General features: G+C 37.5%; 6 protein-coding genes and 1 long non-coding RNA gene across 20 annotated transcripts; 5 read left to right on the forward strand and 2 right to left on the reverse strand.

Annotated features, from left to right (window-relative positions):
- Positions 1-9,380: 9,380 nt before the first annotated feature.
- On the forward strand, positions 9,381-10,690 carry LOC145821283 (uncharacterized). The gene is made up of 3 exons (XR_014363312.1): positions 9,381-9,652; positions 9,748-9,969; positions 10,054-10,690. It is a non-coding gene; the product is annotated as an uncharacterized LOC145821283 (long non-coding RNA).
- A 5,857-nt stretch (positions 10,691-16,547) lies between these two features.
- LOC114279913 (GDSL esterase/lipase) lies at positions 16,548-22,586 on the forward strand. 3 transcript variants are annotated; one of them, XM_082917544.1, is made up of 3 exons: positions 16,548-16,938; positions 18,046-18,560; positions 21,542-22,586. In XM_082917544.1, exons 2-3 carry the CDS (start codon positions 18,147-18,149, stop codon positions 22,238-22,240), a joined length of 1,113 nt encoding a protein of 370 aa, XP_082773670.1. In that variant the 5' UTR covers positions 16,548-16,938; positions 18,046-18,146; the 3' UTR covers positions 22,241-22,586. The 3 variants fall into 3 exon arrangements, with proteins under 3 accessions (XP_082773670.1, XP_082773669.1, XP_082773668.1); XM_082917543.1 differs by having other exon boundaries at positions 16,565-16,938; positions 21,539-22,586; XM_082917542.1 differs by having other exon boundaries at positions 16,593-16,938; positions 18,102-18,560.
- Positions 22,587-24,764: 2,178 nt separating this feature from the next.
- Positions 24,765-28,581, forward strand: LOC114279954 (protein MID1-COMPLEMENTING ACTIVITY 1). Its single transcript, XM_082917545.1, has 8 exons — positions 24,765-24,963; positions 25,081-25,560; positions 26,002-26,417; positions 26,805-26,911; positions 27,607-27,678; positions 27,828-27,934; positions 28,103-28,196; positions 28,333-28,581. The coding sequence occupies exons 2-8, from the start codon at positions 25,150-25,152 to the stop codon at positions 28,383-28,385; spliced, it is 1,260 nt and encodes a 419-aa protein (XP_082773671.1). The 5' UTR covers positions 24,765-24,963; positions 25,081-25,149; the 3' UTR covers positions 28,386-28,581.
- A 913-nt stretch (positions 28,582-29,494) lies between these two features.
- On the forward strand, positions 29,495-30,989 carry LOC114275457 (uncharacterized). The gene has a single exon (XM_082917773.1). It carries the CDS (start codon positions 29,853-29,855, stop codon positions 30,672-30,674), a length of 822 nt encoding a protein of 273 aa, XP_082773899.1. The 5' UTR covers positions 29,495-29,852; the 3' UTR covers positions 30,675-30,989.
- A 1,764-nt stretch (positions 30,990-32,753) lies between these two features.
- Positions 32,754-36,491, forward strand: LOC114279956 (SKP1-like protein 1B). Its single transcript, XM_028222240.2, has 2 exons — positions 32,754-33,257; positions 36,106-36,491. Exons 1-2 carry the CDS (start codon positions 32,958-32,960, stop codon positions 36,277-36,279), a joined length of 474 nt encoding a protein of 157 aa, XP_028078041.1. The 5' UTR covers positions 32,754-32,957; the 3' UTR covers positions 36,280-36,491.
- Positions 36,492-38,645: 2,154 nt separating this feature from the next.
- On the reverse strand, positions 38,646-43,756 carry LOC114279955 (CO(2)-response secreted protease). The gene is made up of 9 exons (XM_028222239.2): positions 43,308-43,756; positions 42,816-43,075; positions 42,587-42,698; positions 41,777-42,293; positions 40,848-40,948; positions 40,491-40,733; positions 39,807-39,921; positions 39,493-39,703; positions 38,646-39,388 (listed from the first exon to the last, which is right to left on the reverse strand). Exons 1-9 carry the CDS (start codon positions 43,499-43,501, stop codon positions 38,817-38,819), a joined length of 2,325 nt encoding a protein of 774 aa, XP_028078040.2. The 5' UTR covers positions 43,502-43,756; the 3' UTR covers positions 38,646-38,816.
- Positions 43,757-45,261: 1,505 nt separating this feature from the next.
- On the reverse strand, positions 45,262-53,479 carry LOC114279957 (tyrosine sulfotransferase-like protein). Of its 12 annotated transcripts, none has more exons than XM_082917550.1 (4): positions 53,146-53,291; positions 46,762-46,983; positions 45,943-46,004; positions 45,262-45,862 (listed from the first exon to the last, which is right to left on the reverse strand). In XM_082917550.1, exon 4 carries the CDS (start codon positions 45,857-45,859, stop codon positions 45,470-45,472), a length of 390 nt encoding a protein of 129 aa, XP_082773676.1. In that variant the 5' UTR covers positions 45,860-45,862; positions 45,943-46,004; positions 46,762-46,983; positions 53,146-53,291; the 3' UTR covers positions 45,262-45,469. The 12 variants fall into 12 exon arrangements, with proteins under 12 accessions (XP_082773676.1, XP_082773678.1, XP_028078046.1 ...); XM_082917552.1 differs by having other exon boundaries at positions 53,162-53,245; XM_028222245.2 differs by lacking the exon at positions 45,943-46,004 and having other exon boundaries at positions 53,146-53,374.
- Between the last annotated feature and the right edge of the window lie 17,355 nt (positions 53,480-70,834).

Here is a 70,834-nt window from a genome sequence, read left to right on the forward strand (position 1 = left end):
TGCTGTTCATTATTTTAATCTGATTTCCTCATTTCGTCATTTCTGTTCATTATTTTACCTATTTCATCATGACTGTCTTATTATCAAAATGCCTAAACCTTATTATCTTCTTGTAAAATGCATAATGAATTTGCTGGTTATAGTTCACCACCATATATCAAGATGTTAAAGTAAATAGATTCACCACCATAGTTTTGAATTTGCAAAATGCCTAAACCTTATTATTTTCTTGTAATTTTGATGAAAGTAAATTACACTTGTGAGATATTAATTTAAGCACAAGAGCTACATGGTGGGGAAAATGCTGGTTATAGTTCCTTGTACATATTGTTTATTAATTAAGATGAATTGTTAATAGAATGATAAATATTAAGAATATTCAGTTAACGGTTTCCATTCAGTTATCAATCTCATTTTCAATACTAAGTTCACTTCTTTGAATTATGCATAATGATTTTGTACTTCCACATGTGTTAGTTCTTCTACACTGCAATGCTCTGAACTTGGTCACATTTGCTAAATTTGCTCCAGCAAGTGATAGGGTTAGAGAATTGGGATAAGACTATTGAATTAAGTTCTTATACTAACTCAGTTTTTCCATGGACTTTCCTATATACTGGCTGCCTTATTTATTAAAAACAAGAACAAAATACTAATAATAATCAGTGGAAATTGGGTCGTTATGTCTTGTTTTGAGTGTTCTATTTTGGTGTTGGCCTTGTACGCTTTACGTATTCATTTGGATGGGGGAAAAAATTTGTTATTACAATTGGTAAAGCGAAGACATGAAATTATTTTGTTTAGTGAAAACCAAGACATGAAAAAATGTGTTATTAGAATTGGTAATGCACCCATTTCCATGGCCCAGTTCATGTTCTTAGACTACATTTGTAGTTTCTAAATTATAATTTATAAATACATATATGGCAATTGGTATCTATTGGTCGAGTGGTTCATTTAAGAGTTTGTTATTTCATATTCAAATAATTGTGAAAATACTCTATTCTATTTAATAGCTCTTCAATATAAATAACAACAACATAGGTGATATGTATTGGTTCAGTTGTTCATTTAAGAGCTAAAATGATCATGTCGGACCACGCCAAACTTTAGATGGCGCATGTTTGTTAAGATAGAATCACATCAGATCAGTATTATTTATACCAAAGATGAACCTGTTTTATCTGTAAAGTGTAATCGTAAATTCTAAAAATCACTATTTTTACTAAATATTTGTTAGTAAGAAACAGCGGACGCATGTGTGCTTGCGGCTATGGCCATTGTTTTGTTAAGATTTCCAGATCCCACAAAAATCCTGGTCGTGCATATTATGTTTGTCCTCGGCCTGTGGTGAGTTGTGTAAAATATGTTATTTGAATCTCCATTTATTGGCAAAATTGAACTTCATTAGCTAACCACAGTTATGTTTGTTACTCATCAGCAATGTGTAAATTGGATTGGTTGGTATGATGAATCAGGGAGACCGAGCCCCGACCATGACTCATCCCCAATCGAAGTCATGCAGTTACGGGCTGACATCGTGCGAATTTTTAATACCTTGCGTGTCATGAAAACGATTATTTATGTGTTGTGCATAACGGTTATCATATTATTACTGCGCATGTAAAACGATGTAACAACATCGCGTATGTACGTTGGATGCTTGTCTAACTAGTAACTGAAGTAACAAAACTGGACTACTGTAAATGCAACTTTCTATTTTTAGTTATGTTCTACTTTTCTCCTACATTCCAGTTTAATTTTGCATATCATATGTGCCTCTGACATGTTGTCTATTTTCCGTTTCTAATTTATTTGTGTAAAATGTGCACACTACCTTCTACCGTAATTAGTTCAATGGCGGCAACACGCTCCTCCCCTCGATCACCGTCGAAACATAAAGGTGTTGGACATTTGCCTACTGAAGGGTTGCCTGATTACATTAATCTTTCACATAAAGCAACTTGGGACAGTGTATCAACCGAAATTTTCTTAGAGTGTGTGCGGAAGCAAATTTTAGCGGGACGTAGGCTAGGTACAACTATCTCAGTTGTCGGGTATAAGGAAATTTCAGTGCAATTTGCTCAGCGCACAGGCAGACGTCATGACATGAAACAGTTCAAGAACAAGTACCTTGCTTTGAAGAAAGAGTGGCAGGCTTGGAATAAATTGATGGACACCAGTAAGGGTGTAACTGGGATTGGGTTCGACAGGTCAACTGGATTGTTCACCGCGTCAGACGAATGGTAGGAAAATTTGAAATCGGTATGTATTGGAATATATATATACTTGTACTTTATTGTTCAATTCATATTCGTAATTTATTTGGTTGTTTGTTACTTTACAACTTTAATTTGGGATTCTAATTGTTATTTTTCTCATTTGCAAACAAACAAGCTAGCGTACAAATTCAAGACAAAGCCATTGGAACATGAAGATTTGATGCAGGAAGTTTTCACAGGTGCAACCGCGACTGGGAAACATCATTAGACCCCCGGCGAGCAAGTTGTGGACATTGCTGACGGTGAATCCGATTCTGCTGACTCACCTGGGTTGTAGCCATTTACTGCGCCATATGAACCGGTTGTGGACTCACCACCACCCTCCCCCATTGTCTAGGTAGATGAAGCGGAGCAAGGGTCAAAGCGCAAGAATGGGGCGAGTTTAAGTGGAAAGTCGAAGAAGCCGTCCACTGGCGTATCAGTGCTTGCAAACAGTTTCAACCATCTCTCCGAGGCTGTTCGTTCACAGAAGCACCTTACGATCAAGCATGGAACTGGTGCGTCTCAGAAGTATGGCATTGAGGCATGCATGCAGAGGATTATGGCTATACCTGACTTTCTCAGTACGCCTCTTTTCCACTTTGCCTGCATTGCTTTGGAGAATGCAGATTACCGTGAGATACTAATGTGTATGCCTGATGATGGTAATGTGGTCGGTTGGCTTGCGGCATTGAAGGCCTCCAAAGGACTGTGAGAACTGTGGGGATAATGGAAACAATTGTGGGTGTTTGTGGACATGACTGGTGCTGTTTTTTTTTTTTTTTAATTTTTGCTTTTGGCTAGCTTCGCTTATTAGTACTGTTAGTTAATATTAATGTTTTGGGCGAATGGATGCGGACGTAATGTCCAACATTTTATGCAGTATTGCTTCATTGATGCGTGGTTTGTGTTGACTATACCAGCATTCCTAACTACAATTGTTCAATTTCATTGACTGCATTCCTCTTTATGGTTTCTAGGAAAATGTGGATGTATGCATAGGTGTTGCCTGTCTATTATTTTGTGCAGTAGTTTATGCAATATGATAAGACTACATGGTCAACGTAATTAATCTTGTGAAGTGTGCATTGTAGGGTTCAACACTGTTGATATGTGGAACGGTGAATATAGCAATCTGTATCGAAATAATGATGATTACATAATCGAGCAAGCAGAAGATCAAGAGGACCAACAGAATGATGTAATCATTGAAGCTGCGCGACATACAATGGAATATTACGTAAAGTACATGGAGAAGATCCTATGTCGAACTTCAATTTTAACCAGTCGTGCATGGATTCAAGAATTATTTGATGGACACTTGGGTAGGGGTGAAGAAAATTTGCATATGCCTCTGTATGTGTTTAAAGCGTTATATCATTGTAACAAGCCCGCGGGGGGACCTCGCTACAGCTCGGACTCGACTTTTCGTAGTCATGGTTCTAAGTCTGAACCAAAGAGTCCAAATCCGGCAAATCGTTTTGAGAAAACAGATTTTTGAAAGAAGTGCCAAACATGGACTACTTTGCCAGATACAGAGTCGCCACCTAAATATTTTATTTTGGGAAATTTAGGAAACCCTGACTCGGTGCCAAAAGGCCACGTGTCCGTCATCACCAAAGTTGCCTCGGCTCGGGAACTTGGGTACGATTGGGGAAGGTCACTTCGTGAGCACCCCCGCTCGCCCGGTCATAGACCGGCCTCTACTAACCATGATATCAATTTTTGAAAACATTGTGAGTTCTTATTCCGGTTATTAGCCTAGGTTACTATGTGATGCACACAGCATATAAGTATAGACTGGATCGCCCGAATTGGAACAAAACATTTCATGCTTGTTTATTTGAAAGATGATTTGCTACTCGCAAGTAGGCTTAAAATGCAGATTTTACCACCCGCAGGTGGGTTTAGAAAAGATGGTTTTGCCACTATCTAGTGGGCTTAAAACAAACAGTCGATGATTTATTCCAATCTAAACAACTCAACCTTCACCCACAGGCATTCAGGCAGATATATCACATAAGCACATAGCCTCATGGTAAGCATGCTATTCATGGCAGTCACTCACACGCATGCGAGGATGCTAAAGCATAGAACTTACCGAGTACTCCAAGCCAAAATAGGAACTACATTAGAAATCATACATGATCCTAAGTATACAAAAATGCTTAATGCAACACATGCAAAATGCAACTATAGTAGGCTCGGCTATTCTAAGATGGCATATGAAATGCTACAACTAACATGTATTCAACTTGGAATTGAAAATACAATGCAGTTAGTATGATGCGCCGAGCCCGGTGCATGCAAAACAGATGAATGATGCAAACATGCTGTCATACTGTATGCTAATTTAAACATGCCCTAATCTAACCATCATAAGCGGATAAATAAAAGGGAGAAAGACGTGGGGTTGGAAGACATACATCACACTCACGCACACTTATTACAGTTGTGCCCTCACTCGGAGGGTCCGAATAAATAATACAGTCCAAATATTACAGTCCCCAAAATAAAAGAATATTACAGTCCAAAATATTACAGAATTCTAATTAATTAATGAATTAACTAGAAAGCAAATAAACTGGCGTGCAAGCCAGGGACTGCCTTGCTTCTGGTGGATGATGCATGTCCGGACTGTCTTGCGCGGAAATCCACCGGAATGCCCCAATTAGCCTCTGTTTACACCTGTTATTTTTTGAAAAGCGTGCCAAGTCCCGGAAAGTTGCTGATTCCTGATTTTGCTGCAATAGAGAGCAAGAAAGGGGCATAGCAATGTATTTGCACAAATATATGCATGTCTCGATCCTCGTGCCACCAATCACGCATACCGAGGCATGATGGCAGAGGAGTCGAAATGCACAACTCAATATAGGATGAATGCACATAAAACTATAGCTAAAACCTAACTCCATCGTGGATAATCCGGAGTGTCGGTGACTGGGGAATTGAGACACATTCCGTCACTCGGAGTACGAAACATACCTCGTTTCCCGTGCCCGGGCTAACTCATATTCCGGACACGATGCAATATGCATGATATGCATGAAATGCAATTAAGATACAACCTAGTATATATTATGCTATGGAATGAAATGCCTCGAAATGCGTGCACGCAGGCACGCAAACCGAGAAAATACAGAATGCTATGAAAATGCGGTGTCTCGAAATGCGTGCACACGGGCACGCAAACCGAGACGATGATATGTGTCTCGAAATATGTGCATGCGAGCGCGCAAACCGAGACGATGATATGTGTCTCGAAGTACGTGCATGCGGGCACGCAAAGCGAGGCAATGATATGTGTCTCGAAGTACGTGCACGCAGGCACGCAAACCGAGGCAATGATATGTGTCTCGAAGTACGTGCACGCAGGCACGCAAACTGAGGCAATGATATGTGTCTCGAAGTACGTACACGCGGGCACGCAAACCGAGGCGATGATACGAGTCTCGAAGTGCGTGCACACGGGCACGCAAACCGAGGCGATGATATGTGCTATGAAGTACGTGCACGCGGGCACGCAAACTGAGGCGATGATATGTGTCTCGAAGTACGTGCACGCGGGCACGCAAACCGAGGCGATGATATATGTCTCGAAATGCGTGCACACGGGCACGCAAACCGAGGCGATGATGTGTGCTATGAAGTACGTACACGCGGGCACGCAAACCGAGGCGATGATATGTGTCTCGAAGTACGTGCACATGGGCACGCAAAACCGAGGCAATGATATGTGTCTCGAAATGCGTACACACGGGCACGCAAACCGAGGCGATGATATGTGCTATGAAGTACGTGCACGTGGGCACGCAAACTGAGGCAATGATATGTGTCTCGAAGTACGTGCACGCGGGCACGTAAACCGAGGCAATGATATGTGTCTCGAAATGCGTGCACACGGGCACGCAAACCGAGGCGATGATATGTGATGAAATGACAAATGGGCTTATACCAACATGAGTGAGCCTCAGCCACACTCACATCGGATGCCAATAGCAGAAAATGAGGTGCCTCGAAATGCGTACACACGGTCACGCAAACCGAGGTGATGCAAAAATATGATGAAATGACATGGAAATGACAAATGGGCTTATACCAACATGAGTGAGCCTCAGCCACGCTCACATAGGATGCCGTCGGATAAAAAAAGAAGTGCCTCGAAATGCGTGCACACGGGCACGCAAACCGAGGCGATGATGAAATGTGATGAAATGACAAATGGGCTTATACCAACATGAGTGAGCCTCAGCCACACTCACATCGGATGCCGTCGGATAAAAATGAAGTGCCTCGAAATGCGTGCACACGGGCACGCAAACCGAGGCAATGATGAAATGCAATGAAATATGGCAAAAATGATATGCAAGCATGCTAATGGAATTTCAGCAACAAAATACGGGGGAAAACAGTCCCGAAATGAAGCGAAATGACATGAAATGCAAGGAAATGCCCCGAAATGCAACATAAGGCACCCGAAATGGCCTATAGCTATGCCAAACATGCACAATATGGACATGCAATGCAAAGACAGAAGCTAGACAGTCCCAAAAGATGCACTTTCACAGTTATGAACATGGACAAACAGCAAGTATAGGTATGGCAAAAATAGCATGCAAGAATAGGGGCCAAAAGAGGGGTAATGAAGCAAGTGGTATAAGAAAAACCCAAACTGAAAAATTTCCTTCTACAACACTGAAGATGGACAAAAAATATGAACATTTACAGTATATGGCAGCCTCAAAATCAGTATACAAACATGATAGAAATGTGATGCAAAATAAGGCTCAACAATGGCTATAACATGAAGTATACAAAATATTCACCAAACAGAAAAAAAGTGTGAATGAAACATGAATTATAGGCCAAAATAAGACCACTTTCAGTTCGGACCAAGGTCCAAAAACAGAAGCAAAGAGGGTTGCCAATTTATGCAAAAATGGGGCCAAATAAGGGATATAACTACAAGTGACACATGGAGACACCAAACAATGTTGAGCCCTTCTCCAATGTTGAAGAGGGGCTCAAAATAAGCCTCATATCAGTTTATAACATGCTCAAAAACAGATTAATCATGGGCCAAAAATAGCATGCAAAATCATGACACATAAGAGGATCAATGAAGCAAGTGTATTATGGAGGACTCAAACAGGGTTGAGCCCTTCATGAAAAGTGAAGATGAGCTCAAAAGAGGGCCCTTTTCAGTTAGGGCCGGAGCTTGAAACAAAAATAAAATGGGGCTTAGAAATAGATCAAGAAAAAGGGTCAAAAGGGTAAAAGTGTTACTTACCCTTGAAGATTCAAACTTTTGTTGCTTCTTGGATGGATTTGCAGCTTCTTTAGCCTTCAAGAATCCTTCCTTGTTGCTGGAAATGAGATGGTGGTGGTAGAGCTTGGTGGTGTAGAAGGAATGATGGTTAGGGGCTTAGGATTTTTTGAAGAATTGAGAAGGAAGAAGATGGAGTTGGCTATGGAAGCTTGAAGGAGAGTTTTTCTAACCCCTCTAATGCATGTTGGCAGCTGGTTATATGGACCAAAAGGAGGGTGTAAAGGTGGGGCATAAAGGAGAGCAAAATTCCTCCAAAAGGGTCCCCCCGGATGTAGATATTTTTGGGAGAAAACCAAGGCACAGCTGGAATGCACTCAACCTGAAGAAGCAGGCCGGCCTATCACTTTTGTTGCAGGTGGCCGGCCGACCACTTAACATAGCCGGCCGGCTAGGTCAAAGAAAAAAAACGGCCGGCCGGCCAGAAAAAATGGCCGGTCACCCCCTAAGATGAAGCCCCAGAAGTTAGCTTTCCAATGGCGCAAACCTTGCATTAAAATTCCTCCTGTAGAAAAAGTTATGCTCCTTTCCGTGAAGCCGCGCAGATTCAGTCCAAGCGGACTTCAACCAACCACATCTCTCCCCCCCGGACTTGGACTTGGGAGATTCTTGAGTGCAAAATGAAGCCCCGGAAGTAAGCTTTCCAATGGTGGTGGCCTCATATCTTAATTCCTCTTGTGCAAAGAGTTACGCCCGTTTCGGTGAAGCCGCGCAGCTTTTTCTCCTTCCCGGATTCATGCTGAACCACTTTTGACCAAAAAGGAGTTGGCTTTTTGGCAAAATTACTAGCCTCCCACCAACGTTTAGTGTCCTCTCATGTGTGTAGATCACATATATGTGGTTTGGGGTTGGCAACAGTGACTCCAGGGTGTTCAACATTGCATTTGAAGAGGAGGGGCAAAAATGGAAAGAAAAATTAATGGCCGGCCATAAACTTTTAGGGTCCTCCCAAGTGTGTACATCACATATATGTGGTTCAAAGTTCAAGAAAGTGGGCCCAAGGTGTTCAACATTGGCCCGGAAGAGGAGGGGCAAAAATGGAAATAACAATTAATGGCCGGCCATGACTTTTTTGGGTCCTCCAAGGTGTGTAGATCACAGTTATGTGGTTGAAAGTTGGCAACACTACCCCTAGGGTGTTCAACATTAGCCCAGAAGTTGGAAAAACGGGCGCCGGGAGGCTCCGGAGGAGAGATAACTGGTTGCTGCAACAATTACTAGCCTCCCAACCTTCAGTGACCTTCCTGGTGATAAAACAGAGGTACCTGCCAAAAATGAACGAAAACCGATGCAAAACGAATGTTCGGGGGCCAAAACACGCAGTTCGGGGCCCCAGAAACTGCCCGTTAAACACCGAAAGTGGCGTTCGGCCACGAAGTGGGTTTCTCAGACCCCAGTGTCCCTCAAAAGGGAGAAAATAAGATGTATGCCAAAAATCAGAGCAAACGGAGATGGTTAGGCGGTCCCGAACCGAGGCACACGGCCTGACGGCTCCGAAAACCAGAAACCGGGCTCCGAAATGGGAAAAATGGCCTACGGCCACCAAATGTAGCCCACAGGCACTGAGAGATAGTCTACGGGACCTCTCCCTTCCCTCAGGAAAAGAAACAGAAAAAACCGAGTCTGGTTCGCAAACCGAGACAAGGCACAGAAGAGGGTTCGGAAATCCGGAGGCGGGGCTCGCAGCCAAGACTCTGAAACTTTGAACGAGCACATTATGCAATATCACCAAGTGCTCAACTGGTGACGTCTGAGTCTCAAGGTCGGTCAAAAATGGGGTGTCTACAATCATACATTACGACGAGATTTTGGTTTACGAGTACCTAAAAGACCTCATGGATTACACATTGAAGAAAGTGTTGCCATGTTCATACATACCTTGGCCGGCTACCAAAATCGAAGCATTCAAGAGCGGTTTCAGCACTCGGGAGAAACGGTTTCTCAACATTTTCATGCAGTGTTGGATGCAATGAAGTTGTTCACTGAACAGCATTGCAAGCCCACCAGAGCTCAAACTAGTAGGCATCCCAAATTGCGTTCAAGAGGCAAATACATACCGTTCAAGGTAAGAATGCTGTAATTGTTGTTAAGAACACTTGTGTACAATGTGGTGTTCAATTAAATAGTTGTGATGTGTTCTTTTATGGCAAAATTGTATAGGTGCGTTGGATAGAACTCACGTAGAAGCTGTGTTGCCTGTCCGTGATGCGGGCACATATTACGGCCGAAAAGGCTATCCAACCCAAAATATACTAGCTGTGGCAGACTTCGACATGTGCTTCATTTTTATTTCTTGCGGCTGGGATGGAAGCATGCATGATAGTCGCATCTTTAAGGAAGTAATTGAAAATCAGCGTGCACCATTTCCGCACCCACAAGAAGGTAACAAATTTCAGATTCACTACTAGTTGGGGTTCATGTCATGTGTATATAATTATCTTTTTATTTTATTTTACTTAACTATAGGTAAATATTACCTTGTGGATGCGGGATATCCAAACAAAAAGGGGTACCTGGCACCATTCAAAGGGTCTCGGTATCATCAAGCACAATTTCGGGAACATGGACAACCCGACAACCCGAGAGAGATGTTTAACGAAGCGCATGTGTCACTGAGGAGTGTAGTGGAAATGACTTTTGGAGTGTGGAAATCTCGGTGGAAGTTCCTGCACAACATGCCGGACTATGATTTTGCGACGGTGCAAGTGCCGTTGGTCGGTGCATGAATGGCCTTACACAATTTTATTCGTAGACACGAGATAGCTGCCTTGGGCAACGACAGACATTATTTTGTTTCATCAGCCCCAGATGACATGCCCGACATTCACGCTGGCGGACAAAATCTCGATGATGGGCTAATGGTTGGGGATACAGATGTGGATATGGCAAGAGTTCGTGTTCGCATACGCGACCATTTGTTTTATATACGCAGGTTGGGACTATTGTGAATATGCTCTTTTCGATGTGGAAATTTGTTTTGAAATGTGACCCACGTAGCAAGCTTTTGGACTTATGGAACTATTTGTAATGCACAATATACAAATAGCAGTATCAGTTATGTTTGTAATGTACTTACAAATTTTATTTAACTAGATCATCCTTTAGTTTCGTTCAATTTTGCACCTATTGGATGCCTTTGGCATTTGCCTCCCAATCAAATTTCATGACAAGAATTGCATTTTTTTTTTGAAATGTCGTTCATAATTTTTTTTGGTAATTTATTCAATTTCTGAGAAATTCAATAATTTTATAAGCTGATTTTTTTTTATTTGTAGAAAAACATAGAAATTCATATTTAATTCTTAACAGATTTTGACAAAATGTTTTAAATTTTTTGTAAACATCAACTAAAGAAAAGAGTTCGCGGTTAAGACGAAAATATATTTCAATTTAATTTTTATTATTTATGATAATGAGACCGTACACATTAGAGTTGGAACAAAATTACTTGAAAAAAAAATGCAAACAAAATAGTAACTTTTCCCCAAAATATTTTTATTTGGGGAAAAGTTGTTACTTGAAAAAAAAAAATATTGAAAACAAAATAGTTGGAAAAGAAAAATAGTTCAAAACAGAAATTGGAAAAAAATTATTGGCAAAAAAAAAAAAACAAATGTAATTTACACAAAATTAATTTGGAAAAAAAGTAAATTCCGAATTTTTATTTGAAAAAGCAAATTAATTGACAACTAAATAATTGTTGAAAAATATGTATTTTTCAAAAAAAAAATTATTATAAACTGGCCATTTTAATAAATTATAAATTTTAAAAGAATTATAAATTATATTAATGAGTCAGGTTTAATAAATGACTGAAGGTTTGTTCATATATGTAATTAATTGTGTATAAGTTTTACATATATATTTATTTGATTTGTACATGTTAAAAATTACACATCAATTAAAATAAATGACAATTCTTTTTATTTTTTTGTTATCCAGATTAGTTTTTTTATTTTTTTGTTACTCAGATTAGTTTTTTTTTTTTTCAATTAAAAGTAACAATCCTTTTTTTTTCAATTAAATGACAATGGGTACAGGTTTGTTTAATTTTTTTTGTCAATTAACTTTAACAATTTGATTTACAACTCAACTTTGACAAAACAACAAAGCTGACGTGAAGTCCGTACGTCCACGTGAGGGATTCACCAAGCTGAGTTCAACGGCGGGAAAATTGGTTATGTAGGGGCAATTTGGTAATTTAATAACAAAACATCATATCAAACACTCTTTCCAACACAATCATTTGAAAATATTTTCATTCAACTTCCCAAACATAAAAACTAAAATAGTCTATTAAAATAATCAAATAATCAAAAAGTCTACTAAAATAACCACTTCCCAAACGAAGCCTTTATATACCAAGAAGTCTATTCTTTGCTGAAAATCATGTTCCCATCTTATATAAGTAATCCACATTATGCTACCCCAATGTATATGAATTTGTAAAGCTCAATTAAGTTGAGCTGATATTTTTCAGCATGGATCAAAGTTTGGATCAAGCGGGGTAAGGACTAGAGTAAATCTAACAATATTTTTAATTATTTTTTTAAATTTATATAATAACCAATAGAACTTTTCCATTTTAGGAGTATCTTTTTTATTCAAATATTATTCATTTTTAATTTAAAATGTCAAAATATTATTATTTGATTGGATATATGATCTTCAATAACGATAACGATTTGAAGATTTTTTTGGTTTATTAATTTTAGATAAAGTGGTTGTTTGAGAAATTACTATTTTAGTAGGTTAAAATTTTTATATTTGAAAAGATGGTAAAATTTTTTATATTTGAATGTGATATTTGTGAGGAAAAAAAAAGAAATAATTATGGATTTGATGTGACATTTTATCTTATTAATTATTTTAATCTATTTTATCTTTTTGTGAATTTTAATAATAAAAAAAGGGAAAATTAGTCTAAAGTCCTTCTCCCATTTTTAATAATGGAAGAGATCCACAATATTATTTTATGATGTCTAAGGTCCCTCAATCCCCAACACCCATATATCACAGAGAAATTTGATTCCCTTAAATCAAACTGCCTCTCCCTCTCTTCTTTTCTCTTTGCTTTTCTCTCTCCGACGAACTCTACTTCCATCATCGGAGTTCATCGTCGTCATTTGTACTGGACTGGACCGGACCGGATACAGTAATCAAGTATATGACAGATGGTATGCTTCTGAGAAAGATTTTGATTGATGAGAATTTATCTCAGTATTCAGTTATAATGCTTGATGAAGCTCATGAAAGGACAATCCACATTGATGTCCTTTTTGGATTGTTGAAGCAGCTTGTAAAGAGGAGACTTGACCTTCGATTGATTGTCACATCTGTCACATTAGATGCAGAGAAATTTTCAAGTTATTCCTTTAACCACAATATCTTTACAATTCTTGGAAGAACTTATCTGATGGAGATACTCTACACCAAATAGTCAGAAAGTGACTACCTAGATATATCTCTAATCACTGTTATAGAGATCCACTTGACAGAACCTGAGCGTGACATCCTCCTCTTCTTGACTGGTCAAGAAGAGATTACTCTCTCTCTCTCTCTCTCTCTCTCTCTCTCTCTCTCTCACAACTCATACACATATAAACATCCATGTATATAGTATGAAGTTAAACTGTTTGACAAAATGCTTCTTAGAACTCTAAAACACATAACTGTGAGATTTGGTTTGACAAAACTCTTTTTAGAACTGTAAAACATATAGCTATGAGCTTTGAAACTAACTTGTTTGATAAAATGTTTCTTAGAAAAATAATCATAGAGAAAAACAATTACAATTTTCTCTAGTTTGTTCAAAACACAAAGAAAATTATGATTGTTTTTTTGTTTCTAGGTAGCCCAAATTTCTCTAGTTTGGTTTAATTTTGAATGACCAATAATAAAGAAGTTTAGATAATCAAGAAATATTTCCTGGTAGGTAACTAGAGAAATTCTTTGATTTTGAATGACCAATAATGGCTATGAGAAATTTGGAGAATCAGAAGCTTCTTCTGCAACCATATATCCAAAGAAAAAATATTAGAGAGTGAGAGAGAGTTTAGGCTAAGATGAGACTTGAACTTACTTTGTCCAAAGAAATTAGAGTGGGAAATCCAGAGAAATTTGGAGAGAATTTCTCTGGACAGTGGGAAGTCCAGAGAAATTTGGAGAGAAGTCCAGAGAAATTTGGCGAGAATTTCTCTGGACAGTGGGAAGTCCAGATAAATTTGAAAAGAAGTCCAGAGAAATTTGGAACGAAGTCCAGAAAAATTTGGAGAGAATTTCTCTGGACAGTGGGAAGTCCAGAGAAATTTAAGTCTAGAGAAATTTGGAGAGAATTTCTCTGGAGATTGAAATTTCTCTGGATCAATGTGTGAGGGACCTTAGACATTATGAAAATATTTAATGTCTTTTATGCTATAAACTCTTAATACCAGAGACCTTAAAAAAAAAATCCCCCCTCTCCCATTTTTAGTAATAGAAGAGATCCACAATATTATTTTATAATGTCTAAGGTCCTTCAACTCCCACATTCATATATCACAGTGAAATTTGACTCTATGAAATATTATAAAATCGTTACATATATTTTTTTGTTCTAGGTTTCGATCAATCGCAACCATGGAAAGGGGGTGGAGCCATGAGAGTAGCAGCGAAGGTAGTTGGAATCACCATCGTGAACGACGATCTTTGCGGCGTCCCGTCGGTATCTCCGGTGGAACATCAAGTCACCTCAGCCACTCACAGAGCCAGTCGTCCTATCTCATCTATCATTGCTTCTACCGAAGAGGTGAATCGGAACATCTTGACAACTTTTCAGAAAATCCAATCGACGCTGCGTCGTAGAGGTTGTGTTGGGAGCTCGACGATTGGGAGTTGAAAGTTCTGTTGAGTGCTTCGAAAGTTAAAATCATAAATATGGCAAATATTTTTTGATTGTATAAATATATATATATATATATATATATAGAGGGGTCGGACTTGGGAAGAAGGAAATTGATGATGTGTACCCTTCTCTCCAGTAGAATCCCACTCTTTTTATTGTGTTTGTGAATTGTGATAATGTGCAAATATATGAGTCAACTGATTTCTTGTAAAAAAATGATTTACTGTTATCATTTCAGTAGAATTTCAGAATTTATCCATTGTCAATGACAAACTCATGTACGGAATGGAACATTTTGTCAGGCCTGAAACAAGCAAATAGAAATCTCCTCCAACTTGGTTTGGATTTTGGGAGAACCTCTTTTTTTGATCTCATAACTAGTAAGTTTCTCCCACTCTTCTTATCGAGACTACTTATATTCAATAATTGATATTTGATTCTACAGAATTCAGGTTGTAGAGCTGGTAATAATTGTTGATTTTGCTAAATTCGACTTCACAGAGAAAATTGGTGCAGGGACTTTTCAGAGAAATTTATAAATTTCTCTGACCTTCCCTAGACTTTGCATTGCAAATTTCTCTGGTCTTCCCTTCTCTCCAGAGAAATTTGTTTCTCTGGCCTTCCGTATATTTCCCACTCTCCATTAGAATTAGGTAAGGATAGATATACCCTGAAAAATTTGTAGATAAGTACAATAAAAATTTATTGAATTCATTCAAAGAAAATGATAGGAATTTCCCAAACAATTGTAGAAATTCTGAATCAATATCAACAATATAGCATATTCAAACAAGATAAAGCACATTACAATTTCTCTGGAGAGAAAGGAAATTTCTCTGGAGAAAATAGAAGGCCAGAGAAATTTACAGTGGGAATTCTAGAGAATGTTGGAGAAATTGGAAAGTCTAGAGAAATTCTTCGAACTAATTTTCTCTTTGAAGTTGAATTTTCTCTGGAAGTCTAGGGAATGACTTCTTCTCTTTCTTATCTATGCTAAGGTATGGCAAGAACTTACTGTCAACCACCTCATCTTGTTGGACTTGATCTACAAAGAGCACTAGGATTAGCAAACAGAATTTTGATAGCAACCCTTCATGAAAAGATATTTGTAAGAGAACATATAAAATGCACGATGATGCAGAGTTTCATGGATTATGTGAATTTTCTCTGAACTATCTGAATTTTCTCTGGATGTCTAAATTTTCTTTGGACTATCTGGATTTTCTCTCGATAAAGAGAATTTCTCTGGATGTCTGGAAAGAATTTCTCTGGAAAGTCCAGAGAAATTCTCTGGACCAAATTTTCTCTGGATTGATGTTGAGGGACCTTAGGCATTATGAAAATATTGAGTATCCTTTATGCTATAAATTCTTAATATCAGGGACCTTAAAAAAAATTTCCCTAAAAAAAAATCCAAAATTCACTTGCCAAACAGCCCCAAAAAAATATGTCATATGATTACAAAAATTAATCTCTTTTTTTTTTTTTTAGGAGTTTCTTTTTCAGGAGTATCTTTTTTATTCAAATATTATTCATTTTTATTTAAAATGTCAAAATATTATTATTTGATTGGATACATGATCTTCAATAACAATAACGATTTGAAGATTTTTTTGGTTTATTTATTTTAGATAAAGTGATTGCTTGGAAAATTACTATTTAGTAGGTTATTTTATTTTTTTAAATATTTTAGTAGGTTAAAATTTTTATATTTGAAAAGATGGTTAAATTTTTTTATATTTAGATGTGATGTTTGTAAAAAAAAAATAAAATGATTATGAATTTGATGTGATATTTTATCTTATTAATTATTTTAATCTATTTTATCTTTTTTTCAATTTTAATAATAAAAAAAAGCCCAAAATTCACTTGCCAAACAGCCCCAAAATAATATATCATATGATTACAAAATTAATCTCTTTTTTTTTTTTTTAAAAATGATCAGGATACACAAAATGAAATATTGTGATCGTAAAAATAAAACATTTGATAGTTAAAAATGCATAAAAAATCAAACCACAAGATTTTTGGTAAAACTCAGTTAATTTCATTTTAATTTTCTAAATAAAAATAAATTGGTTAAATTTTATTTTCAGGCCATGGGCCTCACCGTCTGTAGAGCATCCCAATTTTCCTTCAATCTACTTTCTTGGCAAACAAACAGCATTCAGCTCATTTCCGAACCATCTGGCCAAAAAAAAAAAAAACAGCATTCAGCGATTATCGCGCGCTCGTTGCCGCTATTTCTTTTCAAAATCGAAACAAACCACCCCTTTCACTCCTGTTCGTGTATTCGATTCCATAGCGTTTTCACTTTAATCTCTCTCTCTCTCTCTCTCTCTCTCTGGTGTTTCGAGATGGAACCAGTAGCTTCAGTAGTCGATATACTCAAAGGTTTCGCCAAATCCACCCAAGATTTCGCGGACGGCCTCTTCCACTGCCGCGATAATTCCAATCGCCGTAGTCCGGTACTCACTCAACCTCCTTTCTCTTCCCAGATTCAATCTTTGAATCCATAAAATAAAAATAAAATAAAAAATAATAAGAAAACCCTAAATTATCAGTTTGTAATCACTGAAATGTTATGATTGTCGATTGATGAATGCGTTGGTATGTTTGCACAAATGTAATATGGATGGTTTTCTTGAATTTGTGGTGAATGCTCTCATCTTATCGATAGATGTGAAGATTGCTATTGGAAAAGCACCAACCTAGGTCTAGATTTTGCTGTGTTTTGGTTACTTAGTGAAAAAACTGAAAGTAATTGGTTACAATCAAGAACATTTAAGCTTGTTAGATAAGAATAATACAACTAACTATTTTGTTTTCTTTGCATGCTGCAACAATTTTCTTTGAAGATTAGTGAAAACTCATATGTTGGAACATATTAATGGATTGAGAAAAAAAAATTAGTATTATTAGTTGTGTTGATGCCATTGATAATGGTTACTGATTTGAGTTTAGTGAGCCCAAACAAATAACTTTTGAATGAGAAAGTCATTATTGAATAAGTAGTACCCTCTAAAGCTTTGCACATATGCAATTAACTCTTCCTGGTTATTGCATGAAATACAGTTTCTTTTTGGAAATCTCCGATTCATTTTTTGTTATGTCCATGTTTGGACACCATATAGATATAGAACCATTGTACAGGTTATAAAGTCCAATTTTCGCTTGGGTTTGGAAAATTACGCATTTCTTAAAGTCTCCTCCCACGTTTTATTTTTCCCAGAGTATTGTTTAGTCTTCTTTGCTTGAAGGATATCAAATTCTGTAGGTTTATGTGCCTTTGTATCTTATTGCCTGCATGAGTTGCTGGCATCAATTGGCATAGATTGTTTGATAGCTTACCATTTCTGTCCATGAACTTTGGGCCATTACCATCGTGAAAGTTTACGGGTATTCCAATTCACAAACATTTCAGTTCTTGATATGAAGAGAAACAATTTAGACTTATGTCTCCTAAATTATTAGACAGTCTCTAAACTTTTTAATTGCCATACACATTAGTGGTTTTTTTTTTTTTTTTTTTTTTTTTGTGAAGTTTGACAAATTTGCTGCATCCTCATCCGTAGGTAGCAACAAGCTGTATGATGGCGCTTTACAACTCTTCCCATGATATGATTTTCAGATTGAAATCTTGAAACGGTTGCAACGAGAAGCATTTTCAGATCTCATGAAACTCAGGGACAGGCAAGACAAGGTGGAACGAGTGCTTTCCTTCTACAAGTCTTCAAAGGGAAGTCCATTCCAAGAATCTAGCACCCATGTAAGGGGAGAGGTTGATGTCTTGGGGGCCTTGTTAATGATGGATAATGTTGATCAGGAGAGTTGCGATGCCATAAGTAGAGCCGGAATGAGGACAGGTGTTCATTCAAGGTTCACTTTTGAAACGACCATTCGGCAAAAAGACACTCTAGTGACAGAGTTTGTGGTTAATGGAACAGGCCAGGATGACGTTTTAGGTAGTCCACTTTCACTAGCGAAAGTGTTTTATGCTGCAAATATTAGTGACTGGTTCTCTGTGGTTGCAATTCCAGTAGGAGCTCATTGCCGAGATGTTGCAGTTGCTGTAAATTCTCCTTATGAGGTACAAGCTATCTGGTTTTTTATTATAAGATACTATTTGTGTGTGTGTGTGTGTGTTCAATCAATCGTGTATGCAGATATTTGTTGTTCAGCCTTAGTCTTCGTGTTGTCTCACACTTCAATGAACCCCTCTTGAACTTCAATCAAGTCAATCATGAGGCTGATTTCTTTTGATTGGTTCAAACAAATATTGCTAATTCTATCATTATGTTGGGCATAGCACTAACATATGCGTAGCTTTTAGGCATTTTACTTGAGAACTTGTTGAGGATAAGATCCAACTCAATAGGAATTTCATCCAACCCTGAACATCCTCCTCCACTCTGAGGCCAAGGCTTCCACAGAAAACCAAATGTCTCCTGTAACGCTCCAAAATAATACAATAAATCCAACTCATGAGCGGAAGAATAAAGGAAATAAAATACTTTCATTCATCAGAATTCGCTTACAAAAGTTGGCACATGTTATATACATTTACAAATATTCATTCTGAATCTACAACATGTGTTGCAACAATAAGAGAATTGAAACTAAACAAATAGGCATATGCCCTATAGACTTACATCTTTCCAAACTATCACTTGGTTACACAAAAGTGAGCTTGACTCAATACAATTTAAGCCCTTGGCTATACCAAAAAATATAACAAAATAAAGAAGCTCTTGCTCTCAAAAGTCCCTCCAAGCTATTGCCTTGGCGGAGGCATGTCACCAACACCTGAAAATAGCTTTCCCAAATAGGGTGAGCCAAAGTACAGTAGAAACCATTTAACACAATCTATGAAATTTAACAAAGTTATAAGTACAATGTGCATATACAATGCTAGTAACAAAATATCCACATTTTATATAACCGAAAAGCACCAGAGTTCATATTTCAATTCATTTTCCTTCAATTCATTTCAAGTTCATTTATTCTTCTCAATTCATGAGTCAATTTCATTACCTTCCAACAATCCAACAGATTCATTACATTACCACACAAACACTTCAAATTTGTCATTTTATGGAAATTTTGTCTGCGGGATCGGCACTCATGTATACACAAGATTTCAGGACTTTCATCATGAACACTCCGATCAACTTAATTTCAATGGAGTCCATCCCCTATCTCCTTCCAAACAACGGAGTACATCATTTTTCTCCTCCTAAACATCATACATATACAATCTATTCAAAGCGTAGTCATATTCAATGACAATCAACAATAGATTAGTTTCAATTTATCTAATCCTCATGCATTTTCTACAACCATCATAGCTATCCTCCACCGATAGCCTAATACAGATAATTCTAAACAGATATACAATCTTCTCAACAGATATATTATTCAAATTCCCATGAGTGAGAGACAACACTTGTCCAACTCCACCGTTTACATCACCAATTATCCAATTTCACATTACCATTGTCAATTTCAATTATTTATATAAATAATAATTTGATCCATTTATGGCAAAACTTTCCTTTTTTCAAATATCAGCCCAAATGGTTCAAATCAAGTATTTGGCCACAATATAACCTCACATTCAACCCCATACCCATTTATTTCACATTCACTTAGAAATCCCTCTTTTTATTTCACACTCAAATCCTAGGTTTGCTCAAACTATTCCCAAACCCCACCATTGTTACACAATGACAAATAACTAAGCTAAACACTATATGAAAGTGTAGAAAATCCCTACCTCAAAAGGAGAAGACGAGCCAAGCAAGAGTGAAACTTCAAAGATGTCCAAATCCAACTCTATTTGGATCAAAATAGAGATCTTGTGATGGTCTACCATTTTAACAAAGGGATTAGGGTGAAGAAATCACTAAAAGCAGGTGAAAATGTAGAGAGAGAGAGTGTTTTAGAGAGAGGGTCCCAACTTTAGGTTTTAGAGAGAAAAAATCTGAGAAAGTAATGTAAAAAGTCATTTTCGCGATCTGATATACGCACAGTTCGCTCGAACGCAAGAGTTGACGCTTGAGCATCAGACACAAAAAGTTGTTCCGCTAAAGCGCAAGAAAGGTTGCTCGAGCGCTAAGGCACAATGAACAAGACGCTCACCGCTCGTGCGCAAGAAGTGACGCTCGAGCTTAGAAAACACACATCCGATAGTTTTGCAGACAATAGACCAACGCTCGAGCGCCTACCAACTTGAGTGTAGGAAACGCCGCTCAAGCACAGAAAACACTCTCCCAGTAGTTTTGCAAACCTACAAAGTACTGAGAGTTTGTAAAGTCCACTCGAGCGTGAGAAGTATCGCTTGAGCGGAGGAGCAAAAATTGCAAAACCTGTTTAAGCGCAAGAATGGCCGCTCGAACGGAGGAGCAAAAATCTGGGTAACAAAAGTTTGGAAAAACAAGCAATCAACCTATTCCAAACACACAACTACCATCCAATAACCAAAATTAAGGGGGATTAAGGGGAAAAACGACAATGAACAACATTCATAAACTATAAGCCTAAGTCTGGAATGCAACAAGAGTCGGGTCAAAACCGGAATCGCTATGTCTTCGGTCATGCCAAGAAACAAAGCTAGCCTTAATCGAACTTTTCATCATTATGGTGCAGTGACCACCCTGTTATATAAACTGATAAGCAGTCAGCAGCACCTAAACAACCACTTTGTGGGCATACATAGCCAAACAATTACATTAATTTTGAAAAGCTCTTGGCCTGTAAACTGATTTTTTTTAGACCTGAACCCTTTTTTGTACTGTTTTGAACATCATTTGATGCTGGTTTTGCAGGAAATCTAGCATCTTTTTCTCTCATTTTTCTCTTTGTAACTCTGATTTTTCTTTTTGGTAGACCAGATCTACTGATTCATTATATTAATATGGTTTACACATTTTTTGTTTCAAAATTAACTTACAAGCATAATAAAAGTAGTGCAATGTTTTCTTTCCATTTGAGCTTGTTTACATTTTCTTGCAAATTACAATTCATGTTTTTTCTTTGGTGGATTAACGAGTTTTATGTATTTGGCAGAAGAAAAAGGCCCTTACCAACTATTCATCTTTGGGACCACCCCTGTTGAATCAACATAATGGTAGTGCCGTTGGCGTAATGGTGAGAAAAACAAATGTTGTTGCTTCTTTGGCTCAGTTTGTCACTGGACTAGGAATGCATCCTGGTTCTGTTGGATTCATGCGATGTTTCAACACTTTTGGGCAACTTGTCTGTCAACTTCCAAGAAATACAAAACTCTCACTTCTGGGCATACACCAAGTGCCTAAATTTTCAACTCAAAATGTCAGGCTTGGAGCCCTAGCCATGCCAGTAGGCATTTTGAAACATCGTCAAGTTCCTGAAACATCCTCAGAGGCATCTTCTGCAGCCATTGGGACACAGACAGCAGAAATTGTCTCAACAGGATCTATGGCTCTGATGCTGGAAACAGAGCTTGATGAGAGTACTAGAATTGGAGGTTGGCTTGAGATGAAAAGATCTAATCCCAGATATCTACAGTGGGCTGTTTCAATGTCTGATACTCCTGAAGATGATTTTGGATGGGGTTTGAGTTTGGGTGGGTTAATCCAAGGTCCCAGAAGTTTGGACCATTTTCAGGTCGAAGCCTTCCTGAACTTCAACTTTGGTAAGAGATTCAGCTTGCAGCCCGCTCTAGTATATGTGATGGATGGGGCTACCAAATTCCCTGCCCTCATGCTTCAGTCTAGTTGGTCCCTGTAATCACCCTTTCACATTTCCCCTCTGTTGAATGATCACGTTGCCCATTTCTTGGACGGGTTTTTCCTGTCACTGCAGGTTAGTACCTCGCAGAATTTTTTGCCTACAAATATTGTAATTTGGCTTTTAGAAGACTACAGAATAGGGAAAAATGAAGAACCTCTAGTTGGGTTATATAAATAGCACAGCACTAAACTATGCCACCGCTACCAAGGAAGCAGCCACAGGAACATATTTTTGATTGTGTTGCCTTAATCAAGTTTTTTAGGTTCAATATACAATTGAAAATCACTGCATTACTAGATAACATGATGAATCCAACCAGTTAGGTTTCTGATTTTTGTTGAAATTTTTTCGTAATCCATTCATACAGCAATGAGAAAATTTGTACGAGCCTGTTGCTTTGCTCTCTGAAAGGGTACATAAGAGTAAGAAAAAAAAAAGCATTTTATTAAGATCTTTGTACAATTGTAATTTCTAGTATGAATAAAATAAATAAATAAAACTACTTTTACATTGCTATTTTAAATCCATCCTAGCAAATCTCTCAAATTTAATCTAACCCCAAGGGCTTAGCTTAGTGGTAAGACCTTGGATCTTGGGGGTTCCTCCAAATTCAAGGATTGAAATCTTTTAATTGTTAACAATTCCTTGGGGTAGTCATTGGATTGGAAAAAAATTCTTAAATTAATCGTGATGTATTTAGGAAAAATTTCTTGTTGAGAGTCTGTGCATTCTTAGGAATTAGTTAGCTTTTTGATTTGGATACCTCAAGTGCCAATCAAAAAAAAAAGGGAAAAAAAAAAAAATTCTCAAATTTAATCTTGAAATTTATATCAAAACTATATCATACTTAAATTTAAGTTGTACTCCTTGAAGAATTTGTGAATTGACTGAATTATATTTCTATTCTGGTGAATGCACAAGACAAAATAAGACACATTTATTTGGTGTTCCTTGTTGTATTGCCTGGACAGGATTATGTATCAGAAAAGGACAAAATAAAGTCGCATTTGCCCCACTAAAGGTTCTAAACTTTACAAGTGATATATTTGTTAATTATTACCATTAGTTTTATTTGGATGTGGTTTCAACTGAGAATTGGGATCATGCTTGTTACAGCATAGCAAACATAGTGCTCATACCACCGTGGCTGAAAAAAAAAATATATATATATATATATATTTGCATTTTGCCATATGTTTAGAACTTACTGGTGGTGGCTGAAAAATTCTTTTTTCATTCTAACCTTAATTGGTTTTTGCTCTGTTTCACCCACCCACTATCAAGAAATTTTATTTATTTTTAATGTTCCAGGTTGATACCATGCTCACTTGTCTCACTTTTTCAGTGTTCACCATAAACAAATTAGATTGCAGCTTTCACTAGCCGCATGCCATGGATATGCTTAATTCGAAATCTGACATAAAATTAAAAAAGACCCAAAAGGAAATTGGAAAAATCGTAAATTAGACAATATGCAACAACCTACCACTCTCTATTATTTTTAAAATTTTAGTTAAGAAGTGATAACTTCACTTTTTCCTCTTATTATTTGTAAGGAAAATGCGTGAGAGCTCGAATGCGTAGAGTTCGAATGGGCCGAATGGTACTGAAAATATTATCTTATGAATAAAAAAAAAACTTAGAATGACGTTGTTTTGAAATTTCGAGCCGTTGATATTTCGAGTTACGTAGCGGAGTTGTATATTTGTAAATAAGTACATACCCTTTACGAATTTTAAACTTAACTATACTGTCTAACAATTTATTAAAGTTTAATATTGAGTGTAAAACACATTCATAATCAAATGTAAAGGTAAAGTAAATTTTCATCTGATGTGTGTTATTATTACTTTTTTCTTTTTGTCCAAGCGTCGGTTTAATCGACTACATCCATAACACGTCGGATGACTATGTCAATCAATACTGATTTTCAGATTGTATTTTTCAATAATTATTTTTTATTTTTTAAAATTTAAAACTATTGTACTGATTTTTTTTTTAAAAATAATATTATTTATTGTTTTCAAATGTTTTTATCATTTTTGAGACAAAAATAATTTTTTAAAATTTAAAAATATCTTTATAAATATTTGTTTTTCTCAAATTAATTTTATTTTATTTGGGACTGTGAAATTTAAGTAATCTCTCTCTTTCTTTCTTTTTTTTTTTTATATTTTATATTAGAGATATTTAATTATTCTTTTGCTACCCTTTGAGCAAGCTAGTCCACGAAGTCACCACCATTTCGATATATATTTTTTAAAAATGATACATCCCTCTAATTTAGGAATTCTAAAAGAGCACTAATAATGTAGAAAGTTAAAAAAAAAAGAAAAAAAAAAGGCCAAAACATAAACCCACATACTAATTAAAACTATTGGAGTTCTTAATTTAGAATTTCTAATTTTTTTTCTATATTTTTCTTCCCTTTAATTGAAAAATAAAAAATAAAAAAATAGCGGCAACAGAACAGAACGCACTTTCTCGCAAAGAAAAGCCATACTCGTGAATTTCAGAATTCAATGCACCACTGTTCTCTTTTGGACTTCCACACCACATTTCTTTATGGGTTGTATCGTCTATAAAATCTTGCACCAGATTTCTTCAATCTTTCCCAACACTTTCTTTGGAGTTTTTACTTGCTATGGTAGTTCCTTCTTCTGGGCCTTTTCCATATCATTCCAATGGCTAATATTTATGGCAGATAAAGGCTAGCCCAGGTCGGTATTTTAATTCCTCTCTTCTATTCTAGTCCTTTCTTTGAGAATCTTGATTGATGAAAAGTTAACTTGTAAAATTCATGATTCCCACTACCCATTTGCTTTATTTCCTGACAGAAAGAGAGAGATTGGATTGTTCATGTGAAGTCTTTTTTAGTTTGCTTTGAAGAAATTGAGAAATCAAAAATGGGTTCTACTTGGGAACATGTTGCAGAAGCAGCCAATGTTGTGCAGTTGACTGGGCTAAATGCGGTGGCATTAATTGGGATGATAGTGAAAGCTGCGAGCACTGCCAGGATGCAGAAAAGGAACTGCAAGCAGTTCGCGCAGCATCTGAAATTGATCGGGAATTTGTTAGAGCAGCTCAAGATACCGGAGATGAACAAGTACCCGGAAATGAGGGAGCCACTGGAGCAGCTTGAGGATGCATTGAGGAGAGCCTACGTTCTTGTGAATAGTTGTCAAGAGCGAAGTTATTTGTATTTAATTGCCATGGGTTGGAACATGGTGTATCAGTTCAGGAGGGCCCAGGAAGAGATTGATCGCTATTTGCAGATTATCCCCCTCATTACTCTCCTTGACAATGCCAGAGTCAGGGTAATACTTCTCAATCTTTATTTACTCGTCGTCTTTCTTGAATTTAATTGGGCATTCAATCATGTTGTTTGGTCTATTGAGGGATCAAATTGTATTTGGTGTTCTGTACAAGTAGAGTCATGAGCTAGAAAACACACACTGCGAACAATTTTACATCTTGAAAAAAGGTGTTAGTCTTATTATGATATACATTCACTACTTCTCCAACATTAATGAAATTATATTTCATCCCCTCCTATGCAAACGAAAGTGCTTCCCGGTTTTGTCATCACATAGCATTTCTAATTTCTTACTCCACCACAATTTAGTCCTCCATTGCAGCAAATTGCACTTCATGAATTTTTGCCTATTTTGTTGTGTGATTGTTTTTATGATGTCCACAATGTAACATGCATATATCAAACATTTTTCTATGTTGATATGTTTTGGTTTAATGGGCAGGAAAGAGTGGAATATATTCAGAAGGATCAGCGTGAATACACATTCGAGGACGATGACAGAAGAGTGCAAGTTGCAATTTTGAGTAGGGAGCCCTCAAGAAATGACGCAATGGTACTGAAGAAGAATCTTTCTTGCTCTTATCCAGACTTACCTTTTGATGAAGCACTTAAAAAGGAGAAGGAAAAGCTGAAGGTAGAGCTACAACAATCACAGGCTAACATGGATGTGGGTCAATGTGAAGTGATTCAACGTTTGATTGAGGTCACAGAAAATGTAGCAAGCTCTCCATCAGTGAAAACTTCAAGTCTCAGAAGCTCTCAGACAGCGAAGCCCAAATGCTCAGAGACCAATATTGAGAAAGGATATTCTTCTAATGAGCGTGATTTTAAGAAAAATGATAGCCGGGCCACTTCTAGGTTGGTCTTCATTTTATTTTCCTGCCTAGTGATTTTAAGAAAAATGATAGCCGGGACACTTCTAGGTTGGTCTTCATTTTATTTTCCTGCCTAATTAAATGTGAGGAGTACTCCTCTGAAACAATTAACATGATTAGGTTCTGTACCAATTTATATGTTTTTGTTTTCTGATCTCTTTTGATTTCCTCCCTCCTTTTACTTCCAACTGAACTCAAAATGGTCTGCGTTCAGCTAGTGGGATTTACTGTGACAGTTGACATCAACTGGCCTTATTAATTTTCTCTTGCAAGACAATGGTCTAAGGTTTAACATGTTAGACTAGTTGAGGTTCCAATTCCTTGTATGTTGTTAGCATAAAGGTGACTTGTGACTCTTTATTCTGTGCAGAATTACTTCAGTTTCCTCAGGACATGATTTGCTATCTACTAGAGGATCACGTCAGCATGAAGAATGGCATTCAGATCTACTTGGCTGTTGTTCAGAACCTTACTTGTGTATGTTCTTACATCTTCTGTATTCAGTCCAGTTTTACATGCTTAGGTTTTGAAAAAAAATTTATTTTATTTCCTGAGGAAAACAAATCACCATTGTTGGATAACATGATCAAAGAATCTAGTTTTATTTCATTGTATTTGTATTAGGCTGCTTATAAGATGAAACTCAACCAGAGTGTGGTGAGAATATGATATGACTGATGAAATCCAAGTGTCTTCACTTAATTTCACTTTTAATTCACTTATGAAATTATAAGATCCTCAAACGATAAACTAGAATTGATCCTCAAATGAAACAGGACAACTTTGCTGCAGTGCAGAGGTACCTATCACTATCTTTTCCCTTTTGAATGCCTCTCATGTTTAGCGTCTATTTCATTAGATTACTCTCCCTGATGATATTCTAGAATTTTTTGTACCTGGAATTATCCTTTTGTTCTCAATAGTTGTGTAGGCCTCATAATACTACCAACTTCAAATTCCTCGCAGTTGCATTCTTCTTCTTCTCATTTAAATGCCATTTTTGTTTAGCAAATACCTTTGTGTTTGATGATGCAAGATCAGCATAATGAGTTATTTAAACACTGGATAAGTTATGATGGTCTTATTTTCAAGTGCTCGGGATGAATTTCTTTACATGCAATATATTGTAAACCCTGAATGATATTAATTTTATGCATAATTTAACTTTGCAGGTTTTAAAACTTTCTTTTATCCTTGTGGAACATTTTCAAAAGTGGCATCTGTGGCTACAGGAAAGCGCATGTGTGAGTAAATCTGCCTTTCAAATAGTTCTACTACATCAATATTTTAAATCAATTGCTAATTTGCATGAATTTCTCAGCGTTATTCAGTAGATCTATTCTCTACTAGTTGCAATGTAACACTGAATATGTATTGTATTTGATCATTGCAGCTTCCACAGATACTTGTAATGAACTGATGGCATATTCGTTGATATTATCTTGTTGTTGCTACACTTGCTGCATCAGAAGAAAGCTTCGCAAGATGCTTAACATCACGGTATCTCGTCTTCTTTGTTAGATGGTTGTACTTGTACTCATTGTGGTAGCCTATGCTTTTTATCTCAAGATGCTTATTCGGGTTTCACTCATCACTTCTTTACTAGATTCAAGAACGGGTTTTATGCTCTACATACATCATTGGACATTTTTTTTCATTTGTTTGCAGGGAGGCTTGTTTGACGACTTTCTCTCACATTTGTTGTGTTGCTGCTGTGCATTAGTCCAAGAATGGCGGGAAGTGGAGATTCATGAAGCATCTGGTACTTTCTCATCCCAACGAATTATGCTTTTGCTTTTATGAAGCACCAAGCTTTAATTTAACTTATTTGAACCCAGCTTCATAGCTCACAAAAGTTGAGGAGATATTTATCTAAAAAATCTAAATCTTTCGTGCAGGTTCAGAGAAAACCAAGACTAGCCCTCCACCGTCTCAATGCATGGAGTCCTAACCGATGTGCCAAGGATAGAGGGATTGCAGTTTTGCTGTTTCAAAAATGAAAATCCTTTCATGCTTCTGACTAGTTACTGCAGCTAGGGTTTCATTTATCTGTCGTAGAGTGGTTCCCATGCCACATGTTTTCTGGTCATATTATGTTGTATCATATTATCTTTTTTCTCAATAAAATCAGTTTTGTTTGAATTGAATGTTGTAGTTTTTGATGATGTTTTTGAATTATTTGACAGTGGTAGAATCATTTTATTGCACTACATATTTTTGGGTTGAAAATGAATCTTTAGTTTTGGAGGCAAATAGAAATTCAGTGAAGGTAGGAGCACTTTTTAAAATCAATCATTTAGTTTCCAATACCAAGAAATTGTTGGACCTCCTTGATAGAACTGAAAATGGGAAGCAAGGTCTAATTACGGTTTTATAGGGTAGGGGAAGTGGGCTATTAGGGCTTGAACCAAGTCGCGTAAGCTGAGATGATCTTAGCGCATCTCCATTGATGTAACATTTTTTGGTACTATTTTAGTACAGTATATACTATATTACTGGAGGAAAAATACTTGGTAGCCTGAATTTGGATGGTCCGAATGGCTCGAATATGTCAAAACGACGTCGTTTTAAATGTTTCAAGCCATTCGAGTCATGAATTTTCAGGCTACATAGCCCCTGTTTGGTGGAACGGTGGAAAAGTGCTTATAGATTATACCTTAACAGTTTATGATTTATAACTATAAATATAAGTTGATTTCTGACTTATAAATTAAGCTTCTCCTGCCTTATTCAATGAATAAGCTGATTTCTGACTTACAAAAAGCTATAAGCTGCATTATTAAGCTAAACCAAACACATCAAAATAGTTTAAATTAAGTTGAAAGCTAAAATAAGCTAAAAAAAAGCTGTACCAAACAGGGCCATAGCATTGTTGATTATTGGAGTGGGGTGTTTATGTTGTGTCTGCTATTTTAGCATTACTATAGCAAATCAATGTTAGGTGGGTGTGTGTGAATCCGGATCTTCTGTCGCCCTTTCCTGTGGCGCGTCCTGTCGCCCTCCAAAACGACGTCGTTTTGGAGGGGTTTTTTTTTTTTTTTTTTTTCTTGTTCGTCTCACTGATAAGTCTCTCTCTCTCTCTCTCTCCATACCACTACTTAGCTCTCTCAGTAGCTGGTTTTCGTCCCACAGATTCATCTATTCTCACTCCTAAAGCAATAACAAGTTTACCCAGATTCATTTTGCTTTCAAATTTTCCTTCCTGCTGATCCACCACATAGAAGGTCCATCCATGTTGCCTTTCGTTTTCTGAAAGTGTTTTTTATATTTTCTTTTTGTTAGATTGTGCGTTTCTTAAAAAAAAAAAAAAAGTTGATGATGATAATTATTCTGGACATTGATTTCAACTAGGTATTGAAATTATTCTGGGTTTGATGATGATGATTATTCTGGGTTTGATGATGATGATGATCGCAGGATGATGAAATTAGTTCTTGGGTTTGTGGGTAAAAAAGAGATGAAGATTCACCAATCGTGTTCAATTGATTTTCCTTCTAAGCTCTTTGAATCGATACTCAACTCTTACAGAGTCTATGATTCTTCACCTCGTGTTTTCGACTCTCTATTCAAAACCTATGCGCATATGAAGAAGTTCAGGAATGCCACCGATGCTTATTGTCGTATGAAGGATTATGGGTTTGTCCCAAATGTTGAATCTTGCAATGCGTATTTGAGTTCTTTGATGAATTTGAATCCGGCAGATATCGCATTAGCATTTTATAAAGAAATGCAGAGATCAAGAATTTCGCCGAATGTTTATACTTTGAACATTTTTATTAGTGCTCTGTGTAAATTGGGGAAACTGGAAAAGGCTGTTGAGGTGTTTGGAGAGATGGAAAACATGGGTTGTGTTCCTATAGTTGTTTCTTATAATACATTAATTGTTGGACACTGTAACCATGGCCTTCTGAGCACTACTTTGAAGCTCAAGAATCTGATGGAGAAGAATGGGTTATGCCCAAATGATGTTACTTTCAACACACTTATTCATGGGTTCTGCAAGGAAGGGAAATTATACGAAGCGAACAAACTTTTTAGTGAGATGAAAGGGATTGATGTGTCTCCTAATACTGTAACTTACAATACATTGATAAATGGGTATAGCCAAGCAGGTAATGTTGAGATGGGTAGAAGGCTTTACGAGGAGATGTCGAGGAATGGGATTAAGAAGGATATCTTGACTTACAATGCACTGATTTTGGGACTATGCAAGGAAGGGAAGACAAAGAAAGCTGCTTAAATGGTTAAAGAACTCGATAGCAAGAAGTTAATCCCTAAGTCATTTTTGGGTTTGTTCGATGATGGTGGCTGAGAAGGAGAGGGAGGGCGGTGTTGGGTTTGTTCCGGCGTCGGAGGTGGTGGTGGAAGAAGAGATGAGGAAGTTGAAGGAGATGCAGGCTTTGAAGAGAATGGAGGCTAAGAAAAGGATGGTGGAGAAGTTGATTAAGCAGAGGGGAGCTGGGGGTTCTGATGAACCGAAGAAAACAGGGGCAAAAGGAAAAGAAAGAAGACGGAGAAAGCAAAAGAAAGGAAAAAAAAAAAAAAAAAAGCCCTCCAAAACGACGTCGTTTTGGAGGGCTACAGGAAGCGCGACAGGAAAGGGGCACCGAGGATCCGGATTCGGGTGGGTGTGGCGGGGGAACTACTCCTCTCAATCTCTCCCTTTGGGTGCTTTGCTTGGGGATTTTCTTTTGCTTTTCTATCCAAATTACCTAATTCTCTTCTCTTGTAGAAATTAGATGGTCTTTCAAAAAGATTATACTTAATTAATAGTATTTTGCAATTTTTCTATATTGTTCTTATTTTTTGAGCCATATAAATACACAACTTATTCCTAACAGACAAACATGCCGCCATTATCAAAATTTCAGAAGATTATAATTAATTTTTCCAATTAATTAGTTGGCAAAATATATTTTTGTAAATTGTCATTTGAAGTGAGGGTGTTATTAATAAACTTAATAAAATATTTTGTTATTTTGTTAAAAACTACCAAATGCATTAGTATGTAATTTATATTTTTGAAATATGATACGGGGAAAAAAAAAAAAATCTAATTTTTAGAGTCAACCAAACTCATAGGTTCCAACTCCATTATTCCATTCCTTATCTCCCTTTGCTCCTTAATTTATTTTTGGTGTCCATTTGATTTACTTTTCAATTTTTGTCTCTATTAAGAGGCAATTGAGGAATTTTAAATTTTATTAAGTTTTAATTTTTTTAAAAAAAATTTCTAATTAATTTAGTCAAGTAGAATCTAAAGCATATAATTTTTAAATTAAAAAAATCAACAAAAAGTCAAAAAAATAAAAAATAATATTAGATCGTTTCCAACATTTACTCAGACTTTTCATTAAATTTAAATTTAATGAAACAGACTCACTTTTTCTACTCTAACGTTAGTATCTTTTTTTTTTAGGTACATTCTCTAATGTTAGTATCAAACTCATATCAAATGAGAAAAAAATAAATTCATCAAATGAAAGAAACCTTTCATCTTTTATTAAATTTAAATTATTACTGTTAGATCGAACATCCTCTCATCTATCTACCAAAGAGTAACTTTGACAATTTTTTGTTCATGTTCGACCTCCAAAATATCTACCAAACGCCCTCCAAACAATCAAAAATGTAAAAAATTTGTTAAAAATTATAATTATAATTTAATATTAAAGTAAACGGTATCAAACAAATTTTTTATTGGTGTTCAAAAAAAACAAATTTTTATTAAATTTTTATTTAAATTTAATAAAATTTTATTAGAGATACTACTCTTCGACAGGTCCAAAGAGCGAAAGTGAAATTTTACCCAATTATTAACGGATTATTTAATATTATTTTTTGGATCCAGAACATTTACAGCATTCGCTTTTTGTCTCTCTCTTTTTTGTTTTTTTTTATATTTATTATAAAGTTCCTTTTTTCTCTTCTTTTTATTAGGACAAACTAAGTATACTTTTCTCGAGATTTATCTGAATTATAAATATTTTTTTAAAACTTTAAAAATTTTAAATACTCCTAAAATTTATGGGCTTGTTTGGTTTGTATTTGAGAAACATGTTTTGAGATAAAAAGTACGAAAATTTGTTTGGTTTGGTTTTTTTTCAAAAGATATTTTGAAAAATTATTTTGAGAGAGAGTTTTGTAAAAAGTGATTGATTTGATGTGTATGAGAGAGAGATTTGTTTGGAAAACTTGTAAACCAAACAAGTTTTGGAAAAAAAATTTGGAAAAATTTGTTTGGTTTGATTGCTTTTGAAAACTTATTTGTAGAGAATTTTTCCCAAAATTTTTTGAGAAACACAAACCAAACAAGGCCTATATTTTTATAACAAATTATTCCTTTAAAATTTATATTTTCATAATAAATTATCCCTTAATTTATTATACAAATATAACCGTCAGAGATAATTTATCAAGTATTGTAATTTAGCTTAAACATCGAGAGGTATATCTTATTATAAAAAGTTAAAGTTAGGGTTAGGGTTTGCTTTCAATCTGTTGCAAACAACAGAGCAGAGCCATGTCGTCAACGAGGAAGATCATCCTGAAGAGCTCGGACGGTGAGACCTTCGAGGTCGACGAGGTGGTGGCTCTGGAGTCGCAGACGATTAAGCACATGATCGAGGACGATTGCGCCGATAACGGAATTCCATTGCCGAACGTGACGAGCAAGATCTTATCGAAGGTGATCGAGTACTGCAAGAAGCACGTCGAGACTCCAAAATCCGAAGATCGCGCCACCGGCGTCGAGGACGAACTCAAGACTTTCGATATCGAATTCGTCAAAGTCGATCAGGGCACTCTGTTTGATCTCATTCTGGTATAGTAGAGTCCTCTATTTCTATGTATGTTTTGATTGATTTTATTCTTTTACGTTGATTTGATTCTGGAGCGTAGAATGATTCTTATGTTAGGGTTTTCACATGATGTGTGGATTTGCTAGAAGATTAATGTTTTCTATGTTGTTTGTTTCTTGCGTATTACTCGTTTGATGAGAAAATTGAGGAGAAGAGGAAATTCTCGAAAATCATTTTGAGTTGAATAATTAATATTTTGGCTACTGAATCGGATTATTTCCTTTGTTGTGCATCTAACAATGGAATAGGTAATTCTCGAAAATAGTTTGAGTTGAATAATTGGTTGAGTTGCATTAATATTTTAGCAACTGAATTGGATAATTTTTTTTTAAATTTTTTTTATTTTATTTTTATTTTTATTGTATTGAAAACATATATATCTGAATCTGATAAGGGAAATAGTTTTTTCTTCTAATTGGTTTTGGTGAGTTTTGGACAATTGGTTGTAGCCTTGTGGGCGATAATTCTGTTGTGGTTTTCCTATGATATGTTTGTTGGATGATGAAAGATTACAACCAGTAACATGGAGTTTCATTATGTTTTTATTGGTTATAGAGAACTGTCAGAATGGGATGGGGGAGTGAATAATCTTTTGGTGCGTTCTTGTAGTAATGTTATTCCAGACCTATGAAGTACGACATGACACAGACACGCAGACACGTAAATTTTCAAAAAATGGATCAAAAAATGGGAGACACTACACGCTAGGGACACATGCTCAATATATACAATTTTTTTACTTATTATATGTAAAAAATATATATTATTTTTATTTATTTACTTTAATATCAAATATCACTCACAAATTAAATTTTTTTTTACAAATAAAAATAATTTATTCTATGTATGTTAATGTTTAGCAAACAAGAATATTCAAAACAAAATGGAAAGAAAAAAAAAGTGAAAGAGGGAAAAAAAAAAAAAAAAAGATTTTTGTTACCAAAAACAAAAAAGGTAAAAAAAGAAAAGAAATAAGTAATATAAAAGGGAGAGAGAAAGTCAAACACGAAGAGGAGAGAGAGAGAGAGAGAGAGAGTCAAACATAGCAAAAGAGAGGGAAAGATGAACAGAAGAAATGAAGATTCGAAGAAGATGAATAGATTTGAAGAAGATGAACAGAGAGCACTGAACAAAGGGAGAGAGAGAGAGAGTCGTACACAGATTTGAAGAACGTACCTTGATCTAGGCTTCAACAGGTTCTTCACCCTTTCTCTTTCTCAGTCTCTCTGGCTTCAATGGGTTAGGATTTCTCTCTCTGTCTCCAATGTGTCCAAGAGTGACCGGTTGCAAAAATTCAAAAATAAAAGGGAACACGTTAGGTAGAGTGTCCGACATGTGTACACCGCGTGTCCGTGCCCGACACGTGCTGGACACCCATATGTTGCCTCTGGAGAGGTGTCTGTGCTTTATAGTTTCAGATTTTCATTCACGCACACACCTACACATGCACATCCATACCTAGAAAGAACTACTTGACAACAAAGCATCAGTGCAGTGTAGTTGTTTTTTATGTTATCTGGTTTCTCCTTATCTCTTTTAGGTGCAGTACCTATTTAGGACTTGAAAAATCATCTTGCTTTTAGCTACTACAACTGTCAAACTTCTTTTGAGAGAGAAAGCTAGTTTAGTTTTTTTTTTTTTTGTGTGTGTGTGTGTGTGTGTGTTAGTGTTGCTGGGAGAATGTTTGAAATCATATTTATATTCCTAACGGTTATATTAGGATGCACCGATACACTAATGCATGAGAGTATGTTTCTTGCATGTTATATTTTCCAGGGGTGGAATTGGTAGCTGTGACCAATCTTTGTTCTGACAGGATGCTGTAAGGCTTATTCCTGAATTACATTTCCCTTAACACATAGGTTGCTCAACTTGTATTAATAGTGATTAGTCTGTGCAGGCCTTAGATTATGATTTTCTGGTTTCTATTTTTCTTGGAATTGTATTTTGTTTCAAATTTGAAGTCAATGGAAGAATAGATGAATAATGAGTGTAGATTTATGGTTTATTAGGGTGTAGATTCATGGTTTTAGAATGGCAGATTTCTTCTTGTCTGTTTGTTGTTTTATTTTTAAAAGGACTCTATCGTCTAACTTTGATTAGTTTTATTAATGCATGTGTGCTAGTTGAAACATTGCCACCTGAAGATGGAATTGTAAGTACCTTGTTTAACAACTGCCAAATGCCAGTAATGATCACTTTGTGTTGGGAGTTTGTGTTGCCTGGTGATAATGGAATACTATAAAATTTATTAAGCCTTTGTTATTGGATGGGTACCTGCTTGACACCTTTTGGCAAGTGGCTCCTTTCCAGGGTGGGTTTGGAGTTAGTCTATTACTCCTTTATTAGAACTAGCAATGCCAAACAAGAATGTACCCCAGCTTCCTTATATGTTAGCTTTTGAATTTGTACTAACTTTTTAACAGTGAATTATGTACTGGGTTAGAAAACTCGGTGTTACATTTTAATATATATATATATGTATAATTGTTACAGGTAAGAATTTAGTTGCAGTGCACATTCTTTCCATTATGTGGACCTTGATATGATTTTTTGGTTTTAATGTGTTCTTGCGTTTAAATCTGTTTCTTGTTTGCAGAATTTGCACTTTTAATGGTTTCTTCCTGGTTTTCTTGTCAATTGGTTTTTTTTAAATTTCTTCCGAATATCCCTCTATATATTATAGTCAGTTATTCAATGATCTTTAGCAAGCTGTAGAGAAATGGTGCAATCAAAGTGTGCGGTGTGCCTATCACCCTTGACAATTCTCACCATAATTTAATCTAACCTGGTTCTCCTTTTGTCTCCCAGGCAGCAAACTATCTGAATATCAAGAGCTTGTTGGATCTGACCTGCCAGACTGTTGCAGACATGATCAAGGGAAAAACTCCAGAAGAAATCCGCAAAACATTTAACATTCAGAATGACTTCACCCCAGAGGAGGAGGAGGAGGTCCGCAGGGAGAACCAATGGGCCTTCGAATGAACGATCTGAAATGACCAGTCTTGTTTTTTGGTATTTTGGCTTTTAGGCTGGAGTGTATGGGGATGGTTGTTTCTTGTCACAGTTCATTTTGCAAAACCCTGTAGTTATTAAGGTAGAGTGTCTGAGGGCACTTGGAACAAATTTACCTCACCGGTGGTAATATGGTATATTTTGGATTAATCACGTTAATATGTTATATTTTGTTTCTCCAACCATGGATTGTGTTTCTTCTCTTGTTGAATCTTGTTTGCTTATGAGTTGATGTTTTTTGGTCTTATTGCATGTCAAGTAAGCTTTTGGGCTATCTTAATTGCTTTTGCCATCTCATTAGTTAGATGGCATGTTATACGGATTCCTCGAAATAAATCAAATATGTTGGATACCGGCATTCGGATAAGGGCATGAGATTTGTTGGGTATTTTTCATTAGATATTTCTTATATAATTTATATTTAACAACATTATTATTTATGTGCATATATTGTTCTATAAATGTTATAAGTAAATGCTTTTTTTGATACTGTGAGTACCTTTTGTTTACACATACTTGATTAAAAAAAAATGACTTTTTTTGGCAGATCTGAGTATCTTTAAATTTAAAACATTGTTATTCAAGATAAAAAAAAAATTAGACTTAATTTTTAAGCCTTATGATGTGATAATCAATTAGAATATTAAAAGTAATAATTTTTTGTATTTTTTCTAATCATCAACCAGTCGTATTACTTACACATAATCATAATTGGGTCTGAAAAATAAGTTTAGAAGTGGATTTGTATATCATTTTTTTAAAATTTATGATTTAATGAGTATGATCTCTTGATACATATACATGTTTGCATCCGACACCAGTACTTGGGTGCAGGTGACATAGGTTAGATGTTCATGTTCCAAGTACAGGAGTTTTTTTTACAATTTTTACATACATCATAACAGTAATTTAAAAATACTATTTAGGGTGCAGGTACTCTGTATTAAGGAAGAATTTCAACATCGTGGGGCAGATAAAAAAAAAAATTATAAAAATATGTGAAGTGTAAGTGGTAAATTATAAAAATATGTGGTGTGGGGTACAAGTGATTTTGTGATGAGATCCAAGTAAAAAGGTTGTGGATGTGCAATCTATTTACTGCGTACAACAAAGGGAGTTTGGACTCTGTACTTGTCATTGGTCCATGCAATTGAGCCGAACATATTTTGATTCGGAGAAGTTGTGGCACTAGTGGATATGAAACTCACTTGGTAGCTGAGCTTCTTACTGATCTTTGTAAATTGTAGTTTATCAGGTATAACCTTGACATTCAATCCGGTTGGCAAATCCACGGTTGCTGTGTAATTTGTTTCATCATCAGCACCGAGGTTGGTGATAGTTCCGACATACATTTTTGCTTTCATTTCCGTTGAAGTTGGAGATGGCTATTGATGGGTATAGTTCATGTTGGAGATTAAATTGGCATTTTGTAGCTTAGGGCATTTAAATCCATTTGGAATTACTGAGGATATGGTTTTTACCCTAGATGTATCATACCCATAGTTACAGAGAAATTGTAGGTAGTCAATTGCGTAGGTCTCATAAACTTGACCCTGGTTGCAATGGTCCTGTTGTGGTTACTTCCCCGGCACCAAAACCGTAAGGTGTGGCAACTGATCCTGAATCTGTTGTTATTGGGACTCCTAGGTTATTGGTTTGGGTAGCTGCAGATCAACACACAAAGTCGCCATGTTTTGGTAATAATCAAAACTAAATGTCAATCCAACAAAACAATTTGTTGTTACCTAATAACCTATTGTCATTATGGCAGATTTGATTGCAGAGGGACTCCAGGTAGGGAACTGACATTTAAATGTGGCAACTGTCCCAAAAATGTGTGGAGGTGTTACTAGTAATTGAACCACTAATGCCATTTAACCTTAAATTCATCAAGAATGTTAAGATTACAAAATTAAAGTACATAGTAGATCACAGAAAGAATAATGGTAGGTTGAAATTTGTTTTGAATGTGAACTTCATCAGAATTGAGTTTAATCCCAACATTGCATTGTATTTTCTATCAATTATTTTGTTCTCCAAGCATTAGGGTAAATTTCAACCAAGGATTATTTTAGTACCACTGCCAAAGAAATTCAAATTTTTTTTTTTTTTTTCTAGATAATCTATAAATGTGGAGGTAGCCTTTTTGGGTAATATTGTTAGTCTGTGTGAGAGCAATAAACTACAGATATTAACACTATCAACAGCTAGGGATCCTTTTGTTCATAAATTTGTTTGTCACTTTGTCACAAATCACTTACAATTGAATATGTCTTAAGGTCGTATCTTTAGATTCTCATATGATTCAACCATTGTAGATGAATTGGGACAGGAGATAGGCAGATTTAGGAACAGAGGATCATTGGCCTCTCTCATTCCTTCTAAAATCTAACGATCATAGGATTGAAAACCTTCAAAGATACAAATCTTTTTATTTCCTGTTAATGATTGGATTCATTGTGTCCTGAATCTAAACTAACATTACTAACCATATTTCTAAGCACTTATTAACTGTTTACAACAAAGGGACTCCGAACTCTGTACTTCCCATTGGTCCAAGTAATCGAACCAAACATACCTCCCTCCGGTACAGATTCAGTAAGTGTGAAAATCACTGTGTAGCCCATCTTCTTACTCGCCTTGGTAAATTGTAGTTTATCCGGTGCCACCTGGACATCCAATCCGGAAGGCACATCCACAGTAACTGTATAAATTGTTTCATCGTCAACACCAACATTCGTGACGGTTCTGAAAATGAATTTTTTTTCTTTTTTTGTGAAATTGGAGATTGCTATTGATGGGTAGTTCACGTTGGAGATCAAATCAGTGTTCTTATTTGGGTTTGGGCACGTAAATCCTACTGGAATTGCTGAGGAAATTATTTTTATTTTGGACGTGTCGTAGCCATAGTAACAGAGAAACAGTAGGTAGTCGAATATGCCAGCGTCGTAGACTAACCCTGGTTGCAATGGCCCTCCTGCAGTTACTTCCCCTGCACCATAATCATAAGGGGCGGCAACTGATTCTGAATCTGTTGATGTTGCTGTTATTGGGCCCTTCATGTTGTTAGTTTGAGTTGCTGCAAATGTAATAATCAAAACTGACAAATGTTATTTCACTGATTTTTTGTCATCACTAGAAGTGAAGCGACCAAGCTAACATTTGTTGTGTCATACTACTAACCAGTAGTCATTATGGCTGATCTGATTGCAGAGGGACTCCATGTGGGGAACTGAGATTTTACAGTGGCAGCAATCCCAGCAACGTGAGGACATGACATGGAAGTTCCCGAGAGCACAAAGAAGAGCGGTGGGTCTTTGTTCTTCAGAGCCTCTGATGTGTCATTGCTCAGCCATGCTGCTAGAATGGCCACTCCCGGTGCTGCAATGTCCGGCTACAAGAAAACCCAAAAATACATGAAGCCAATACAGCGACATGTTCAGATTCAAACACAGAACAGAGAGAGAGAGAGGAGGGAGTGAAGATGGTTTGCATGCCTTGAGAAGACAATCTGTGCTGAGAGAAGGGCCTCTAGATGAGAAAAAGGGCACCACAGGAGCTGGCTTGTATTTTGTTACTGATGCCGTTGTAAGAATTGTTGCAACTGGTTTACTTTGGTAATTTGCAAGAGTTTAGTAGTTAGCACTGCATTGTTATGATTACTTAAAAGAAAATTTTAAAATAAACTATAATTTCCCTTTTATTTTCCATCCCTAATCTGTTTAGTTCTTAAAATATTATATTTTAGGTCATTTGGTTCAATTGTAGATATCCGTTGAGGAGGGAAATAAGGGGGCCGGTGGGCAACAGGGAGGGAAGGGGTGGCAATGGCGAAGGTGGCATATGGTGGCTAGGGTGAGTAGAAATTGAGGTGTTCAAAGAACAAAAAAAAAAAACTCAAATTTGAGAATGAATCCAATAATATTTTTGGGATGCATTTGGAAACTCCCTTTTCTCACCTCACTTCAAAGACATTTTGGCTCATCAAATTAAGTTCAACGGTTAAACCACATAAGTTCAAATGAGAAACACTAAAAACAAAATAGATGAAATAGGGAAAAAAAAAAAAAAAAAAACAGCAACAACAACAACAACAACAACAATTAGAGATATAAAGGTGAAACTAACCCAAAAATAAACAAAATAAAATAAAAATTCTTGAGGATTGGAACACTGGTTACCTGATGGACCAATAATAGTTGAGTATTTGATCACCATCATCAGAAGAGACTATAGAGGTTGGGAAATATCCATAACTAGAAGCAAGAATCTTTTCTTCATCATCAATCATAATTACTCCAATTCCACCTTGACTTTTTATTCCATAAACTTTCTCTTTGATCATGTATTCAACTTCATCGTTCTCGCATATCACGATCCTCCCTTTCACTTTGTAATCATCTAGTGTGCCTGGGTAACAGTTTCTGTAAAAAAAAACAAATAAAACCCCTCAAAAAACAGTGTGTGAGTGTTGTGTTTTCTTTTTAAACTACATGTGTGTCATATACAAAATTGATTATATGTTTTGATTGATATACCTTCCATCATCTTCGTCACTCTGATCATCCATGGCGTCGAGGCTATGTATTAAGGGATATACGGGAGTCTTTTGGATGTTACCAAAATGAATGCCTCCACCCTGAGAGTTTCATAAGGAAACACCCATCAAAACTTTGATGATTGCAAGCAATTGTGGTTCAAGTACAGATTATCTGTCCCATTTGTTTCATATATATGCCACATATTTATTGTCGTATCATTTATCAATGGCTAAAAGAGTATGAGACGTGTGATAGATGATCCCACAGCATTGTAGTTTAGACACTATCTAATTTGATTGTGACTAGGGATTATATGTCATTCAAGTGGCATAAGAGTGGCATAAGATCTTTTGTCCCCTCAAAATTCTTATCTTGTCTTCATGTACTCTCAATCATACAATCATGTCTCGAAATTTTTATATCTCAAAATTTTTAGTATATAGTGCGATTGAGAGTGCATTGAGAACAAAGAGCCAAATTTCAGGACAAAAGATGCCTAACTATTTAACTATAATTGTTTCCAATGGCCTTATAGCCCAATGACATTTTTGCAATACTCTCATTGGAGAGGTTGGGGTTCAAACCTCACCAAATCCTTATCCTTTTGCCTTTTCTACTATCACTCATTGTAGGTTCACCTATTCCCACCGCTTAGCAACTCCCCTCCCCATTCCTTTCATACCCTTCAGAGTAGACTAGATATATATATTGTATTTTAAATTTTTAAAAAAATGAAGTAGAATTTTCTACATGTCCTTTAAAGACATATTTTTGAAAGGCATGTCATTTAAGACTTTGTTTCATGAATTCACAAAGTAATAAAGTTTGAAAATAAGTTATTTGGAAAATATGTTTTAAAAAACCTTGGGTTTAGTTATAGAAAAAACAAATAAATATAAACTCCATTTTAAGTAGGAACCAAGTACCTTAATCACTTTATTGTTACCCAACACAACATTGGATTCGAAATCACGGTCAATGCTGGTGGCACCAACAGTCAAAATCCAAGGAGCAACATTAACAACGGTTCCAGGCTCAGGCCCATAATTCCCTGCGGAGCAGACCACGGTGATCCCCTTCTCGACAGCGTGGAATGCTCCAATCGCAATCGGATCAGATGAGAATTCGGATGCCAATTCAGGTGATGAACCGAGTGATAGGGATATGACATCAACACCATCTGATATTGCATCATCAAAGGCTGCTAAAATAGCAGACCCAAGACATCCATCAGGTGCACACACACGGTAGACAGCGATCCTCGACCCTGGGGACCCACCTTTGGCAGTCCCCATGGCTAGACCATAGTATGATGCCCCGGGGACTGGGGCTCCGGCAGCCGTTGATGCCACGTGAGAGCCGTGACCAACCATGTCCCTAGGCGTCCGATTGGTCCATCCTTCGTCGTCTGGGTCATTGTAGTATCTTGCTCCAATCAATTTTCTGATGCAATATTTGGCATTCAAAAAACAATTAATGCGAATTTTGAAACTTTAAAATAAATTACATATATTCAGTAGTCTTAGAACACTGACGTAGGATGATGATGTGGACCATGTCGTGCTCTAAAACCAATAAGAGCAGTAGTGACTTGACCCACTTTGATGTATATGACTCAGTGTTATGAGTTTTTATGACTTTCAATGATTGAATATAAACGAGACACATCATTCCATATGAACTTTTTGTATAGCATTATTGTCCATAAACATAAGAACTCGCATGGTTAGCCATACCTGTTACACTGGGAAGAGCTGAAATCTTGTCCTTCCATGCAGGTCCCCTTCCACCTTGACGGAATTGGGCCCATGCCCTTGTCACTGAAACTTGCTGACTCCGGCCAAATACCTAATCCATTTCCATTCCATTCATTCATATGCAAAATAATCACCATTACCATGCAATCAATACACTTGTTCACCATCTTTTCTAACAAATTAGTGTCGGTTCATCAAGCTCACTCACCTGTATCCAAGATTCCAATTATGGTGTCTGATCCCTGAGACAACAACTCAGAGTCCGAACTAGGCTTCGATTCAACTTCTGGATCAGTCTCATACTTCAAGAAATCCCATGAACGTGTCGTGTGGAGCTTCAACACTGGATCAGAGAATACTGATATCACTCCAGGTCTCTCTGTCATCGAATCTGCCTCCTCCTTGGTCAGCCGGGCAGCAAACCCTGAGAAACCACGTTTGTAGGTGTGTACCAATGCATTTGGTTTCCTAAATATTTAAGCAATTGCTGAATAGAAATGTTAATCATACATAAAGAAAGAATCCAACAAAAAGAAACATAAAAAAAAGACAGGTTACATATTGAGATAACAATATAATACAAATATAAATGATTATAGCTAACCGTCTATATTTGTGCATGTGTGTTGTGCAAATATGAAGTGTTAGATATTTGCACAACACACAAAAGTCAAAGATACGTATATGTATTTGTATTAACCTTGTTGACAAAGAGGTGAGAAGCTGAGTGTGATCATCCCTTGCGGTACCATTTTGTGAAGTGGCAGCCCCCATGTATACTATATAAACACCATTGTTTTGAGCTTGATCACCTGCTTTAACCTCGCCAAGAAGTGACAGAAGGAAGAGAGAGAAGGAGAAGCAGAAGAAGAAAGAAATGGAAATGCCTTTCATGTTTGTGTTGAGTACTTTAAGTTGATAAGTGATTTTATATGACAAAAGAGTTAAAGATTGGCAAGGTTGGTATGGTGGTGAAGTGAAGAGTTGGTCTGGTATATATATATATATATATATATATGTTACTGGGAAGGCCTATGAGCACTTACTTCCCAACCCTCAAGCTCTTACTTGCTGTATATCCACTTAAAAGTGCAGTATTGCTCATCTAAACACTAAGGAGATATATGGTATGGTGATGGACGTGGTGATGGTGGTGCTTGGTGGTGAATATATACATATATATATTTGTTGTCAAGATAAGCAAAGAAAGGTAACAGATTTAGTAACAGAATCATTCATGTCATTTAGATGACAAGCTTAATTTCATAAGAGTTCAACTTATATTTCGGTGCATGTAAATTAATGGGTAATCTGTGTTTTAAAAAGAAGCTATTAATGGAACTGTATTGGTCAACACTGTGATTTTCAACTTTTAAGTAAATCTAAATTAATCAACAAACATTGGTTGGGATTATGGAATAATTAGCCCTAAATCAAGCCTACAGTATATCTATAACTGGGTTGTTACTGATTTTCTTTTTGGTCAGTGGTTGGTACTGAAATATGAGTGCTTTCCATGTGGTTGCATTTTAGATGAATGAAAACCATTGTTTGGGTACTTAACAATCTTTTTTTTTTTTTAATTCCAAATGTGTAGGGGGGCTTTTATGCATGATGCTTCCATAAGATCCATACACTCGTACTATGTGTGTGTATGAGAGAGAGAGAGAGAGAGAGAGAGAGAGAGTTGAGGGATGTGAGAGTAATTTTACATTTGAAGATATAGAGACATTAGATTCTAAGGGCACGCCAACTACATGTCATCATACAGAAATTAGGCATCAATTGAAGCAAGAACCCAAAGAGTGGTGTTAGGAACGAACCCTATGTAATCTTTACATATTCCTCTTTTCTAGTGTAGCAAGCTATCCAAGCCATTTTTTTCATATTTTTTTTGGGGGGTCATGTTTAGGGTAATTTATTGAAATTTTTAATAATAATTTTTTTTAAAAAAAATTTAAAAAATATGTCTCAAAAGATTTTGGTACAATTTTTATTTTTAACTTACGAGACAAAAAAAAGGTAAATTAATTTTTAAAAAATTAATTATTTAAAAGTTAAAAGATTATAAACTCTCAACTTAATAAAAACAATACTAAATGAGCCCAAAGTGCATCACAGACAATAATGTTTTCTAATTTCCAGAAGAAGATGCAAGATCCGCACTCTAATTCTTCATGTCTCTATATCTTCAGCCATCCTATGCTTGTGTGCTAGTTGCGGCCGGATTTGGACTAGAAAATCTAAGAACGAGGGTTACCTCTAATTACTGAGCTAGAATCAACGTAAGTAATTGGCACCGACATGCTAAAAACTAGCTTTTGAATTTTGTTCATATTAGGAGGGCTCATAAGCATATATAAACTAGCTTTTGAACTTCATTCATATTAGGAGGGCTCATGAGCGTATAAGCTTGGGGTAGCACGCAGTGCGATCTGCGCGTAAGTCTATGCTTAACACTCAAGCTATACTCGAAAGCAACAATGGCTCCATACTCCCTACAAGCCGGCTATAACAGAAAGAAAACGCTTATATCTCAAATCACCATTTTACTACATGATGAAATTCTTTAACCTGTTATACTCTATCTGATCATTTTAGTTTATTGGAACGATTCCCTAGGCTTCCTAAATGGAGAAACTGAAAATAAATAATAAAGCACAATGTCAATCAAAATTTTGATTGCGGTCCACCAAAAAAGCACAAAAGCTTCACTAATACTAATTATTCACCAAAAAGAAAAATTAAGTCAAAAATAGAAAGGGGGATACACAATCCAACATCAGTAAAGTGTGCAGCATATTACTAAAACATAGTTCTCCACAGAGAAAAGAGTAATGAAAGAAACAGTAGAATGGAAGCTTAATCTTCAGCCTTGGCCTCCTCTTCATTCATCTTCTTCTGCCACCTTCTCTTCCTGTAATCTGCCAACATTTGAGGCATTTTCTGCATTAATTCAGCAGTATTGGCCCGCTTTTCCGCTGATATCCTATCACATTTATGCCCTTTCCTCTTAGTCCTCATCTCTTTCCTTGCCGGGTCATAGGGCCAATCTTCACCAGCAAGAAGAACTTCTTTGCGGAGACGAGCTCGGTGGCGGGCGCTAATGCCAAGCGACTTCCATGCCCCAAGCTCCCAATAACCCCAAACACCCTTAGAGAGCTCATCCTTGTACTTCACCAACTTCTCTCGCCATGGATATTGGTACTCCCCAACTGCATTCGCTACAGATTTTACTGCCTTTCCAGCCATTAACTGCCAAGATATTACATGAGACGTATATATTGAAAGTTGAAACTGTTCTACGACTCATTGAGCAACAGAAGTTATTTTACCTACGACACAAGTAAAGCAGGTGGCAGTATGCGACTTAATGGCACACAGCAACCTATGTTACCTGGAGTCAACAAAATTTTTAAAGTACAAAGTCGGACACTTGACACTTGACACTTGCATAAGCGTATGAAATATGCATCCGACATGTTTAATTGGACATGCAAACAATGTAACTATGCACAAGACTTATTTTTTGCATAAAATGCTATATGTTAGTTTGTAAACATTATTTACCTTAGAAAAATAAAGTCAGTATTTAAGAAATAGTAAGTCTAGCCACATTTTGACATGCTATTTTGACATCCTTGGACATGAAAATTAGATAAATCCAACACAAAGACGCATACTCGTAGCTAAGTACTTGAGTCCATGTAACATAGCAACATAAAATACTAAGGCCTGATACAACATTGTGTTGTGTTGATACCAAAGAAGTATGTCAATCACAGAGAATTTCAGGCACGTTAACAACTGTCAAAACAAAGGCAAGAAGTTTGGATTCATGCGGCATGAATTTGAAACTGAAGGATTAAACAACTCTCCCGAAAAAACAGAGAGAAATGGGATGAGGAAGTCCTCATTTATTTCCTTTGATCATCCTATAGCTAAGCCTAGGTTGCCACAAAGTAAAAATTGGGTACCCAAATAATCCCCATCTAAGATTTCTAAACATGACAGAAGAACTGCACTGTAAACAAATAAGATGTCTCTTTGTAGGGCAAATAAACCTCAAAGAACAAACTTCTGCCAACTTTGATAATTAAACCCCATCAAGCCCAGCAGGCTATTAAAAACTATATCAAATTCCACTGATTTACCTTTACCCTTCTAGGTGTTTAGGAACATGATCATCTTCTCTATCATAGCTCATGCCAAATACTTCAACATTTGGGACAACTTAGGAGGACCAAACACTGCTTCCTAGATGAGCACCAAGTAATGGATGTCCTTGAGTAAACGTTTGATGAAGTTTCCAGACAACCACATTTCGCACAAGGAAATGGCGTCATCAATTCAACCTAACACTCGCTCCCTCCAGCCTAACAAGAACAACTAGTAGATGAACAATGACAACAACAATAACATGGACAACTGAAAACAGTCTTTCAAGAGAGCATGTACCAGTTTCAATTTTGCCAATCCAAATATTTGATGAAATACAAAACAATAATAAGAAAGCATTTCACCAGCAGAGTTGGGAATCCAGTCCTAAAAACATTAACAGTGGGATGAAGTTTGTTTTCTTTAGGAATTAATGAAATGTGATGAATTATAATCCTAACTTCCTCCCTGTTTTATTGTATTATGAATTTGTGATACATGTATAGAAGCAACGAAATTTTAACTTTGCTTTTCTTTGATAGCTTTATCCGTATATAAGCATGCATGTTTAAGATTTTAAATTAATTGCTACAATCTTGAGCAGGGTAAAACACGTCTCTAGTTCTGGAATAAGGAAGAGGATTGTTAACTTAAATTGTTCACTGTTAGACAATTAGTACACCATGGCAAATAATTGATATTGCCAAATACAACATTGTTTAGCGGATATGCTCAACGTTATGATATTTCTTCTATTATGAATCCGTTTCATGTTATAAAAGAGTATTAAACACAACTCTAAATGACTAACTTTAATAATAGATAGAACATTAGTTGCTACATTTATATATGTTGACTATTTAAAGATTTTATGGTACTTTTAACATTTTGTGTTGATCCAGATTAATATTATATTTCACACAGAGAAAGATAGACGCAAGATTCAAATCTAGCCCTGAGAGGCTCTTTATACATTATCACACCCAAAAAAAAAAAAAAAACAAAGTTATGGGTAAAATGGCAAGTACTTGCAATTTTAATTTTTTATGTATACTAAAATTGAGATCTAAGGCATGAAGAAATCAATATAAGAACTCAAAAAGATAAAAGTTTGGTCTTATTGGTCTATAGTTTAGCAAAATCGAGTTTACAATCCAACACAGATTCACTAACAATTCAACATATTATCTAATCTAAGCAAGCAAGAAAGAATTCTCAGAGCAATTACAGAGAATGTGTTCAAGTGGAAACTGCTGAACTGGGTTGAATACCACTGCGAGTGATCATTTTTTTTTGCAATCTTGACCCAAATATATTTTATAATTTTAATTTGATCCCTAATTTTTTGTAGGCCCTTTAGTTTAGTTTTAGATTGTTGGACTGGACTGGACTGGACTGGGCTGGGCTGGGCTTTCTTTATCACACCGGTTTGGAAAACTAATGAACCTTACCATTGAAAATATGAGTCCAGATCATCTGCTTTCCTGCAGCCTTCGCCAAAACGACGCCGTTTCGTTTTGGCAAAAACGACGCCGTTTTGCTTAGTGTTTTTTTTTTTTTTTTTTCCCTCCAAAATTTGAGTTTCCCCCCTTTTGTTTCACTTTCATCTCTTTCTGTATCATCTGTGTTTAGCCCTAAGAGAAGAGAAGAGAGACGCAAGACAAAGAGAGAGAGCGGCGGACAGACGAACTGACATAGATAAAGAGGCAAACACAACGGAGAGAAACGAACTGAGAGAGATGACAGAGGGACGCGACGGCAAAGGACAAAGGATGGTGGAGGGACGTGACGGCGAAGGACAGAGGATGGCGGGAGACGCTGAGTCCGGCGGCAGCGCGACAGCGGCAATTGCAGCCATGACGAGGTCCATTTCATCATCATTGTCATTTCTTGCTGTTATATACATATATACGTATATATGATTTTTTATATACAATTCTGCTGTTGATTTTTGATGAAATGGGTATTTTTTATTGTGATAGATGATATATATGATTTCTTGCTGTTACAATTAGTCCAGAAGATTTCTTGCTGTTATATATGATTTTTCTGTTAGAAGATTTCCAGAGCCCCCTCCAAAAGATTTTTCTATTATATATGATATATATGATTTCTTGATATATATGATTTTTTGTGTATATATATGATTATTGGGTAAATTGAGACAAATGTGCTGTTAGAAAATATAAACGTTCTGTTAGAAAATGTGCCAATTGGATTATTGGGTAAACTGTAGCAATTAGATTTTTTTTGAAGATTGAGGAGGGGCTCTTGGTTTCTGATTGTTACAAGCTAACTTTATTACTTCATTGGTTGAAATTCCAATGGTCCATGTACTGTGTTTATGATTTTGGTGCTTGAACTTGGGAACCCCCTGGGCCTGGGAACTGGGACATGTCTAAAGTATTTAGAACCTTCCGGCATATACACTGTACTACTACGTCATGTGGCTCGAATTTTCTAGGACAAACTCACAAAATATAAACATTGTGTTGTTTTGGAAAATTGGTAAAAAGCTAACTTTTTGACTTTTTAGCTTTTTTAATGGCTTTTTGGCGAAAAACTGAGTTGTTTTGGGTAAAAAAGCTGACTTTTTTACTAAAAAAACTGAAAAGCCAAAAAGCTGGCTTTTTTGGCAACTTCCCAAAAGACCCCACAGTATAGATAGCAAAGTCCTAAATGACCACTGTTGTCCATGGTTGGGATTGGATATCAAACAAACTGACCTTGTTATATTTATTCGGTATAAATACCATGAAGTTGTCAGTGACATATTCTTCCTCATTGCACTTATAAATTGAATTGCAAGTAATGGAAGAAAATAATGTTGTTGATGAGTTGGCCAATTGTAGTTGGAAGCCGAAATTGGGCATATCATTTGACTTTGAACAAGCTGTGTATGACTTTGACAATACTTATGGCGAAAAGGTGGGCTTTAGTATTAGGAAGACGTATGCACACAAGAACAAACAGACTAAGAAAATAACTTCACGGACTTTTGTACATTACGAGACGTTGACAAGCAAGATCCGCTAGTAAAATTTCCGAGACAAGAGGTGAGATGTGATTGTGGTGCCCAATTTAGTATCAAGTTAGATAGAAATTTAAGAAAATATGTTGCTTATAATCTTGTTGAACATCATAATCATGACCTTGTGCCTCAAGAGTGCATTCATATGTTGCCATCCCAAAGAAATATCTACCACCCAAGCAATTGAAGTAGAATTGGCTTCAGAATTTGAAATTCCTCTCAAGTTATGAGCTATTTGGTAGGGAATCTGGTGGAAGAGCATCACTTGACTTCATGAAATTGGACCAAAAAAATTACTTGAGATTGAAGAGGCAAAAAGATTTGAAATATGGAGAAGCAGGTAGTGTGTTGCAATACTTTCGTAAGAAAACTGTGAAAAATCGATCCTTTTATTATGCAGTCCAATTATATTGTGAAGAGCAGATAAGTAATATATTTTGGGCTGATACTCAAATGATAATAGACTATGGTCAATTTGGCAAATGTAGTGACCTTTGACACTACTTATAAATTAATTAACAAACATAGACCTTTTGGAATATTTATTGGATTTAATTATCATCGAGAAACAGTTATATTCGGTACAATGTTGATGTATGATGAGACTGCCGAATCATTTACATGGTGGTTTCATATTTTTCCAAAGGCAATGTCAAACAAAGCTCCGAAAACTATTTTCACAGATGAAGATGCTGCGATGGCTAAGTTCATTCCAACTGTCATGCCTGATATAAACCACCGACTTTGCACATGGCATTTGATGCAAAATGCTGTCAAGCATGTAAGTTCTCTTTTCGAAGATGTAGGGGTGAAGGGTGTGTTTTCAAAATTTATGCATGGCATTGATGACGAAGAAGAATTTAGAATACAATAGGACCAAATGCTTGATAAGTATGATGCACACAACAATCATTAGTTGGAATAGACTTTTGGTGTGAAGGAGAAATGGGGATAGCCATATATTATGATTTCTTGGGCAGCTAGAATGTGAACTAGTCAACTTAGTGAATCCTTCAATGCATTCTTGCTTTATCTGCGTTCAAGTTATCAATAAAATTTTTGTTGAATCAAGTTATCAGTTTCATATGCAACTTATGAGTTTCTTGTTGTATAGGAATTTTAAAATTTGTGTATAAGGGGACCACTATTTCTATCATAAAACTTTAGAACCACTTATTTTCATATTCACTAAACATGAGGAAAACTAAAATAAGTAACTTAACGTTCACGTCATGCCTCTAAATAACAAATAGGGATAATTTTCAATAGAGAGGATATGAATTTTAGAACTAATGCTATGTTTAGTAAAAGGAGAACCTAAAGAATTGATTGTGGGATCCTTCCAAAGTGTTTAAAAAGGGAAGGAGGAAGGCAGGGAAATAGGGAATAAGACAATAAGTAGTATATTGTTTTATAATTTTACCCTAATTATTGAAGAAGTAACACAAGGATTGAATGATGGGAAAGTAATATCAAATTTTTTAAAAGAGATGAAGCCTTTTCCCCACATCATAACCACCCACTTTAAAAAATTATAATTGATGGGTCTGAAGAGATTGGTCTTCCCTCCATCTTCATTTTCATCCCCTTATTCCTCTTATCACACAAGGGATTTTCCTTCTATCCCTCTGCCCTCTTCAATCCTTCATTTTTCATTCTTACCAAACATAGTGAAAGAGTGTGCAATTCCAATAGGTTATTCAAGAAGCTAATGCTAAAAGAAGATTCCATCTACCATAGTTGATTTACTGTTCTTCAGCCATTTGACTAATATTGCTAAATTAACTATAGTGAAAATTATGATTTTCAAGCTCTGGGATCAGCAAACTCAACAAATCATTCCATTCTTTGTAAAGTAGAATTATAATCTATGATAAAATGGATAGAAAAGGAGAAATCAAATCAGACTAGCTTTTGGAAAAGCTCATATTGTGATATTTCATGTGATCTATAATTTTATTCTAAATTTGTAATTGAAGTCATTGACCCGATTACGGTTAGTCCAGAAAGTGAAACCACAAACACCAAAACAAACAGAATAATGAAGACCAAAGGGAGAGAATAAAATTATAGATCACAATGAAGACCAAAGGGAGAGAAATTATATGAGTGCTTGAGTTGAGTTGTAACCAACAGAAAATCGATAACAAACCAAACATTTCTGGACTAACCATAATGGTTGTTTTTGTTATAGGAAGACCAACTCAAACATTTATTATAGGAAAATGTTTCTTTGTCCAGAAAATGTTTGTTAGCCCAGAAAATGAAGACCAAAGGGAGAGCATATATCAGTAACAAAAATTATAATGAAGATCAAAGGGAGAGAAAGGGACCTCAGTAACAAAAATGTCCTCTTTTGTTTTAAACCTTCCTCCCCGTGTGAAGTGTTCATGGAAGAGAAATAAATTGAAACTCATGTTTCAAGTTCTCAACACAAGTATTTCAATTCACCAGCATGGAAAATTAAAGCTTGTCAGGTGGTATAGGAATTTAGAATGCGTGCCAACAAAACCATCCGGTAATTCTCCCCAAACCAGAGTTCCAGAAGCAGTCCAAACCTCTAGAAAACTCTCCACTGTTTCAAGAATTAACTTAAAATGGAACTGCTACCCTGAAATCAATTCACTTTCTGCACTCTACGTCTTTGCTTCTGTTTGTAGGCAAATATCCATACAAACATATATCAAATTTAGAGGAATGATTACATAATATGACAATAACTTCATATCTTGCCCAGCCATTGTTCTGGCAGACTGACTAATATCAAAATGTGCTGCTTCTTTTTTTTCTTTTTTGCTCGATGTATCACAATGTGTTATTTTCATATGTTGGTATCATCCAAATTTGTATTGTTATCGCCAATGGAATTAGCAAGGCCAATATTAACTCTTAAAACCATGGACAATTTGAATATCTTTTTTCTCCTATACCTGTGCATAGGATTGCATTCCTGTAAAATCTAGTCAACTTTTAGAAAGTAGCAAAAAAGTAGGGACGAGAATGCCTGTCGCCTCTAGAAATCTCTAGAAATCAAACCACTTAAACAATATTAGGGATTTGAATCTCTAGAAAACTAGTCAACTTTTAGAAAGTAGCAAAATTAGGGCTTTGAAACTGATGAGAGAGAAGGGAAAAGAGGGGGAAAAAACCCTCTAGAAATCAAACCCATTTACGAAATCAAGAAGAAATCAAACCTTAGAAATCAAGCACATAACACCCTCGAAATCAAACCACTAAACAAAACCCATTTAAGAAATCAACAAGAAATTCAAATCAAGAAATCATACGTATACATACATATTTAAACACCACATAAGAATGAAGATGGAAGAGGATACCTCACAGCCACCTCACAGCCGCCTCACCTCGCCTAGCTGCAGCTGCTGTCGCCTCCGGAGTCGGCGTTGCCCACCCTCCTCTGCGTCGGAGGAACCGTTCGAGTTCGCCTCTCTCTTGAGGGTTAGGGCTGCCTCAACGATTGAGGGAGAAAAGGCCAAAAACGAGAAAGAATTTTTTTTTTGAATTTAACACCAAAACGACGTCGTTTGACGCCACGGCAGAGATCGCGGCCGGCAACTATGGCAGAGGATCTGGACTCAAAATATATATGGGCGAAATTTTGTTAAAATTTGTACACTCATTGCACTTTTGTTTGCCTTGTCTCATGGTCGGACATGATGTATAATCAAGGGGTGTTAAACAAATTAAATAGTTGAATTTTAACTCGTACTTAACTAATTAAAAATTTATTTGAATTTAATTGTCTAAATAAATAAGTTAAGCTTAAGATATTTTTGGAATTTGTTAAAATTTTTAAATCAAATTTGAACTGTCAATTACTCGTTCGGTTCAATTTTGTAAGATTATAACTATTGTACGAGTACGAAATAATTCTTTTCGTATGATCTTGTTGATCAAGTTTGCGCTCCTCGAAACGTTGTCGCTTTGCCACCTGAGAACACAAACGTGAGCTAACCGACGGGTGTGTGCCGAAAACCCCTTCGATGCCTAAGTCAGCACAATAGACAATAGACACAAAAGCTCTATGAATTCATGAATCAAAGTTGTGTTACCTCTCCATAGGTGATGTTATGAGTCTTTATAGGTTTCGCGTGACACAATCTTAGTAGGATTCTTATTCCTCCATGCAGAGTCCTCTTAGGAATCACACTCTTAAAAGATAATGCTTATCTCTTAACACCCCCCTCACTGCTTAAACCAAGTGAGATGGTTTTACCTCGGTAGTATGACAAAACGACCGAGCTAACATGACCATGCTAAACTGGCAAATGTGACCGAGCTCTAACTAGCTCGATTCTTCCCTTCATAGCTTGTACCTCGGTTTCACCTGTTGAGACCAAGCTAATCATAGCAAGCTTAGGCCGAGCTGATCTAGAGCAAGGTCCTGAGGGAAGCTCAAAACATTTCGCCCAGAATGGTATGACCAAGCTAATTACTACCACTCTGACCATGGTGACCGAGCTAACTTCAAGGCTCTTTTTAGACCGAGCTAACTACAAGGCCCTTTTACTCAGTCTTTTCTTACTGCGGCCCAGAGAACGGTCTATTACCTAGCTCGGCCCAATTTACTTGTAAATTACCCTCTCAATTGCCCCTTAATTCCATCTGCGTAGCATGATTGGGATTACGCGTTACTAGCCGAGCTAAAAACTTTAAGCTTTCAATCGAGCTAAATTTACTCTGGGCTATCAATCTATCCGGTCAAAACATCCTTTCAGTCACTGTAACTGAATCGCTTTCTATTCCATGGACACGTGGCAAGCCTTTATTTGTCAAATACAGCTGCCACGTCGTCTTCGTACTTCGCGTAATTTGAACAGTCCCGCCAATTTCATACGTCTTTATTCAAAACAAAACCCTATTTTTTAAACCAACTCATCACTATTCATCTTCTTCTCTCTCTACTTTCTAAGCTTTCTTTCTTCCTCATCACTGCGTCTGCGAAGCTTTGCATCCTTAGCCAACTCCTCTGCTGTTCCAATCTCAGATCTTCCACTTCTCAGTAGTAACTGAATCTTTGCCCCTTGTTTTACTTTTTGGTAGCATGCAGCATTATATCCGTATGTTTTTTCAAAACACACTACTTTGGTTTCCATTTTTCTAGAAAAAACCACGTACTAGAACCACTATATTCATGAATAATCTGAAGAACAACGCGTTTGATCCAAAATAGAATTCCAACCGAGCTAGGAACATGTTTGTGCAACTTAAGGCTTAGGTTCCACCGAACTAGGGAATCTTCTAGGTGTGCACCCAGCCACACTGGATATCTTTCCCAACAACCGAACCAAAACTTCATGGCGAACTAGATAACCCTTCAAAGGACCGAACTAAAACGCCATACTAAGGAACTATACTGGGTGTGCACACTACCGAACTAGAAAACCTTAACCAAAAACCGAGCTATAACTTGGGACTAGACAAGCTCCCTGACTTAGTCTAAATCGAACTAAGAATGATGTACCATAAGCTGCAACTGGGCTACGAATTTCTCACTCCACTGAACCGAGCTAACGTCCTTTGCTCCAACCGAGCTAAGGACGGACAGCATCTCTTATAGCCCGGTTAGGACTCCATTTATTTCGCCCTTGTTTCTTGTAGCACGGTCCAACGATCTGTGCTTAACACCTTTCTTTTTCACTTTGCAGACTTAGATTGGCCAGGCACTCCTTTGCACGCTTCAACCGAGATATCGAAGGTCATCTCAACGCCGAGCTAACACTTCAATTAATTTAAGGCCACATGGGGAAGTATAGGTTTTTAGTGAACTCTCCAGGGGCTATGGCCGAGTTCCGAAAGGACTACCATATCCCTGATGATGTCCACCTCAGCTTAGCCGAACTAGACAGTACTCCCTGGGGCAATCCTGGCTGCGTTCCCTTTACCCTTCTTTCCATTGTAGAAACCGCACTTCGATTCCCCGTACAGCCTCTCTTTTGTGAATTCCTCAAACAAACCAATCTTTGCCCTACCCAGCTTAGCACCAATTCATATAGGATAATAAACGGTATCGCCGAGCTAAACCGTCGACTTGACATTAATCTCGGTTTAGCCGAGCTATTTCACCAGTATTCACTTGGCTAGAACAAAAATGGCTGGGTATGTTATTTAAGAATAAGAAGACGCCGAGAAAAGATAATAAAAAACACCCCAGACAAAGATGTAAACGATGACGACTTCTTCTGAGTCTCTGGTAACTTCGAGGATCACGAAGCCCAAATACCAGGAAACCGGATTAACTGGAACAAAGGAGTAGCCGATATAATTACCTCGGCTTAACTTTGTGCTTTCTTTACTTCGTTGTCCTTACATTCAACCGTACTAATTGTTGTCTTTTTCCTTTATGCAGATTTAAACTTTCCAAAGTCATAGTACAGTTACCCCAACCTTGGCGCACTCCGCACCGCACTAAGACATCCTGATCGAAGTTGGGCCAAGCTACTCAACTTTGAGCCGACCTACAGATATAGCAGCAGGAGCAAGACCAAGGTGACAAACTTCCTCCTAGAGCCCTCTCCTGAACCTGATCCAACCCTCCCACAAATCAATCTTATCCCATTGACTGCAGAACAAGAGATGGCCAAGAAAAGAGCGGTAAGACCTCTTAACACCGAGACAAACCAAGCCGAGATACCACAGGCCAGCCAGACAAACAAGGCCGTGGTAGCGCTTCCCACCTCTCAGCCGTCATCATCTCGGCCAAACAAGCGTGCTCAGATTTCCACAACCGAGCCACGCCTTGTCGACAAAGATGAGACCATCCTTCTCGAGACCACACTGCCGAGCCCACAACTGGAGCACTCTGAGCGAGTTACCTCCTCTAAATGGGTGCCAAAGACCACCTATAAGAACCGTGCTATCACTGACTCCGACTCAGTGGTCGCAGAAAAAGACCATTTATTGGCCTTTAATCATGCCAAGAGCGTCTGCCTTCCAGCCGATATGGAGCACCACGATCACCTCGACAAGCTAAAGGCCATTCGCTCGGCAACAAAATCAATGGTGCTGGTAAGTTTTTTCATTTTTCTTGTTTCTCTTTTTTCATCTATTAGCTCGGTTCAGCTAAAAAATTGTTCCTCTGTTTGCAGGCCCTACAGAAGAACCACGTTGTTCACAAGCGCGTGTTGGAGCTTCGAAAAACCAAAAGGGAGGCCATGGCAGAGGTCAATGCCAAATCAACCGAGCTAAAGGAGGCCAAGAATAAAATGGCCGAGCTACAAACCGAAGTGGCCTGCCTGACCGGTCTTGTCAGTTCGGCTGAGGCAGACAAGCAGAAGGCTGCGGCCGTGATAAAAGATAAATATTTGCGTAAGCTGGCCAAGCTCGAGGGAAAGAAGAACGCCAAGATAAAGGATTTGGAGAAGAAGGTGGAAGACGCGGAAGACCGCGGTTATAAGGAGGGCGAGGCCACCTGCATCCTGCAGTGCGAAGCTGCCAAGGATATTTTTTTCAAGTGTAGGTAGAAAGTGGCGGTGGCACAGCTCAATCACGGCCCAGAGACTGAGGTTTTCCTGAACCCTCCACCGCACTTCATACTGAGCTATATGAAGGAGTATGCAACCGCCATTCAACAAAAATTTCTGCAAGCTGATGAAGAAGAAGAGTCCCCAGCACCCGACAATGCCTCGGTCGTCGAAACTGATCCTGTCATTCAGTCAGCTCGGGTGAAGCCACCGGTAGAAGACTTGGTTGAAAACATGACCGAGCTACCTGCTGAAACCGGGCTTCGAGTTGAACTGGATGCGGATCTTGACGACCTTTTTGCTTGATCTTGTATTTTCTTTTATGTTTTTGTTTACTTCTAGAAAGAATGTGTAACCGGGCTGAGGCCCTACCTTTTGTACTTCTGATTTGGATTTTGAATGAAAATCTCGTTTCTTTCTACTCGGTCTGTTTCACATCTGTACTTATTTATATGAAGCTTCAGCTTTCTCTAGCCGAGGTACTTATCTCGGTTCTTTCTCTGGCCGAGATACTTATCTTGGTCTTCACCTTGTAATCTGTTTAGCCATACCTGCCAACCACTCTTTAGCCTAGATCCTTATCTCGGCTAAAGAGTACTAAAGGTTGGTTATTCCAGCCAACCATTCTTCAACCTAAATCCTAATCTCGGCTGAAGAGTACTAAGAGTCGGTTATTCCAGCCAACCATTCTTCTGCCTAGATCCTTATCTCGGCTGAAGAGTACTAAGAGTTGGTTTTTCCAGCCAACCACTCGTCAGCCTAGATCCTTATCTCGGCTGAAGAGTACTAAGAGTTAGTTATTCCAGTCAACCACTCTTTAGCCTAGATCCTTATCCCGGCTAAAGAGTACTAAGAGTTGGTTATTCCAGCAAACCACTCTTCAGCCTAGATCCTTATCTTGGCTGAAGAGTACTAAGTGTTGGTTTTTCCAGCCAACCTCTTCAGCCCAGATCCTTATCTTAGCTGAAGAGAACTCAAGGTTGGTTATTCCAGCCAACGTAGAGCGAAGTGTTTGGTCTTTCCAGCCAAACGTCCTGCAGCCTGGATCCTTATCCTCGGCTTAGGAGAGGTGTTGTTTTTTCCAGCCAACCTCTTCAGCCCAGATCCTTATCTTAGCTGAAGAGAGCTCAAGGTTAGTTATTCCGGCCAACGTAGAGCGAAGTGTTTGATTTTTTCAACCAAACGTCCTACAACCTGGATCCTTATCCTCGGCTTAGGAGAGGTGTTGGTTTTTTCAGCCAACCTCTTCAGCCTAGATCCTAATCTAAACTGAAGAGAGCGCAAAGTTGGTTATTCCGGCCAACTCTACTTACAATGCCCCTAGCTCACTAAAACAACTTTTACAGCAGAAAACAATTGTGCTGAAAAGAAATTACTTGTTTTATTAAAAAAAGGGAAAATTACATGTACTTAAAAGAAAAGCTAAAAATAAAATAGTTTGAGATTGACAGTGTTCCACGGCCTGGGAATGGTCTTGCCGTCTCCATCTTCTAAGTGGTATGCCCCTTTGCCAGCTAATCTAACTACTTTGTAAGGTCCTTCCCAATTGGGCCCTAACTTGCCATCTCGGGGTACCAGGGTGTTTTTCATTACTTTGCGCAGCACCCAATCTCCGATCTTGAATTGCATTGAATGTACTATCTTGTTATATTTTCTAAATAACTCTTGTTGGTATGAGGCAATGTGAACCAGTGGTTTTTCTCTTCTTTCTTCTGCAAGGTCGAGCTCCGATGCTATGGCTTCTCCATTTAACTCTGGGTCAAAATTTTCGCTTTTGATGGTGGGGAGGCCAATTTCCAATGGGATTACAGCTTCCATACCGTAGGCTACGGAGAATGGCATTTCGCCAATTGATCGCTGAGGTGTGGTGCGGTAAGCCCATAAAACATATGGAAGCTCTTCAGCCCATTTTCCTTTTGCTTTCTCTAATCTTTTCTTCAGTCCATCCAAGACGACTTTGTTTGATGCTTTTGCCTTGCCGTTTGCTTGGGGGTATGCTGGTGTAGAGTTGTAGAATTCTATCTTGTACTCCTCACAAAAGCCTTTGAAGATTTTACCATCGAACTGAGTGCCGTTGTCAGATATTAGAGCCCTGGGTATGTCGAATCGAGTGATGATATTCTGCCAGACGAACTTCTTCACATCTTTCTCCTTTATCGATGCGAGCGCTTCTGTCTCCACCCACTTTGTGAAGTAGTCTATTGCTGCAAGAAAGAACTTTCTGTTGCCGGGTGCCATTGGAAGTGGCCCTACTATATCTAAGCCCCACATTGCGAAGGGCCATGGGCTAGTTAAAGGTAGAAGCTCTCTAGCTGGCTGATGTATTTGGTGTGCGAACTTCTGACATTTCTCACACTTTTTGACATACTTCTCTGAATCTGCTTGCATGTAAGGCCACCAATATCCCTGTGAAATTGCTTTGTAGGCCAATGATCTTCCTCCTTGGTGGCTTCCGCATACGTCTTCGTGTATCTCGAACAAGAATGCCTCAACCTTGTTGGGATAGACGCATTTCAAGTAAGGTCCTGTAAAGAATTTTTTGTACAAGGCCATTGACGGGGAGAGCCAAAATCGCTACGACTTTGCTCTTATTTTGTTGGCATCTTTCTTCTCTTCGGGTAAAATGCCGTCCTTTAAGAACACTATAATGGGATCCATCCATGAAGGGCCTAGTTCGACACAACATACTTCGGGTTCTTCAATGCTTGGTCTTGGTAGAAAGTCGATCAGTAATAGATGTGGGATGGATGTGTCTGCCATTGAAGCAAAGCCTGCTAGTTCGTCTGCTCTACTGTTTTCTTCTCTGCCGATCTGCTCTATCCGTACTACTTCGAACTTCATGATCTCCTTTCTCACTAACTCTTGGTACTTAGCCATCCTTTCATTCTTTGCCTCGTAGTCGCCTGAAATTTGGTTTACAACTAGCTGGGAGTCACTGTAAACCATTAGCTCGGTTGCCTTCATATGGAGTGTTGATTGTAGGCCTGCTAAAAGCGCTTCATACTCCGCCTCGTTGTTTGATGCTGGGAAGCCAAGGTTAACTGCCTGTTCCACTAATAGGCCATCTGGTGAGATGAGGATGATGCCAAGTCCTGCACCGTGCCTGTTAGATGCTCCATCTACAAAGAGCTTCCACATCTCTCCAACGAATAGCTTCCAGCAAGTTGAGGCGTCGGATGATGTCTTTAGGTCATGAGTGTTGCTGATGTTTTCTTCCAAGTCCACACCTGTTGTTTGCCACTCGCTATCTGATTGTACCAAGTTTTTGTTTGCTGATGAGTCTTTGCCTGGTGCAGCATGGTTCGCCTCTTCCTGCTCGTCATTACTCCGATCTGTTTTGGGGTGTGGTTGGGCATCCTAATTCAGGGGTTGCGCGCTTCCTGCGACGCTTTCCATCCCCATTTCGGTTGCAACAGTCAAGTCAACTGGGCAGATGTGATGGCTTTTTGGGGTGAATTCTGCTACAAAGTCTGCCAATGCTTGGGCTTTTATTGCGGTTCTAGGTTGAAACTTGAAGTGGAACCCACTTCAAGATTCGCCCAGAAAAGTTCACCCTCTCAAACAAAGCTTTTAATGGGAAAGCTGTGAAGACGATTATGGTGTGGATATGAAAGTAATGCGACAACTTCCTTGATGTCATCATCAAGGCTAAGGCCAATTTTTTCAATGGCAAGTACCTGGTTTCTGCGCCCAGCAAGGTCCTGCTGACATAAAAGATGGGCAGGTGTTGGATTCCTTCCGCTCGGACCAACACTGTACTAACTGCGTATTGTGAAACTGCTAGGTACAAAAAAAGCTCTTCTCCAGGTATTGGGGTTACTAACAATGGTGGAGAAGACATGTATTCTTTCAAACTCTCTAGGGCGCGGTCGCATTCTTCATCCCACTCAAACTTGGCCTTTAGTGCTTGGAAGAATGGTCGACATCTGTCTGACGACCGACTTATGAATCGGTTGAGCGCAGCTGCCATGCCAGTGAGATGTTGCACTTCTTTTACTGAGTTGGGCCTCTCTAGATCCTGAATTGTTTTGATCTGAGAGGGGTCGGCTTCTATACCTCGGTTGGTCACCAAGAAGCCTAGGAATTTGCCAGATCCTACGCCGAACGCACACTTGGATACATTAAGACGCAACTTGTTCTTCTTCAGGATCTGGAACATTTCATCTAGGTCCCTGAGATGGTCCTTCTCATCCTTGCTCTTGACCACCATGTCGTCAATGTAAGCCTCCATTGTTCTGCCTAACAATGGTTCAAACATCTTGGTGACCATTCGTTGGAATGTTGCCCCTGCGTTCTTTAGGCCAAAGGGCATGACCTTGTAACAATACAGCCCTCTAGGAGTTGTAAAAGATGTGACCTCCTGGTCTAGCTCATACATAGCGATCTGATGGTAACCTCTATACACATCAAGAAAGCTAAACCGGTTGTGTCCTGCTGTAAGATCTACCACTTGGTCTATCCTGGGTAAGGGAAAGTTATCTTTTGGGCATGCCTTGTTGACTGTTTTGTAGTCCACGCAAACGCGCCATTTTCTGTTCTTCTTTAGCACCACTACTGTATTGGATATCCACTTAGGATAGTGCACTTCTCTGATAGCTCCTGCCTCTAAAAGGTTTCCCACTTCCCCTGCCACTATCTCAGTATGGTAGAGTGCCGATCTACGAGTGCGCTGTATAACTGGTCTGGCAGATGGATGGACATTTAATTGGTGACAGATGAAGTTTGGGTCAATGCCTGGCATATCATACGGCATTCAGGCGAACACTTCGATGTTAGAGGTCAAGAATTCCATGACCTCTATTCTTTCAATGCTGGACATAGATGAACCGTGCAAGAAGAACTTTTCCGGGTCAATGCTGGACATAGATGAACCGTGCAAGAAGAACTTTTCCAGGTTATTTTCATATATCCTTACATGTACCAAGTCTTCTTCTGCCTTCTGTTCAGCAGCTTTGCCAACATCCGCGAACAACTCATTGCTCTCCGATTTTTCCACCATCTGTACATGCCCCTTGGCAGCGCGGCTGCCATTTACTGTGACGAAGCATTGTTTGGACATAATTTGGTCTCCAAAGACCTCTTCAATTACTCTGGCTTCGTTGGGGAACCGCATTACTTGATGATAGGTTGACGCTACCGATCGCATGGCATGCAGCCATGTCCTTTCCAAGATTATGTTGTAAATGGAAGGGACTTTCAATATCCAGAATTCCACCTGTTTCGTCATGCTTCCTGCTCTGATTGAGAGGATTATCTTGCCAACTGGCCACTCTGGCAATGAATTGAATCCGATCAGGGGGGATACGGCGGGTGCCAAGTCTTTATCCTCTAGTTTCAGTTGTTTGAAGGTTTCATAATACATTATCTTACATGAGCTCCCTTAGTCAATCAAAATCCGTTTGACGTCGAAATCCTTGACGCGGAGAGTGACAACTAATGCATTGCTGTGAGGGCAATATATCCTTGACAAGTCTCTGTCTAAAAAAGATATGACATTTGTGGCCTCTGTTCTCCCCTTTTTGGTGACAGGTTGTGCACTTAGTACCTCCCTTAAGTGCTCAGCCTTCTTGATCATTCCCTTGAGCTCACATACTCGCTCAGGTTCGAATACCCCATGTATTACGTTAATCACGCCTTGAGGTGGGGTGTCGATCGGCATTCCGTTTAGGTTGTCGTGGTTCTGGGGGTTGGCTGTGTCCCTCATTCTATGTACTGGTCCAGGTGCCCAGCTACCACTAACTCCTCCAAGTGCTGTCTCAACGGCGTGCAATTTTCAGTGCGGTGCCCCTTTTCATCATGGAAGGTGCACCGGGACCTTTCGTCATAGTCCTTCTGTGTTTCTCCCAACTTAGCTGGCCATCTGACGAAAGGTTCATCGCGTATCTCACTGAGAATCTGGTAGATCGGTTTTTCGAACACCATTGCAATGGCAGTGCGGACTCTTAACCATCTTTTGTCTGAGTCCTCTCTGTTGGCCTGCCTGCCTCGCCCATTCCTGCTGGGGCATTCTACCGTATTGACTTTTGCCACAGTCTTTTTATCTGGTATCGCTGCTGTGCCAGATTTTGTTTTAGCACGGGCGCCATCCTCCTCCACCCGAATATGCTGGTGCACTCGCTCCATCAAGGCCTCCATTGTGAGGGGTGGCGCCATAGTTATTGAATCCCTCAACTTGTTTTCGACTGGTAGACCCCTTTTGTACTGCGTGATGGCAAGATTGGTGGGGCAATCTCCTATCTGGTTGAAGGTCTCCCAGTAATGACTGTTGTAGGATCTCAACGTCTCCTTGTCGCCCATGTCAATGGAGAGTAGCTAATCGATCTCCACTGGTGTTTTGGTGTTCGTTCTGAACCTAGTCACGAACGCCTTGGCCAATTGCGCCCAGGAGGCGATGCTGCCTTCTGGTAGCCTTTCGAACCAGGTTAAGCTTAGGTCGCCAAGGCTGGATGGGAATAGAATGCACATCAAATCCTCGTTCCGCCGGTATACTGCCATAACCTGGCGAAAGTGACTTAGGTGCATGTAGGGATCTGTCTTCTATTCGTAAGTCGTAAACTTAGACTGGAGGAAGCCGGAAGGTAACGGCGCGTTCTCAATTGCTGGAACGAACGGCCAGCTATGCAACCTTGCTAATGCTTTGTCCGTTGGTTCGTAGGCAAGGTGCGGTATTGGTATTCCTACCTCGATGCTTCCGTGTGTCCGAGGAGCCAACCGCTGAAGGGCTGAAACTCTGCGCGGGTCGCGTGCCCTGACATCCTCCTTCCACCGTGTCCTTTCTTCAAGCACAGTTCGCAAATTAGACGATCTGGGCAACTCCGTCTACCTGGATGACGTCTGGTGCGTGCGCGAGGGCCGATAGGTTCTTCTTTCAGTATATGACCTCTCAGTTCTCGTTCTCTCAGACCTGGAGTAACGAGTCCTGGACGTCCTTGTTTGAGTGTCGCCTGTTCTAAGGCTCCTACTCTCTGCTTATGATGGCGTGGTGTGTCTACCACGACCTTCCAAGTGGCGAGGGGGCGTACTGCCTTTGCGCCCCTCTCCTGTCGCCACCCCTTTTCCTTTTATCTGGCGATTCATCAACTCCATGTCTGCCGCCATCCTTCGTACCAACTCATCATGTTTCTTTACGCGATCCTCCAAAACTTGAGGGTCAATCCTCCGCCTTTGCCTTTCGGGGTTTTGAGAGTGACGGGGGCTGTTACCCCGCCTTCCTCTTGCATCCCTCCGGGGGTTCTGTCGTTGGGGCTCTAAATCCGCCATGGGAGGGATAGAAGGCAAACCTTCGCGCCTCCTACCCCCCTCTGGGGTTTGTCCGTCGATAGCGGACTGCGGTAAATCTTCATTGTGCGCCATTGATCTCAACTAGAGAGGAAAGCTTGATCAAGAGGTTTTATTCTTTATTATCTTCCCACAGACGGCGCCAATTGTACGAGCACGAAATAATTTTTCTCATATTGTCCTGTTGATCAAGCTTGCGCTCCTCGAAACATCGTCGCTTTGCCACCTGAGAACACAAACGTGAGCTAACCGGCGGGTGTGTGCTGGAAACCCCTCTGATGCCTAACTCAGCCCAATAGACAATAGACACAAAAACTCTGTGAATTTAGGAATCAAAGTTGTGTTACCTCTCCATAAGTGATGTTATGAGCCTTTATAGGTTTCACGTGGCACAATCCTAGTAGGACTCTTATTCCTCCATGTAGAGTCCTCCTAGGAATCACACTCTTAAAAGATAATGCTTATCTCTTAACACCCCCCTCAGTGCTTAAACCAAGTGAGATAGTTTTACCTCGATAGTATGACAAAACGACCGAGCTAACATGACCATGCTAAACTGGCAAATGTGACCGAGCTCTAACTAGCTCGGTTCTTCCCTTCATTGCTTGTACCTCGATTTCACCTGTTGAGACCAAGCTAACCATAGCAAGCTTGGGCTGAGCTAATCTAGAGCAAGGTCCTGAGGGAAGCTCAAAACATTTCCGCTCAGAATGGTATGACCGAGCTAATTGCTACCACTCTGACCGTAGTGACCGAACTAACTTCAAGGCTTTTTTTAGACCGAGCTAACTACAAGGCCCTTTCACTCAGTCCTTTCTTACTGCGGCCCACAGAACGGTCCATTACCTACCTCGGTCCAATTTACTTGTAAATTACCCTCTCAACTATATAAAAATATCAAATTATTTGAGTTTGGCTTGACAAAAGCTCATTTAAAATCAATTCAAAAATTTAACGAATTAAATTTAAATAAATTTTGAAATTTATTAAGTTTTTAAATTTGACTTACATAATTAATTGTTTGACTCATTTATCCGCTATGGTCACATTAGGCTTATTCTTAAAAAGTAATTCTTGATATCCACAATTAAGCAAATCAGGTATATCAATTAAAATAAGGCACAACACTTAAAAAAAAAAAGAAAGAAAATTGAACTTAAAAGTTAAGATATTTCCGATTCATCCATAGGTGCCTTTACCACTAGACTATCCATGAGAGTTACGATTATATTGTTGTCTAAATGAATAACGACTCATTGCTAAGAAATTTCATGGCAAAAAGTGACCAACAACACTTCTATGCAACATCCATCTAAAAAAAAAAAAAAAACCCTTCTATGCAACAGTTAGTTGAGTGCAGCCATATATGATTATCTTATCTTCTTTTGGAAAAGTTATGAACATATTTCAAAAATAACATATATGACATAAATTTAAATTTAGTATTTTGTTGATTAGGTACAAAAGAAATTTAGTACACTCATTTTAATTTTAAATTCATTTTCAAAACACTTTGTGAATCATAATATTATTGATCTCTTTTAATAATGAATGTTGAATGTCTTTCAAAAAGAGAATATTTAAAACAACAAAGAATAAAGCATGTAAAAAGAGATTCGATACTTGATATCGTCACTAATAAATCTTTCTTTTTTTCAATCATTTTAAAAACTTTATAATATCACACTAGAGATGAGAGTGGCCACACTTCAAAACCCCACAATGAGCTGTGACCCAATCATCATACTAGCCACGCAGACCAAGTAGACATCATCCTAAACTCAATTTCATTGTTCATTGAGTGCAACCATATATTACCATCTTATCTTCTTTTGGAAAAGTTATGAACATATTTCAAAAATAAAATATATAACATAAATTTAAATTTAATATTTTGTTGATTAGGTACAACATTTTTGAAATACCCGTACTTCATAGTGTATGATTTTATCATTTACTTATATGTTTAAGGTTTTAAATTAATTGCTACAATTTTGAGCAGGGTAAAACACATGTCTCTAGTTCTGGAATAAGAGGATTGTTAACTTGAATTATTCACTGTTAGACAATTAGAACACCATGGCAAATAATTGATATTGCTAAATACAACATTGTATAGTGTATATGCTCAACGTTTTGATATTTCTTCTATTATGAATCCGTTTCATGTTATAAAAGAGTATTAAACACAACTCTAAATGACCAACTTTAACAATAGATATGCATCATTTGGGAAAAAAAGATTGGACTAGGTTTGGAGCTATTTAGTCCCAAAAAGATAAAATAAATTTTTTTGTCCAATCAGACAAAACATCACATCTAACTCATAATTATTACATTTTTTCTCTGACAAAAAGTCAAAAAAAGTAAAAAAAACCTTTCTCAAATGAGATTTTTTAACCCCGCGTTAAAATAGTCAAAAAGTCAAAAAATCAACCCACTTCCCAAACGAACCCATAGAACAATAGTTGCTACATTTATATATGTTGAATGGAAACATATATTTAAAAATTCAAAAATGTTGGAGATTTTAAAAATTTTACCAAAAATTTTACCAAATGTCTCATATGAGTATGGGACTCATATAAGACCCACATTGTGTGAATCTCACGCCCATGTAAGACATTTAGTAAAAACTTTAATAGAATTTTTACGATCTCTAACATTACTCTTAAAAATTTTACAGTACTTTTTACATTGTGTGCTGATCCAAATTAATATTATATTTCACACACACAAAAAAAAAAAAAGATAGACCCAAGATTCAAATCTAGCCCTGAGAGGCTCTTTATTACATTATCATACCCAAAAAATTAAAAAAAAAAAGCTATGGGTAAAATGGCAAGTACCTACAATATTAATTTTTTATATATACTAAAATTGAGATCTAAGGCATGAAGAAATCAATATAGGAACTCAAAAAGATAAAAAAATTGGTCTTATTGTTTTATAATTTAGCAAAATGTAGTTTACAATCCAATCCAACACAACTTCACCAACAATTGAAGATATTATCTAATCTAAGCAAAAAACACGACAAAGTTTGAATTAAAAAAAAAAAAAAAAAAAACTACAAATCGTTTCAAATACTAAGAAGCAAGAAAAACACCTAATTATTTTGGAAGTACTAGATTAAGCAAAACCCTCAAATAAAAAAATATAAAAAAATGAAATCAATTATATACGTGATTATTATTATGGTACAGAAATTAGATGTAGGGCACAGAGAGAAGAGAGAGAAAGAGACTGAAGAGTGAAGATTGTCGTCGATTCGACGCTGTAGAGATCACCGGTGTTCGCTAATCGCTTGCTTCAGCTATTGACAAGCAAGAGAGAATTCTCAGAGCAATTATAGACAATGTGTTCAAGTACTACGAGTGATAATTTTTTTTTATTTGCAATCTTGACCCAAATGTATTTTATAATTTTAATTTAATCCTTAATTTTTTGTAGGCCCTTTAGTTTAGTTTTAGATAGTTGGACTGGACTTTTGCAATCTTGGCCCAAATATATTTTATAATTTTAATTTGATCCCTAATTTTTTGTAGGCCCTGTAGTTTAGTTTTAGATTGTTGGACTGGGCTGGGATGGGTTGGGCCAGGCTTTTTTTATCACACCGGTTTGGAAAACTAATGAATCTTACTATTGAATACATATAGGCGAGACACACTGTGGGATGATCTTGAGTCTGTAGCACAGAACATGGAAAAATCTTGGCTGGTGGCAGGGGACTTTAATGATTATGGTAGCCAGAATGATATAAGAAGTTTCTCTACAAACCATAACCCTAGAAGGAGCCAAAAATTTCTTGATAGGGCGAACAACTGTAACTTGTTAGACTTTGATAGCACAGGCCCCAAACTGACATGGATAAATAACAGACAAGGCCTTGCCAATACCATGGAGAGGCTTGATAGAGCTATGTGCAATGAAGATTGGAGGACAATGTTCTCTGAAGCAATTGTCCAAGTGCTCCCCAGAACATATTCAGACCACTCTCCATTGATAGTCCACACCCAAGGTATGTATTCTTTACACCCCCTTTGCAGACCCTTTAGGTTTGAAGCTGCTTGGATGTCCCACTCTGGTCTCTTAGACGTGATTAATTTCTCATGGCAAGATATGAACAACAACTTTCTTAGGCCCCGTTTGTTTTCAGAGATAATTGATAGTGAGGGGATTAAGTAAAATTGTGTTTGTTTTGATGATAGTTATTAGTGTAGGGATTATCAAATTATTTTTATATAAAATAAATATAAAATAATAAAAAAATACAAAAAAATTAAACATTAATGTTTTAATAAAAATACCCAACATGTAAAAAATTTTAAAAAAATAAAAATAAAATAAAAAATTTCCAGAAAAAAATAAAATAAATAAAATAATGATTTTTACTTAACAAAAAATACAAAAAATTAAACATTAATGTTTAGAAAAAATTCCCGACATGTAAAAAATAAAATAAAAAATAAATAAAAACAAAAAATTTCTAGTCCGCCAGACTATTTTTCTAATACCAAGTCCTGGAGGCCTATCTGAATCCCCTTGGGGTTCCCATCCTAATCGGGAGCTCACTATCAATCCCCTCCTCATCTCTCAAAACAAACACAATATTAGTGGGTCCCACCTCACTACCAATCCCAATCCCCCCTCTAACTCTCTAAACAAACGGGGCCTTAAGTCCATAGCTGAATTCACTCTCAAAGTGTCGGTGTGGAACAAGGAAGTTTTTGGCAACATTTTTAAAAGGAAAAGACTTTTACTTGCTAGAATTGAAGGCATCCAAAGAGCCCAAACTACTAATTTCTCTCACAGTTTACAGGCCTTAGAGAAGGACCTCATCAATCAGTACAATGTCACTATTTTTCAAGAGGAAATACTTTGGTTTCAAAAATCTCGTTCTAAATATATATCCCTTGGTGATAAAAAACAGCAGATATTTCCATGTTTCTACCATAAACAAGAGGAGGAAACTTAAAATTAATGCCCTTAAAGATTCTGATGGAAACTGGATCACAGAGATAGAGGGAATCAAGTCCATTATCTTGAACTATTTCTCTGACCTCTTCAAGAAAACTGGCATTCACATTCTTAGCCATTAGAGAAATATTGCTCCCATCTATTTTACCATTGAGGATAATGTTGATTTCCTCAAACCTATCTCCAATACTGAAATCTTGAGACCTGTTAAGAATATTGGGGCCTTCAAAACACCAGGAAAGGATGGTATGTAAGCCATCTTCTAATAGAAATATTGGCACACTGTGGGTAAGTCTGTTTGTGATTTTGTCATGGATTGCTTCCATAAAACCAACATCCCCAATACTATTAATGAGACCTTAATTGTGTTGATTCCCAAAGTTGACAATCCTGAGAACATTAAACAATTTAGACCCATTAGCCTTTGCAATGTCTCCTATAAGATCATTACTAAGCTAATTGTGGGTAGAATTAGACCTCTCATTGATAAAATCATCTGTCCTAACCAAAGTAGCTTCATACCTGGGAGAAACACAACTGATAACATTATTATCACCCAAGAGATCCTTCATACTTTGAGAAACAAAAAAGGCAAGAAGGGAGGTATGATTTTTAAAATTGATTTGAAAAAAGCCTATGACAGACTCTCATGGGACTTCATTAGAGATACTTGGTATGAATTTAAACTCAATGAACAATGGGTGGAATTGATTATATGCTGTGTTACTAATACCAAATCTTCTATTCTCTGGAATGGTGAAATTCTGGATGGCATTCCTATTGAGCGAGGACTTAGACAAGGTGATCCCCTATCACCCTACCTATTTGTGCTTTGTATGGAAATGTTATCCAACATGAAAAACCTTAAAGTGAGTGAGAGATCATGGCATGGAATCCAAGCTTCTAGGATTAGGCCCCCTCTATCCCATTTGTTTTTCGTTGACGATCTTATTTTGTTTGCTAAAGCTGACCACTCCAACTGTGAAACTGTTGTGGATGTTCTCAATGACTTCTGTGAGATCTCTGGTCAGAAAATTAACCATTTGAAATCCAAAATCTTTGTTTCTCCCAACCTCTCTTCTACCTAAGCCAGGTCTTTACGAAACCAATATGGTATCCCCCTTACTTAAGACCTTGGTATGTATTTGGGATCTCCTCTCCTTCACACAAGGATTAGCAAACATATTTTCAATGAAATTCTTGAGAAGCTGAAGTCTAGATTATCATGTTGGAAAGCTAAAAACCTCTCCTTTACAGGTAGGATTACTCTCATTCAATCAGTTACTTTTGCTATCC

This window comes from Camellia sinensis, chromosome 3, assembly GCF_055761805.1.
Source record: "Camellia sinensis isolate YWXY chromosome 3, ASM5576180v1, whole genome shotgun sequence".
Classification (NCBI taxonomy): domain Eukaryota; kingdom Viridiplantae; phylum Streptophyta; class Magnoliopsida; order Ericales; family Theaceae; genus Camellia; species Camellia sinensis.

Excerpts from the sequence above, each read along its gene's own strand:
- LOC114279913 (XM_082917542.1), top strand. The coding sequence starts at position 16,828 with ATGGAACCAGTAGCTTCAGTAGTCGATATACTCAAAGGTTTCGCCAAA. Across the intron at positions 16,939-18,101 it reads ATTCCAATCGCCGTAGTCCG|ATTGAAATCTTGAAACGGTT; the intron begins GTACTCACTCAA and ends TATGATTTTCAG. Across the intron at positions 18,561-21,541 it reads CTGTAAATTCTCCTTATGAG|AAAAAGGCCCTTACCAACTA; the intron begins GTACAAGCTATC and ends ATTTGGCAGAAG.
- LOC114279954 (XM_082917545.1), top strand. The coding sequence starts at position 25,150 with ATGGGTTCTACTTGGGAACATGTTGCAGAAGCAGCCAATGTTGTGCAG. Across the intron at positions 25,561-26,001 it reads TTGACAATGCCAGAGTCAGG|GAAAGAGTGGAATATATTCA; the intron begins GTAATACTTCTC and ends TTTAATGGGCAG. Across the intron at positions 26,418-26,804 it reads GATAGCCGGGCCACTTCTAG|AATTACTTCAGTTTCCTCAG; the intron begins GTTGGTCTTCAT and ends TATTCTGTGCAG.
- LOC114275457 (XM_082917773.1), top strand. The coding sequence starts at position 29,853 with ATGATGAAATTAGTTCTTGGGTTTGTGGGTAAAAAAGAGATGAAGATT.
- LOC114279956 (XM_028222240.2), top strand. The coding sequence starts at position 32,958 with ATGTCGTCAACGAGGAAGATCATCCTGAAGAGCTCGGACGGTGAGACC. Across the intron at positions 33,258-36,105 it reads CTCTGTTTGATCTCATTCTG|GCAGCAAACTATCTGAATAT; the intron begins GTATAGTAGAGT and ends TTTGTCTCCCAG.
- LOC114279955 (XM_028222239.2), bottom strand. The coding sequence starts at position 43,501 with ATGAAAGGCATTTCCATTTCTTTCTTCTTCTGCTTCTCCTTCTCTCTC. Across the intron at positions 42,699-42,815 it reads AATTGGAATCTTGGATACAG|GTATTTGGCCGGAGTCAGCA; the intron begins GTGAGTGAGCTT and ends GAAATGGATTAG. Across the intron at positions 40,949-41,776 it reads GTAACAATAAAGTGATTAAG|GGTGGAGGCATTCATTTTGG; the intron begins GTACTTGGTTCC and ends TGAAACTCTCAG.
- LOC114279957 (XM_028222242.2), bottom strand. The coding sequence starts at position 45,859 with ATGGCTGGAAAGGCAGTAAAATCTGTAGCGAATGCAGTTGGGGAGTAC.